The following is a 72,089-nucleotide window of genomic DNA, read 5'->3' on the forward strand; positions in this document are numbered from 1 at the left end:
ATGAATAAGATGAAGTATAAAGAAAGGAGAAGGGGAGATGACCAAAGTGATGTCATCACATTATGTGCACAATGCGCAAATGATGTGAGGATAGCACTTGATGATGTCTTAATAGGGATTATGAAGTGTTAGATTTACTTACAACATACTAAAATAGTAGGGAAATGAAACTTTACTGACTAATGATGCAGCAAATGAAATATCTGCAAGATATCCTTAACTTTTGACAAACAAGAGTGATAATCCTTATAATTTATAGTTAATTTTTATTTAATTTCTAAAAAGTTTGTAAATAACTAATTATTTATATCCAATTACAAAGTTCATGTTAGCATATAAGAATCAAATAATTTGGTAATGTAACTAATATACTTTGGACGATTTTCGACATCCTCGACTTTGTTTCTCAATAAGAAAATACATTTTTATCGAGCTCATTTAAGAAGAGTATATCCTCAAACAATAAGTAAATAGATACTAAGAAAAATATAGCCTCAAACATTAAGTAAATTGATAGACATTCATCTCTAACCATAAGGATGACGTTGACTTGATGTTATCCTTCGTATGGTTTTAGAAAATAAAAAGTTCAAGTTTTTTTTATCAATAATTATAATTTTTTGTTATAAATTATGTCGGTTCTTAGAAGGAAAGACTTCACTTAAACTGATGTTATCCTTCATATCATTTTAGAATAATTATGTATGATTATATTTTCATATAGGAAAAATTATATATATATATATATATATATATATATATATATATATATATATATATATATATACACACACACACACACCTTTAACAAGTTTCCAAAATAATTACAAGGAGAGGCTTCACTTAACCTGATGTTATCTATCGTAGACGTTGTCGTTGTCATATGGCAGATGAAATCGCTACTACACGTCGTTCTCTCCTACATCGGTGCCTCGCGGCATTTGTGTTTTCGATTCATATTTCAAAATTCAGATATCATGTATTCCAATAAGATACAAGACGAGTATTATGGGCATTCCATTTTTTATAATTATAATGATTCTAAATTACAATAAATGATTATAAAAATGTTTAAAACATTTAACAAAATAGGATATTTTGAAATATTATTTAACATATATTATCAATCTTTGTACAAATCTTTGAGTGTTACTTAAAATGACACTACCTTATATGGTTATCAACTTGGAAAAAGGTTGGAAAGTTAATCAACTTTCCTTTTCAAATGATTCACTAGAAATTCAAATTTTCGTATTTCTATAATGATTTAGGGTCATCTTGTCTTTTCACATTAAATGTATAATGATTTAGGGTCATCTTGTCTTTTCACATTAAATACATACAGACAAATTAAATTGTTTTTTATCTTTTATACCTACAAATATTTCTACCAATTAAAATTATAACATGTATCATCATTCCATATTTTATTAAATATCTCATTAAGAGTATATTGGGAATATATCAAATAAAATTAAATTCAATGATGAAATGATAACACGTGTCATAGTGTTAGTATGTAGAAATATTTGTAGGCATAAAATGTAAGAGACAATTTAATTTCTCTTAAATACATGTCAGTTTCATTTTCGAGGATAATGAAACCACAGTCACCTGATTTAGTGGAATCTAGTTAATATTAATATTACTAAAGATGATCAAGATCCATCTAAGATATTTGAAGCACGAAGGAGGTTACCCCATCAAATATACTTTTGGTCACAACTTACACCTACAAAAATCACAACAAGTTATTATTATTATTATTATTATTATTATTATTATTAACTTAGTCCCTTTACATCTATATAATGTGTAACATCCAAAAATCACAATAAATTTTAATTTTTCAAAAAATCCATTTCTTCCATAAAGTGTTTATAAAACCAAAGTTTCAAAAGTATTATTCAAAATCAGAGTATCCCAAGATCCGATGTCATAAATACAGGAAAATGTGTACGATCATGCCTTCACTTCCCACGATCCTCTGGAGTATCTGAAACAATAAACTAAAACCGTAAGCAGGAAGCCTACTGAGTTTCCCCCAAAGTACCACCACACAATGCACACTATCATATACAAACAAGCATGTTGGGTCCATTGAGTCATTGGATTGGAATACCCACGGGTCCACAATCATCAGAGTGGATTACCCCCGACCCACTTAATCATCGGACTGGAATACCAATATACCATGGGTCCACTCAATCATCAGATAAGAATACCCACAGGCCTACAACCATCGAGCTGGATTACCCTGGCCCAATCAGTCATCAGACCGGAATACCAATATACTACAGGTCCACTTAGTCATCAGACTAGAATACCCACGGGTCCACAACCATTAGGCAGGAATACCTCCGGTCTGTTGACCCACACACGTAGCGGTAGAGTCTCAACCCAAAACCATAACATGTCGACATATGCATAGCAAAAGAACACATAACCAATCAATGGACAAACATATATGTAACATCCCCTCTAGCACATATCACAATATTGTCCACTTTGGGCTCCCGACACGAAAACTTCCCAGGGGGTCACCCATCCTTGGATTGCTCTCGCTCGGGCATGCTTATATGGGATATGCTGCCCTCACGACTTTAAAACGCATTGTGACAAAGAAGGTATCCACACCTCTTTTAAGGAATGATTAGTTCTCCTTCCCAGCCAATATGGGATCAGGTGCAACCCACCTTCACCCCCATTATAGGGTTTGATGTCCCCATCGAACATATCGACCCGTGCCCCAAATCTGATACCATTGGTAATGCCCCCCCCCCTCTGACACGTATCACAATATTGTCCACTTTGGGTTCCTGACACAAAATCTTCCCAAGGGGTCACCATCCCTGGATTGCTCTCGCCTAGGCACGCTTAACTGCAGAGTTTTTATGAGATCAGCTGCCCTCACGGCTTTAAAATGCATTGTGACAAGGAAGGTATCCACATCCCTTATAAAAAAATGTTTCGTTCTCCTTCCTAACTGATGTTGGATCAGGTGCAACCCACCTTCACCCCTATTATAGGGTTCGACGTCCCTGTCGAACACATCGACCCGTGCCCTGGCTCTAATACCATTTGTAACACCCCCCTCTGGCACGTATCACAATATTGTCCGTTTTGGGCTCCCAACACGAAAACTTTCCAAGAGGTCACCCATCCCTGGATTGCTCTCACTCGAGCACGCTTACCTGCAGAGATCTTATGGGACCTGCTGCCCCACGGCTTTAAAATGTGTTGTAACAGAGAAGATATCCACACCCCTTTTAAGGAATACTTATTTCTCATTCCCAACCAACGTGGGATCAGGTATAACCCATTCGAGATGCTGTATGGAAGGAGATGTATGACTCCGGTTTGTTGGGGGGAGGTTGGCTATTGAGTCATGAGAAGCACCGAGGTGGTGCTTAAGACCATTGAGTTGATTCAGCAGGTGCGCGATAGGCTGCAGGTCGCACAGAGTCGTTAGAAGAGTTATGCTGACCGACGTCGTTCGGATCTCAAGTTTCAAGTTGGGGATTTTGTTTTGCTGAAGGTGTCACCCTGGAAAGGTGTCATCTGATTTTGGAAGAAGGGCAAGCTGGGACCCCGATTCATTGGTCCATATCGGAAGTGTGTATATCAGGTGGATTTCCCTGATGAGCTCAATCTGATCCATAACATTTTCCATGTATCTCAGTTACGGAAGTGTATATCTGATGAGGTTGCAGTTATCTTGTTGGATGATATTCAGGTGGACGATAGGTTGAACTATGTTTAGAAGCCCATTGTAGTTTTGGACAGGAAAACTAAATATCTTCGTAACAAAGTGGTAAAGCTAGAGAAGGTGCAATGGCAGAACCCGAGGGGCTCCGAGTGGACCTAGGAGACAGAGGAAGAAATGAGGGAGCATTATCCAGGATTGTTTGAGAGCAGCAGACTTCGAGGACGAAGTCTAATTCAAGTAAGGGAGATTTGTAACATTCAGAATGCAGGTATTGACCCCTTTAACCCTTTGAATGATTTATTTTTTGCAAAGGATCTCCCTACATATGTTGGGCGTACATATGCATGCGATTAGCGTACTAAGGTGGCATGGACGAGGACTTACACCACGTACGCGGGGCGTACGTGGCTTAAGTCAAAACCCTAATTTTTGGACAATGAACCCTATTTAAGCACCCTTATGTCATTTTGGACGAAACCCTAAACAACCTTCATTGCCTCTTTTCGTCCCTAAACCCTTGTTTTCAAGAGAGTGTGATTCTTGAGCTTAAAAGTGCTTTTGGTGGTCATTTTAGTGGGTTTTCGAGAAGAAGAAGGTGGTGATCAAGTCGTGGATGTTATTTATCTTCTAGATATTGCATCTAGTTCATCATGGGGAACCTTTGGAGGTAAAAAGTCTAGAACTTTCTATTTCTTTTGCTAGTTTGAGTTAGGGTTTGGTATTGAGTCCATTTTTGGTCCATGGACTCTCTCTTGTGAGTTTGAGCAACTCCAAAGGTTAGAAATGTTAGATCTAAGCTCCCTGAGCATGTTAGAAGCATAAAAATGCTAACTTGATGGTTATTATGGGACCATGCATGAGTTTAAGGTCTTAAAAGGGGTCTTAATGGGAAAAATGAGGTGTTGGATTCTCAAGTGGCATGCAAGGGCATAAAGTTGCCAACTTTATGCCCTAGGACCTCTTATTCGACTCAGATATGGAATTGGATGTTAAGACTTCACGTATTAAGCACTTAATGGTTTTTTGTGCAAACGATATTTGTACGTTGGACGTACTATCATGTACGTTGTGCGTACCACCCAAGGATCTATTATGTTAAGCGTACTGAAGAGGTAAGATGGGCGTGCACTTCTAGTGGACTTTGGGCTTCCAATGGACTTTTGTGCCATTTAGGCCCTATTTATCCTTGGGCCTGGATTTAGTAGAGTAGTGAGCCTTTGATTTGGTCATTGGACTTCAGGTGGTATGGTTTGGGCCTTTTGGGACTTATGACCCATTACTACTTTGGACCTTGGATGTTAGGCCCATTATTGAAGGAAAGGCTTTTGGGCCTTATTGGAGGAGTTTTGACTTAGGAGTTGGGGCCTATGTCTTAGGTTCGTGATTTAATTCTAATTAGGATAACTCGTGTTTATTCAGTGTGAGATTTCCAGACTAGTAGCCAAACATTATTTTATCAGCAGTATGAGGTGAATCTTCTCACTATGTCAATGGGTTGAAGGCACCAATGTCGTCCCATTATTTGATATGTAGAATGTTATGTGTTATGCATTGACTGTATGAAGACCCCGGGGGTAGCCCGTGACACTTATGTGAAGACCATGGGGGTAGCCCATGGCATTTTAGGTAAAGAGCATGTGGGTAGCCCATGACACTTGGATATCAGACCATCGGGGTAGCCCATGGCATTCCGGGTAAAGATCATGGAGATAGCCCATGGTAGCTTTATGTATGTTTCATGGTAATTTGTGGTTGTATGTTATGTGATATTTTGGGAACTCACTAAGCTCTTTCTTACTGTTTATTTGGGTGTTTTCAGGTACTTTCGGTACTAAGGGGAAGGGCCCAGCTTGATGGCGCAACATTCACTCTCCAGCACTTTCCGCATTTATCTATTTTGTTACGCTGATATTTGATACAATATGATGTAATGGATTTTTGGGAACAAATTATGATTGTATTTCTATTTTCAAAAATGAAAAATTTTATCTGGTGTTTGGGCTGTTACAAATGGTATCAGAGCCAGGGCACGAGTCGATGTGTTCGATAGGGACGTCGGACCCTATAATAGGGGTGAAGGTGGGTTGCACCTGATCCCACATCGGCTTGGAAGGAGAACAAAACATTTCCTTATAACAGATATGGATACCTTCCTTTTCACAATGCATTTTAAATCCGTGAGGGCAGAAGATCCCATAAGAACTCTGCAGTTAAGCGTGCCGAAACAAGAGCAATCCACGGATGGTGACCCCAGGGAAGTTTTCGTGCTGGGAGCCTAAAGCGGATAATATTGTGATACGTGCCAGATGGGGATGTTACAAGACAGATCTACAAATCACTACTACATAACAACATCCTATATACCAGGAGACAAACCTAACAGATCACCACAACATAGCAACATCTTATATACCAGGATACAGATCACTACATCATAACAACATACGGTAAACCAAGATATTAATCCAATGGGTTAGCCTTGGTGCCTTCGACCCGTAAGTACAGTAAGGAAAACTCACCTCTTAGCCTGAAAATAACCTGAATGAATCTCTGCCTCGACAATCGGCTCTACAGGTCACCTATTCAACAGATAGAGACCAAGGCTTAAATATAGATTGAAATACCCAAAATACCCTTAGGTCAAACTTGGTCAACCATGGTTAAAGTCAAAGTCAATGATCAAGGTCCCAAAAGTCAATATCCCTTTTTCAGCGGAGTACGCCCTGCGCACCAAGAAAGTATGCCTAGCGTACTCTGATGTTGACCAAAAAAAGCGGGGCGCTGACCGCGCACGCGCAATGTATCTCTAGGTACACCCAACGTACGTTGCGTAGTCCCACAACTTCATTAAGAGCTTATTCCATTAATCCCTTCCACCCAAAACTTAGATCCAAGTCCTAAATGATGTCCTAAGTCATAAGGTTTCCAACTTTATGACTTTGCATATCTATTAAGTTCTTAATGTCCAAAACCTTATGTTCTTAACCCAGTAAGACCATCTAACACATGCATAGGTTCATACAACACTCAAGATCATATTTTTATGGTTCATGATAACTCCATAATGGATAAAGTTTAAAACTTTATTCAATAGAATGGTCCTAACAAATAAGATCTAGTCTTTAAGTCTCAAAGGGACCCAACAGTGCATCTTTTCAACTTAATCGATTAAGTTTAAGTCTCTAACCTTCAGATCTGAATCAAAATGATGTTTAGATGGATAAAGTTTCCAACTTTATCCATAACAAGGTCACAAACTTTCAAGATCAAAACTTTATGCACTTAAAGTGACCAAAAACTCGTAACACCCAAAACTAGCTAGATCTAAGAATTTCATCAAGATTCAAACTTTATACCTCTAGAAAAAAGATCAAGGTGAAAAAAGTTTGGATATACAAGCTCCAATGCAACCAACACTTCTTCAACGAGTTCCTTCTTCTCCAAGGTGCACCAAGAAAACTCCAAAGCACTTAAAAAAACCTTTTTTTTGCTCACAAGGCTCAATCTAGGGTTAGGGTTTCAAGAGAGGGTGTTGGAGAGGTGGAGGTTGAGAATGGAATGTGTTTGGGGGAGTTACGGAGCATAAATAGGACTCAAACCACGAAAATAGGGTTTTGGCAACTGATCACGTATTCCCAACATACTCAATTTATGCCCAGCGTACTAGGGATGCCCTAGTATGCCCAACATACATGTTGAGTACGCCCAACGTACGCGAGTCAACCCAAAACCACCCTAACTTCAAACGGTCATAACTTCTTCATTCCAGCTCCGTTTTCGATGTCCTTTATATCCATAGAAAGGTGTTGAAGAGCTCCACAATATTATCTAGATATCTTGGACTAAAAACCTCCTGAACAAAAATCCATATTTCATGCAAGGACCCGACCTATGACTTTTCCCTTTCTACCCTTCAGCCTCGAATACAATTCAAGAGTAAAATATCTTAACTATCATTACCTCCTTCCACAAGGATTAAAATTTGCCTCCTTAAGGCCCACAACCTTACCCAACCGACTTCCGGTCCATGACTCAGAAATGGAAGGAAACATGATGTTACATAATGCCTACTTAATTTACTTGCCAACCTAAAGAAAATGACTTTAATTAAATAATTATTCATTATTATTTACTAACCCCATTTTGAAATCATTAAACGCAAACACGACGTTACATCGGACGTCTCTTGCTATGGAGAGTGGTTGATTTAGTTCTCTGATTTAAGGTTATAGGGAGGTATAAAGAGTTATTTAGAAATGATTTTTTATTCATTGCGGTGGCATATTTGGGCTTTTAGGAATGCTCGGTTGTTTGCGTCTACAAAACCAATGATGACAGTTCTTTTTGATAAAATAGTTACACAAGTTTATTTGTATTTGTGGCGGTGTAATGTTAGAAGTAGAAAATACATAACTAAATTGGGTTGGATGACCTCATAATCCTTATCTTTTTATTTCTTGATTGTTGTGTTGGTTGTCTAGCTGATTGCTATACTTTTTAATAAAAATCTATTGTTCCAAAAAAAAAGGAACACAATGATTTTGATCTTAGTTAATGAAAAACCATATTAACTGCATCCATGTTCATAAATTATAATACTTCAGTTATTTATAATTCATTGTTAAAAAATATAACATATTGTATTCTTGGTGTTTGATTAATCTAGAACACTCCTTCAACTTGTTAGTCTCTCCATTGAAGCTTCCATGATTATTTATATAGTGTTTGATTAATATAGTTTTTTTTTTCATTTTGATATGACATATAAATAATTTGTGAAAACATTATTACTATAAATATTTTGAGGATTTAAATATTTGGAGGTTTTTGTTTTGTGGACCTTTGCACATGTTACATATATATTTTGGAGATAGGTGGAGATTTGCACATGTGAGAATTAGTTCTGAATAATTAAACCCTCTTTAGCATAATCAAATATAGAGAATATCATTGATTGATTGATTATATGATTGATGCATATCATACAAAAATATATACATAAACTCAAAAGTTAGTCGGTATCTACATTAGAATTATTTGTACATAAACTCAAAATTAGTTGGTATCTACGGGTATCTACATGAGAATCATATGTGACTTGTGTGACTCGCTTTTTCTCGATATATAATCATATCAAGTATCAATTTATGATTTGATGAAGGTTGCGGCACACTTCAGAGGATGAGCATCTTTGTCAGGGTGCATAATGTCTCATATAGGGAGTGAGACGTCCTACTTGGAAAATGAAAGCCTAGTTTTCTCGGGCCTTAGGATTATTTAAAGGCACTAACTCCTAGGGTTTGTTCCATTCTTCATCCTCCATCCTCATAAACGAAATTCTAGCTTCTTGTGCCTCTTTGAGAGACTGTGTGAGTGTTTGAGAGATCATTGGTGTTCTTCGTTGCAATTTGAAGAAGAAGGTGGTGTTTTTGGTTCAAGGATTTCAAGGATGAAATCCAGAAAAGTAGGGGAAAGTTTTAATGCTTGTTTTCCATACATGCTTAGTTAGGAATCCAAGGAATATAAGCATGAAGGTTATTGGGAAAAACCCTTAAGTGTGACAACACGAAGTGCCTAATGGATGTGTGTGGCGTGCCGCCACTAAACTCAAAACCCTAGGTATCGGGCTTTGGACCCTATTTATGTAACACCCGTGTTTCTGGGCCAGACATTAATGATGATGTAATAGTCTACTTTAACCTTTGTAACCCATTTTGAAATAATAAGAATGTATTATTTGAGTATTATGTGTTTTATGCTTAATTGCTTAATTGCTTAATTGTGTGGCTTAAATGAATTAAGAATAAAAATAAGCATGAAAATGAAATATTAGATAAACCCAATATTGATACATGAAGACGTAGCAGTCGTGACGAGGTTTCCGAATATATAAAGAATGCCGAAATCCGAGTTATAACGAAGAAGTTATGACCTGTCGAAGTTTCGCGACAGAACCGACACGACGCTGAATGAGGTAAAATATGAATTTAAGATAGAGCGATATTTAGCCTTAGTGATCTAAACGAAAGTCGTAGAATACGTTAAACCGAGAGTGTGCATAAAAAGAACGTCTAAATCTAACTTCGTATGAGGAAGTTATGATTTTTCTAAGTTTCGACTTAGCGGTATGCAGCCCGAAGTTCGGATTTGAGATCAAGGGATTTCTAGCCGAAAAAATCTAAACGGGAATTGAAGATCTCGTCGATAGTAGTCCGACGGTGAAAAGACAGACGAAAACGGACGTCGGATGAAGAAGTTATGATTTTCTAACAGAGTTTTCTTGTCCCGGCCTACTAAAAATAATATAATAATAATAAAAGTCAAAATTAGCCAACGGAGTCCAAACGAGAGTTGTAGAGCATAATCTCACCTACGCGTGGACATAAAGAACATCGAAAACGGAGATCGTATCCGAAAGTTATAGATTTCTGAAGTTCGAGGCACGCGTCCTAAAGTGGGAACGCCCTGCGATCCTTTGGGGAACGCATCGCGTTAAGTGCTTGGCTCCAGATTGGCCACGTCGATGCTGACTCAATGGATAAGATATAGGATCAGAACCCCTCTCCTACACATCGCGTTCGAAGGGAACGCCCTACGTTCGTTTGGGGAACACACTGCGTTCGCGGCTGACTCCAACCCTATAAATAGAACACAAAGGGTAGCCGTTTGTGGTTACCAAATGTATTCTCTCTCTCCCTTATTTCATCGATCTACATGCAAATTATACCCCGGAAGCCCCGGTATCATCCCGAGACCCGAAGCGAGTCCCGAAGCCCCGAAGATCCCGAGAAGTAAAGTTTACGAGCCAAAACTCTGCCCGCGTAAAGCCCAGTTTTTGTGAAGATCTCTCGGTTTCACCGAAGAAATACTACTCTTAGAGTCGTAGTGTTGCCCGATCATCTTCTGATCATGTGAGTGTATATTCCTTTACTTCTAACACATAGATATAAAGTATCTATGAGTGAATACGTGCTATGTGTATATAGATATATATTATCTGTTACATGGAATGAATCTGTATATTTGGAACGAGTATTAAATGAATATCTTATCAGTTTCTAAGTTGCATATGTATGCATATGTATATTGTTATCTACAAAATGTTGGGTAGAACTTTGGTAGATAGTTTTCGTGTGATAAACTGATGATAGGCCTCGATGTTGTTGTTGATCTAGTTATCTAGCGGAGTATAGATGACGACCACAGACTCATTCTAGACAGTCCAGTGGAACGCTGGCAGGTTCATAACCTGTAGGTGTTGTGAACGATGTGTTCACCGGTGTACTCTATCCCCCTCATGGTTGCCTTTAGGACATCTATTGTTGAGGAAGCCCCTTGCAGTAATGTTCGTCCCGATGAAAAATCCCAGATTAGGTCCCTTGAGATAGATGTTGTTTTAGGGACGTAAAGTGAGGATAACGGGAATGGGTAATTGGGTTATTGTTGATTGTTGAATTAAATATAATTATTTATTGTGGGTTGAAAACCCTATATGCTCACTAGGCTCCCAAGCCTGACCCACTCAGTTTTATTTGTATTAAAGGAAGTGGCGCGAGGGCATAAGATGGATGAATCATCAAGTTATTTTGTTTATAAGCCTGTAGTTGTATATAACTGTTGTATGGCTTGTAATTTGTCGTTTATGCTTTTTGGTCTGTATCGGAACATGACATCCTGAGTTTTGATTATATAATGAAAATGCATTTCTTTATGAAATGCTTTGGCAAATATTATTTTATCATATTTTGTTTTTGGGAACAAATTCTGCAACTCTTTTAAATCAATGGATTTACTCTAAAATTATTTTAAAAGCATAAATTAAAACGGTCTTTTCTGGCCGTGATTTTTGGGATGTCACAATTTAAGGAGTCTAACTTTTAGGGTTATGTTATTTCAGCAGTCGCCACCTCCAGAACCCTGATATTTGAAACCCTATGTCATTTATTCCATTTTGGTGTTCTTGATGCTTTTGGAGCGTTCATTGGTGAGAAAGAAAGTGGTTTTGTGCATTAGAAGTAGGATCCAACCTTCTTTTCATTATTTGGACCATCCTAAGTGTTAAATTTCCAAGCTTGATGTGTTTCTTTCTTGGATCTTGTGATTAGATGAAGTTATGGTCATTTTGGTCTTTTTTTCACATTTCTATGGAGTTAGAAACTTCAGGTCCCTAAAGGTTATTTAGGGTAGTGTTCCAAACCCTTTGTGGTGTCAATAAGTGAGTTATGGTATTCCCTTTTGGTCATACATATATTGGTTAGTGTTTTGGACTCCCTTAGAGAGTTAGGGTTTGGGATTGTAGATGTTTGATCCTTGGATCTGGACAAAGTTGGAAACTTTATCCATTAATATCCTTAAAAGATTCAAATCTAAAAGTTATAGTCCTTGGCTTAATGGATTAAGGACTTAAGGAAGGAATCTGCTAAGCCAGAAAGTGTGACACACTTCTTACAGGGTCATGACGCACCTACGGGTGCCCTTCATGACTATTTTATCTTTTTTGTTAGTGTGTCATGTCACGTGAAGGTTTCGACGCACATGGTAGTTGACCTGACCGTTGCCTTTGATTTTGACTGTTGATTTTTTGACAAGTTTGAATTTTGGTCAAACTTTGATGGATTGGAGTCTTTATCTAAGGTTGTCTTTCTGACTTCTGTATGAAATATTATAGTTGGACTATAAAAGTTATACCAGAGACTATAATTAAATCATAACAATTACATGAAAGACTATAGTTGGACTAGAGTACGAAACTTTGTAGTTGGACTACAATAGTAAAGACTGTAGTTGGACTATAACAGGAAAGTCTATACTTGGACTACAATAGGAAATATTATAGTTGGACTACAGGAAAGATTACGGTAGGACTAGAACATTTACTTGAGTATATGGTATCTTGGGGAGCTCACTAAGCTTTGTGCTTACGTTGTAACACCCCAAAAATTTCAACAAATTTAAACTTTTCAAAACAACATTTTTACTAATAAAAGTGTTTACAAAATCATTGTATCCAAAACATTATTAAAATCAGAGTCTCCCAAGATCCAATCATTGGTAAAACCAAGGATGTGTACGTTCACGCCTTCGCCTCGCCACAATCATCTGAGGCACCTGAAACAATAAACTGAAACTATAAGCACAAAGCAAAGTGAGCTCCCCTAAAATACCAACAAACAAAAAATAACACATATACAATGACAATAGCATGCATATAGAGCCTTCAGCATGACTAAACCGCGTCGCAGGCCTTCGGTCTATCTGGATCGCTCACAGGACCTTCAACATAACTGGAGCGCCGCACATGGCCTTCAGCCTATCTGGACCGTCCCTCAAGCCTTCAACCTAACTGGACCACCTCGCATGGCCTACATGATGGGTTTTACACAAATAAACATCCTATGTGCTCATGCAAACCCTAATGCTTGGATCTAGGCTTCTCTATTGTACATGCAATGAATCGAAGACTTGCAAACCCTAGATCTAATAGCATGGATTCGAAATATAAAATAACCAATCAGATCTAGATGATTACCTTTGTTGGTTGCTTGATTCCTTCTTAATTCTTCTTGTCTTGGAGCTTAGAGTCACAAGTGTAACTCCTCTAATGGCTTACAAACACCAACTAGCAAGAAGACAATTCTGAGAGAGATGAGGGAATGCTAAAATTGGCTCTAGGGTTTCTCTTGATATCAAGTGTAGCCGGTTTTCATATGCCAAGGGTCCTATTTATACTGTAGGCTGCTAGGGTTTCTGCCAAAACCCTAATGGACAACTTAATCACCAAGCAGCCCATGGAACCTTATGGAATAGGGCCTTGGACGAAAATATGATGATCCTTCATCATAATTTCGTTCCCCCTTAGTCTATTAGGTTTCCCAGCCCAAAACTCAACTATCACACATTTGACAGTTTATGCCCCTTTATTTAATTAATCTATTTTAGTCACCAAATTAATTCCTAATTAATTTATGACAAATATTAATCAAATAATATGATTTCTCTTTTAATACATTATTCTTATAATATTTTAATAAATCATAATTTCTTCTCTTTCTCTCTCTCTCTCTCTCCATAAAATTACCCTGTCAAGTTGCTAAGGTGAAGGCAACCCAAAAGGACCATGCACAACCGGGTCAAATACTTACCAAATATAGTTACGGGCTTAGACACTAATCCAACAGTCTCCCACTTGGATAATTCTAGTGACTATAATGTAAGCATATACCGATTAGCAATTGTAGCTCTCAAAGACGCTGTCAAACTCTGATCTTATCAGCAATCTGTCGTTTAGATAAGGGATCGTATAGTCCTCTGTTCTAGATATCGTGCGGACAATCACATGGAACATAGTCATACTTATTGTCCAACAATATGTTTCTCGATCTCAGATTCATTTGACATAGAGCTTAATTGAACACATCAATTCAGTCCTGACTGGGCCCGTCACATAAGTCAAATCAAATCATCGAGGGGCCCTAATATCGCTTTTACCCTCTTAGGATAAAAGGAACAGATCAACTTCGACTTATATGCATTTATTATTCACTAATCAAATCATACACAACAATGCAATTTATGACATCAAGTTACTGATGCATTTGCGCAATATCAATGTACAACCAACCAACAAACAATAAACCATATATCTAGGTTTTAAGACCATATGATATTATCGTCTTGCGATCACTCGTGATAAATTTCATGAAGTGATTCCAGCAAGCGTGGGGTTATTCCAATGCTCAAAACTTGTTCATAAGCACTCATGAACGTTGTAGCAAACCTTTGTTATGTCTAATACCTTTTAGACAATCTACACACCTATTCATGACAGTCTTCATTCATATCTACTTCCAACATATGAACGACTGTGGACCAATAAACACAAATTCAGCATTACGCTGAACGTACACTTCCGTACGCCCAATGTGACAACTAGGAAATTTTGGGTCAGACCAAGCCTAAGGGGTCTTGTGTATAAATGTATCCACAATATATATCTATGTAACTTGACGCAATAATGTAATTTGAAAGACACGGGGTAACCATTTGTATGATTAAAGATAATATGCAATTGGAAATTTATGTTGAAATAAACCTTGAAAGACCAATGCAAATCAATCAAGAATCAAATAGTTTTAACATAACAACATGTACTTATGCAAGGACCTTGAGTTCTCAAGTTGTAAGGCCATCATCCTTATGATCTATATTACCCAAAACCGAAATCACAATGTCTAGGAAACATTAAAACCAAAAACACACCTTAAGGACCCACTAAGGCTTAAAACACACCCTAAGGATCCACTGAGGCCGAAATCACCATGGAAAAAGGCCTAGGACCGAAATCTAAAAGTAAAGTTAACCCTAGGACCGAAAATCACATGTGATTTCGGTCATACTAGGGTGAATTAAAGTGGTTTTTGGTCTAGGATGAGGATAAGACAAGAAAAGTTGACTTTAGGATTTGATTTCTCACTGATTTCCAATAAAAATCATAGTAACCCACGTATTACCCACCAAATATCCATACTTTAACCTCCAGATAATCAAGTAAATATCCTATTAATCTTCTTCCTTTTATTAAGAACGAAATCAACCCCTCACATACCACAAATCCATTTCCACTTACTGTAAAACTCCATTTGCTCTCAAGAGGTCAAGTTCCAAGTGTTAAAGAGGCTTATTTCTTCAAGCATTTTTCTTAAGTTTGGTAAGTAAATTCGAGACTTTGTAGCATCCTCTGCATTCCTATGTTTAGTTCATTCCATTTACACACTCTAAATGTGTTAAAACACTTAGGATAAAGCCATCTCCAAGGAAGTTCATCCATTCCAATCCAGAGTTTAGGCTTGGAATCTTCTCAACACCTCTTCAAATCCACCCTCCAAAACCACTCAAGGTGAGTTCATACCCCACCTTTTTCGAGATTCTTCATGCTTTTGGGGGCAATACAAGCAAAACTTTTTTATAACAAAATGTTGTTAAATGTGTTCATCTATATGTTGTGTATAAGATTTTATGTGCATGCTATGTGATTTTACTAGTTATTTCAAGTTTTCATGCACAATATGGTGAAAGTTATAGTATGATACTATATAAAGACAAGTTGTAAATTTACTACATGAACAAAGGGAAGAATTATGACTTTTATGATAAAAGGAAATTTTCTATCAAGAATAAGTTTTCATAATTATTTTAAGACAATAATCTCTTGGGTTTAACCAAGTTATCAACTTTCTAAACCTATTATTTTGTATAATAAAATGTATAAATGGGTTTACTTTTCTTTGACTCTACAACTTTTTCAACTAAACTATAATGGGTATAATTTGTGTTTAATTTAAACTAGTTATCCGTTTTCGGGCTTATTGCAGATAATTATTTAGAACTATAATTATGTCACTCTATAAACTAAATGCTTATTGTGACACCCCGAGTTCAGAAGAGCAAAGTTTAGGGTGCTTAGTGTAGATATGGAAGACCGACTCGGCAAGTCAATGGGTAGACTCGGCGAGTCGGGTCGCGAATCTGGTCATGTGTCAAGTGACCAACTCGGCAAGTCGGCGGCTGGCTCGGCGAGTTGGTGCTGAAGAGAGAAAAACCCTAATCTTCGGGGTTGCACCCTATTTAAAGGACTTAATGCCTTGCCCTCAGTCTCCTTAGCCTCTTTTGAAGTCCAGAAACCCTAAATCCATTTGTGAGTGCATTGGAGAGCATTTGGAACCTTGATAAGTGCTTGGTGAAGAGATATTTGAAGATTAAGAGGCTTAGAGCAAGGGGCTTTACAAGGTTTTGGCTTATTCTTCTGTTGGAGTCTTCTCTTGAGGTAATGATTCATTGCTTGAGCTGTTATCCATCTAGATCTATCATTTGTGGGATTTTCGGGAATATATCTAGTTCTATCTTGAGTTTGGAGGTTGGATATGAGGTTGCTACCTCAGATATAGAGTAGTGATGATCCAAAAGATCATAAAGTTCCTGTCTTTGAATTGTTGGTGAAGCCTTCTTGTCCCAAGTCCTAGGTCAAGAGTGTTTTATGCTTAGATCTCTTTGGCTTCACGTAAAGTTTGCAACTTTATGTGAGGAATAGCTTGTAGAAGAGTAGATCTATGGACTGGAGCCCCTACATGGCTTGGAAAGCCACTGTATGGATTAAGAACTAGTTGTACTCGGCGAGTCGCATGGGTGTACTCGACGAGTTGGATGAAGATAGGCAGGAACTCGACGAGTTGGAAGAACAACTCGGTGAGTCTATTGAAGATTGCCTTGGACTTGACGAGTCTGTTCTTGGACTCGTCGAGTCTAGTCGCGAAGTCCTAACCGTTTTGGTTAAGCTGTGAATCGGTGAGTCGAGGGACGACTTGGTGAGTTAAGCAGGAGGTGACTCAGAGTTCGTGGAACTCGGCGAGTCTTGGGGAGACTCGGCGAGTTGGGTCGCGATATAGGAGTTTTCAGAGCATAGGGACTCGAAGAGTCAGCGGGTTGACTCGGCGAGTAGAGAAAGAAGTTTGACTTTGACTGAGGACTTTGACTTTGACCAAGAGTTGACCAGTTGACTTCCAGGGGTAATTTGGTAATTATTGGTATTTATTGAGTTCAGTCTTTTGGTATTATCAGTAGCGGAGTTCATGTCGGAGGTTGGAGCAGCATGATCTTATCTCTTCAGTCACCAATTGTGAGGTGAGTTATCCTAGTAGTTAGGATGGTATATGCTAGTGACCGGTTAGGTCAGTATCCTGGTTAGGATGATGTTATGCTATGTGATCTGCTAGATCGGTTGGTTGGTGATTAATTGTTATATGATTATATGTTTATGTGCACATGGTTGGTTGACTGGGGATGGGTTGAGGCGGGTCCTGCTTTGTGCTGTAGGCCAACATACCCAGGGCGGACCGAATATTCCGAAGGCCCAACAGGCGGTCCGGATAGGCTGTAGGCCCCACGAGGGCGGACCAGACGTGCCAAGGCTCGGAGGGTGGACCAGATCGACTGAAGGCCCGGTGCGGGCGGACCAGTCATACTGTAGACTCAGAGAGTGGACCAGGTGGGTCTAAAGCCTGGTGCGGGCGGACCAACCACACTGCAGACTCGATTGATATGGCTAGAGTCGGAGGGTGGACCAGGTGGACTGAAGGCCCGGTACGGCGGACCAGTCACACAGTAGACCCGAAGTGCATGAATGTTCTGTGTTCTGTTGTGATATGTTATGTGTATGGTATATGTGGTTGGTATTTTGGGGGTATCTCACTAAGCTTTCGGGCTTACAGTTGTGGTTTAAATGTTTCAGGTACTTCAGGAGACCGTGGCAAGGAAAAGGCGTGATCATACCGCTCCTCACGTTTATGTTTTATGATATGGTTCTGGGAAGACTCTGATAATATTTGTATTGAAAACCTTTTTGTAATAACTTAACGAAATTGGGTTGTTTTTGAAAAGTTTAAATTGGCTTGAATTTTTAGATCGTTACACTTCTACATACAAAAAGGATTTCACTACATTAACCGTTGGTATAGTTTGTGAGACACAATCTCTTAACATACTTTACCTAAAGTACACCTTAAGTCCTACATTATAACCAGAGTCTCGTAGAGGGAGAGTGAGACCATTGTATATAGATCTATACGGGATTGACAACCACACATCTAAGTTGTTCGCTACAGTTAGACCGGAAGTCTAAGGTGACAAATGTCTACCAGCTCTGACACCTGAAGAACGTCGTACATGTCACTAGTCATATTAAGTATGGTTATAATAAATCACATAGGGTATTAACAATCATTTGGTTCACGGGGCTAATGCATCTTCATTCGGTTTTATAAAATAAATAAACCTATATGGTACTACTTTACAATCCATCACTACTGACATTTTTGGTCTTAGGATTTTAAGACTACATCTTACATTTAAGAAAATATTGGATTTTCTGGAAAACTTTACGCTATCATTTACAAGGACATTACAAATTTTATTCATACAAAAACGCTTATGAGCTCACCAACTGAAACGTTGACGCTTTTCAAAACTGCTTGTATTCTTAGGAAACCAGTGAACATGTATTATGAAAACATTTGAGGACAAGCGTCACTACATCATGACTTCTACTTTTAAATTATTTGTACTTAACTTTTGAGCAAACGAAGTCTGTAAAAAATGGAAAATTGTATTCTCAAAGTATGAATGTATGTGATGCTATGATTCATTTGTATTCAATTGTTTTGATACTATACATGAAGTCACTCCATCTGCCCCCTGATGTTTCCACCGTTCTGGTTTGGGGGTGTGAGAAATTGGTATCAGAGCATTGTTTATAGTGAACTATTATATCAAACCATACAAGATATACAACTATAAATATAATGGGGCTAAAACACTCTGACTAAAAGTATACTTTAAAAATAAAAGTATTTCATAAAAGTGTACATACATACATGCATATTCAAAATGGTGTTATAATAAGAAATATTTAGAAGAGTTGAACATCGCGATTAAACTTAGACAGTTATGTAATCATATCTAGGGTAAATATAGCACGATCAACTATATTTATTCGAGATATGACCAACATGTGTTTAGGAGTGGTCGTGGTGGACAACAAAACTAAAACTGACCTACCTTATACCAAAAAGCTCTAAGAACTAAACCTAAAGAATTAAAATACTACAGGAGTATTTTAACACATTGTAAACATTTAAGGTATTTCTCATACTTATATTCTCGTACAGACATGATGAAAGGTTTCCATAACGTTAGAGATCCATACTTCCCCGGCCAGGGGAATGGAGGGTGGATTGAGGAGGATCCCCGAGGAGATCATGGAAGAATAGCCAGAGGAAGAGTTTGAAGAAGAGATGGAGGAAGAAGAAGAGGAAGAGGAGGAGTCAGATACGGAGTTTGAAGTTATAAATCCTCCTTACATCGCATGAGTCCCTGCACATCGTTTAGGCTACAACAAATTCTAGAGTTGGGAGCCGCTACGGAGGTCACAGACGCGCGGATGCGAGATTTGGAGAGAGACTACTATCCCATGGATAGGCTCATTGAGGACCCTACCACTGCTCGAACGGAGGTAAGGGAATATTAGGAGAGGCATGTGGCTCTAGAGGAGAGAGTGATCGTAGCCGAGGATCGATTGGTTGAGCTATAAGGCGCCTCTACTTCATCCCAGGGACCGTAGAGGACTACCCGCCGTGAGTAGGTTCCATCCTACTCACAATTTGATACAGATTAGGTTTACACGTTGGTGCTACCCTTTTTCTTTTTGTTGTATGTAGGACCGACCCTACGTCTAAGTGATTACACTATTCAGAGGGTCGTTATGCTGCCAAATTTTTATCTTTTGATGTACTGTAGACCCCCCCTAGGGGTCAATTTTTCAAAAAATTATGTACTAGTACCTTATCTTCAATGAAACGAATATGTATTTCATTTTATTGGATGTTGTTATCTGCTATGTATTTTCTTTTCATTTTTATTTGGTACAAGCGACTCTCAATAACAACTAGATTCAATACAAACAAGGTGTTCCATTACAATAATGTACGAACCATAGCGTATATCAAAAACTTATCATCATTCTACCTTGTGGCAGAAAATGTCGCCCCAAAGATACAATAAGTGCAAGAGCAATACCACGGCGCCACCACTACCGCCACCTCCTCCACAAATGGACACCGTAGTGTTCCAAGTTGTAGTGACCATTACTATAGCCGCTGTCGTGGCCTAAATAAGCAATAGCAACATCGAAGGCGGAAATGGAACAAACAACTCCAATCAAAGTGAAAACCAAGGGCACCCAAGGGAATTCACTTATAAAGACTTTGCAAATTGCAAGACCAAGCCCTTCAATGGAAGCGGCGGCGTCATTGCTCTGACGCAATGGTTCGAAAAGATAAAATTAGTATTTGAAATCTGTGCCTTGCCCGAGGAGAGCAAAGTCAAGTTTGTAGCCTGCACTTTTTCTGACAGGGCCCTTTCATGGTGGAATGGCCACATAAATGCCCTAACACTCCCGGTAGCAAACTCGATGGGCTGGGAGGATCTCAAAATCATGAGGCTCGAAGAGTACTGCCCATGGGGTGAGGTACATAAGGTAGAACAGGAGCTATGGAATCCCACTATGAACGACTCTGATATCGAAGCCTACACCACCAGATTTAGTGACCTGACAATCCTATGCCCTGGAATGATCACTTCGGAGAACAAGAAAGTTGAACACTTCATTTGGGGACTATCTCCCCAAATTCAAGGGAATGTAATTGCTGCAAACCCAACAAATTTCGACAGCGCCAAGCGCCTTGATCAAAATCTCATTGATCATGGAGTTCGAAAAGGCGTAATGACTCCCATACTCGAACAGACGAATGCGAGTGGAAATAATAGGAAGTTTGGGAACAAGAAGAAAGGCCAACCAACTCAGGAACCCTCCAAGAAGAAACAGATTGTGGCGGTTCATGCCGCTATCGCCCCCGCCGCACCAGCAACTACCAAGCAATATGCTGGAAATCTTCCAAAGTGCGACAAGTGCCCCTTTTACCACCACGGAGACTGCCGAGAGATACACTGGACAACCTGCAACAAGAAGGGGCACACTTCCTGATACTGCAAGGCATCGGCACAACATGCCATCCAACCCACCAATACTGGGGTGAGCCAAGTGTGCTATGGTTGTGGGGAAACAGGTCGCTACAAGAGGAACTGCCCAAAGGCTAACTACGGAAATACTGGGGGAACGGGAAAAGTGCTATCAGTGGCACACGAGGAGGCGATGAAAGATCCTATAGTGGTCACCGATACGTTCCTCTTCAATAACATTTATGCATGCATATTATTTGATAGCGGTGCGAAGAGAAGCTTTGTGAGTCATAAGTTTAAGCATCTACTCAAACAAAACCCACAAAAACTAAACGAAACATTCACCGAGGAAATGGCCAACGGAAAAATCGAAACAACAAAAATGACGTATTCATAGGATGCACGCTAACTTTGAATAACCACTCCTTCAAAATCGAGTTAATGCTGGTTACCATAAGGAGTTTTGATGTTATCATCGGCATGGACTGGATAAGTTCTCACCGTGCCGACATTATGTGTTACGAGATGGCCGTTTGTCTTCACCTACCAAACAATGAAACCTTAGTCATATACGGTGACAAACCCAGTTCGAACCACCAATTCATCTCGTGTATCAAGTCCCAGAAGTGCTTACACAAGAAGAAACATGCCTTCTTAGCTCATGTTGTCAATAAAAAGAAGGAAGAAAAGAACATCAACGACATCCCGAAAGTCTGCAATTTCCCCGACATATTTCCTGAAGAGCTTCTGGGAGTGCCACCCGAAAGACAAGTCAAATTCAGGATCGACTTGGTACCCAGAGCCACGCCAATAGCCAAGTTGTCGTATCGATTAGCTCCTGCGGAGATGCAAGAACTTTACAGTCCACTGAACGAACAAAGAAGAAGGATGGATCGTTCCGTATGTGCATCGATTACCGAGATCTAAACAAACTCACCGTCAAAAACCAATACCTCCTTCCCCGGATCGACGACCTATTTGACCAGCTGCAAGGGTCGAGTTATTTTTCCAAGATAGATCTAATATCCGGGTACCACCAACTACATGTTCGGGTAGAAGATATCCCCAACACTACATTCCGAACTCGCTACAGTCACTATGAATTTCTAGTAATACCTTTTGGTCTGAAAAATTCATTGATGACATACTAATCTACTCACAAAGTGAAGAAGAACACAGCCAACACCTGCGGTAAGTCTTGGAAATATTAAGGGTGAAGAAGCTGTATTTGAAGTTCTCCAAATGTGAATTCTGGAGCCGCGGAGTGGATTTCTTAGGGCACGTGGTCAGCGAAGAAGGGATGCATGTGGACCCTGCCAAAATAAAGGCAATCGAAGGTTGGGAAACACCAAGAAACCCAATGAAGATCAGGCAATTCTTAGGCCTCGCTGGTTACTATAGGAGGTTCGTACAAAATTTCTCGAAAATCGCTAAACCGCTCACCGCCTTAACTCAGAAGGGTGTAACCTTCAGCTAGGATAGGAAACAAGAGGCTGCTTTCCAAACCTTGAAACAAGCTCTATGCATCGCCCCGATCTTGTCCCTCCCAGAAGGGACGAAAGATTTTGTGGTCTTTTGCGACACATCCAATCAAGGACTAGGTTGCGTACTCATGCAGCGAGGAAAGGTCATAGCCTATGCATCATGACAACTAAAGAACCACGAGGTGAACTACACCACGCATCTCCTTGAGCTGGGTGCAGTAGTGTTCACTTTAAAGATCTGGAGGCACTAACTTTATGGTACAAAGTGCACCATTTTCACAGATCACAAGAGCCTCCAACACATCCTAAACCAGAAGGAGCTCAACATGAGGCAGCGACAATGGGTAGAACTACTGAACGACTATGAGTGTGAAATCCGATATCATCCGGGAAAGGCCAATGTAGTTGCATATGCCTTGATCCGAAAGGAATACTCGATTCGCTGGGTAAAGACACTAACCCTGACTATCCATTCCCTCCTGTATTTTCAGATCAAATGGGCTCAACTGGAAGCCTTGAAACCCGAAAACGTCATAAACGAAGCCTTGTGAGGGATGGATAAGAACCTTATAGTCAAAGACGACGGAGCCTACTACCTCATGGATCGAATCTGGACACCAAAGTTTGGTGGTTACAGAGACGTTGTCATGAATTAAGCCCATAAGACAAGGTACTCCGTCCATCCAGGTTCGGACAAGATGTACCTGGATCTAAAGAAACTTTATTGGTGGCCGAACATGAAGGCCGAAATCGCTACCTACGTGGGCATGTGCCTGACTTGTGCCATAGTTAAGGTAGAGTATCAGAAGCCCTCGGGTCTACTACAACAACCAGACATACCTGAGTGGAAGTGGGAACGGATAACCATGGATTTCATAACCAAGTTACCCAAGACAATGGGTGGACTTGACACCATTTAGGCGATCGTTGACAGGTTAACCAAATCTGCCCACTTCCTACCATTAAAGGAGACCTACAAAATGGAAAAGCTGGCAAGGACGTATATCAAGGAAATAGTGCGACTGCATGGTGTGCCACTATCTATTATTTCCGATAAAGATAGTAGATTCACCTCACGATTCTGGAAGTCCCTACAAAATTCCTTGGGCACCCAACTTGATATGAGTACCACCTATCATCCTCAAACCGACGGGCAGAGCGAGAGGACCATACAGACACTGGAAGATACGCCAAGGGCATGTGTGATAGACTTTGGTAAAGACTGGGATACCCACTTGCCACTTGTTGAATTCTCCTACAATAACAACTATCACACCAGCATTAAGGTCGCTCCGTTCAAAGCCCTTTATGGACGCAAGTGCAGATCTCCCTTATGTTGGGCCGAGGTCGGGGACACACAACTTGCCAGGGGACAAGTACCTGATAGCATGCTCACCGACCCCGAAATCATCAGAGAGACCACCGAGAAGATCATCCAAATTCAGGAGCGACTGAAGGCATCTAGGTACCGACAAAAGTGCTACACGGATAAACGACAGAAACCCTTGGAATTCCAAGTCGGAGACGGCATGATATTGAAGGTATCGCCCTGGAAAGGGATGATATGCTTTGGGAAGCATAGAAAATTGAATCTGAGGTACATTGAACAATTCGAGATCCTCGCCAAGATCGGTGCAGTGACCTATAGATTTCTGTTACCACAAGAACTCAACAACATACATCCTACTTTCCACGTGTCTAATTTGAAGAAATTCATGTCTGAGGAAAGTCTCGCCATCCCACTGAATGAGATAGAAGTAAACAACAATCTTCATTTCATCAAAGAACCCGTGGAGATAATGGACATAGAGGTGAAACGGATGAAACAAAGCCGCATTCCCATTGTGAAGGTCCGATGGAACGCCAAACAAGGGCTTGAGTTCACTTGGGAACATGAATATCAAATGAAACAAAAGTACCTACATCTCTTCCAAAGTTCATGAGTGCCTACTCTAAACTAATTTCGGGAGGAAATTCCCTCTAACGGGGGGATAATGTGACAACTAGGAAATTTTGGTTCAGACCAAGCCTAAGGGGTCTTATGTATAAAAGTATCCACAATATATATTGTCACACCCCAAAACCTAGAACGGCGGAAGCGTTCTGGGGCGGAGGACGTCATGTAATGTATCACAAAAATGCAAAGTAGTAAACAAGCAACAACATCATCCATTGCATAAATAGTATAATTTTAATTACATTTGAGTTCTTTCATCGTATAACAAAATGAATAATCAAAATAAAAGACGAGTCTTGACCGCTCCATCTTCACAGAGCCTGGTAATCGTACCAGTCTATCTGTGTCCTGGGAATACAAGTTATTTTGAAAGAGAGTATCAACAATAATGCTGGTGAATTCATAAGTATTTATGTGACTTTGATTTGTAAAACTGTAAAGAAAGACCTGCAATGTTTGAAGGAAAGTTTGTACCCATGAACATGTTTGTAAGTAGTTGTAAACGTTTGAAAACTCTAGAAAATCCCATATTTTCTACTAGTATAAAAAGTAGCCTTCTACCAAGACCCGACCGTTTTGAATGTTTGATTTTAGAAATCCAATATTTACCCATAAGTGAGTGGTAGTTTAAAAGTCCCAAAAATGAACTACAATGGTGTTTTCGTGCCTAAAATAGTAGGTTTGTGTACATATAAAATCACTAACGTATTTGATAAACCCGTAAATCAACGTGTTGTTAATACTCCATGTGAGTTTTATAACCATGCTAATGACCCAGACTGCCTGTAACAACGTTCTTCAAGCATTGGAATGTTATGACGTTTGTCACCCCAGACCTGCCGGTCTAACTGTAGCTAACAGTTTAGGTGCGAGATTGTCAATCCCATATAGATCTATACACAAGTATCACGCTCCTCCTACAAGGGATTATGGTATATAATACAGGACTTAATAATGCTTACTCGAAAGTACGTGAAATGTCTCACAAAACCTAGTATAAAACATATTTACGTATGGAAATGTCCATTTGTTCTTGTATATGAAAATATCTCTTTGATATGGTACTTGTATTATGTAAAATTTCATGAATATCTAGTACACTATCTTATGTGATCGTATCTCTTGAAATTGTACGTCTTGAAATTGTATGCTTCGTAATTGTATGTCTTGAAATTGTATTCTTTGTAATTGTATGTCTTGAAATTGTATGCTTTGTAATTGTATGTCTTGAATTTGTATACCTTGTAATTGTATGTAATCATATCTCTTCATATAGTATGTAATGTATTTGTATAGACTCATGAATAAACTGACTCTTGTGTGATTCCTTGTACTTAGAATGGTAAGTAGTATCTCCAAACTATACCTATTATAGTTTCTAGTATTGTACGTGTATAACCGAAATATGCCTTTGCTACTCAAAGGTACTGAACCAACTGACGGAAACTTTTATGTCTATATATGTACATATGATATATATAATTAATATTTAGACGACATTCGGACGAATAACCGATACCCTAAGGCCACATCCCAACGAGGAAAAAGAAATAAAGCGGGCGAGCTGTCCTAAGTCCTTTAAACATTACTTATATAACTATGTGTGTATATATATATACATATATATATATATATATATATATATATATATATATATATAGGCATGCATTTGACAATATAAAAATATAAAAGAAGTTTTGTAAAACCTTTGAAAAGTTTAATAAATAAGAAATGATGACTTGATGTCAGTTTATAAAATGATTTGAAAGCAATTTGTTTGATAAGAATAGTTTTAAATATAGGAAGACCTTTGTTAGAAACATGATTCTAACAGCGTTTGAAAGGAAACATAAAGTATGTAAGACAGTTTGATAAAGAGCTTTTAACATGTAAAAATGTTTGTCATAAACTATTATAGTTTTTCCAAAAGTTTGTTTCGTTTGTATAGTAAACCCTAGTGAAATGCTCACTCATTATGTAAAGTGTAACTTTTGTAGTGACAAATGAACACATATACTCAAAGTATAGATAACGTGTTTGATTCGTGTATGTATAACAACATATTTAATTTTAAAAAGACAAGATGTTATCGTGATATATTTTGCGTACGAAAGTTTCCATGTAGTAGTTACGAATCTCATATGGTTTACTTGAATAAAAAGAGTATATAATGAAACTTTAGGTTACACACGATAATAACCGTGTGTTTACTTGTATTCCCCCCTTAAAATGTATAAAAAACATTGATAACACATTTAAAAATGTAGTTTATAGGGGTATGAACTCACCGAAAGAAAGTGCAAGATTTGAAGAAAACGGGATTTTCCCGGGCGGCACCTTGACCGGAAAGTGACGAGATTCTCGGGAATCTCGGGGCTTCGGACCTTCGTCGGGGCTTAGATATGAAACCGGGAAGTAGGGATATTGTCGGCACGAAAAACGAGGTGAAAAATGTGAGAGAAATGAAGAAAATGAGCAAGGATGGCCTGCACCCTCGCATTCTATTTATAGGGTGCTGAAAGAGGGATTACTCTGGGCGTAAATTCGGAGTACGCTGGGCGTAATTTCGGAGTACGCTGGGTGTACGCGACGTCAACGCTTACCGCATCCTCGGGCGGAGCATCGAAGCGACGTGGACAATCCGGAGCCTAGCATCCGAGTACGCTGGGCGTACGAGGGTACGCTGGGCGTAAATCGTCTTGGTGTGTGTGCCACGAACTTGTAAAATCCGTAACTTTCGCATACGGGCTCCGTTTTTGACGTTCTTTATATCCACGTGAAGGTGAGAAAATACTCTACAACTTTTATTTAGACTCCGTCGGCTAATTTTGAATTTATTTTGAATTATATTTTAATTAATAGGCCGGGACACGATAACTTCGTTAAAAATCCATAACTTCTTTATCCGACATCCGTTTTCGTTTGTCTTTTTACCATCAAACTAGTATTGTCGAGACCTTCAACTCTCGTTTAAGTTGTGTCGGCTAAAAATCGCTCGATCTTTATTTCGAGTTTTTAGCTGTCTACCGCTGTTACGAAACTTAGAAAATTTGTAACTTCTTCATACGAAGTCCGTTTTGGGCGTTCTTTTTATGCATGATCACGGTTTAACGAAATCTACGACTTTCGTTTAGATACCTAAGGCTAAAAATTATTGTATTGAAACTTTGCGTTTTTCGCTTAATAGGTGTTGCCTGGTTTTACCGAGAATCTTCGGTTGGTCATAACTTCTCCATTATAACTCGGATTTTAGGGTTCTTTATATGTACGAAAACCTTGATATGATTCCTACTACTTTATTTAACCCAAATAAGATTTTAGGAAAGTTAAATTTTGACCTAAATTTGACTGGTGTTACATTTTATTTTCTCGAAATATGGAGTTGTCACATATATCTATATAACTTGATGCAATAATGTTATTTGAAAGCCACTAGGGCCCTATTTGTATGATTAAAGATAATATGCACATGGAAATTTATGTTGAAATAAACCTTGAAAGTTCAATGCAAATCAATCAAGAATCAAATAGTTTTAACATAACAACATGTATTTATGCAAGTACCTTGAGCCCTCAAGCTTTAAGACCATCATCCTTGTGATCTATATTACTCAAAACCAAAATCACAATGTCTAGGAAACATTAAAACCAAAAACACACCTTAAGGACCTACTAAGGCCGAAAACACACCCTAAGGATCCACTGAGGCCGAAATCACCATGGAAAAAAGCCTAGGACCGAAATCTAAAAGTAAAGTTAAACCTAGGACCGAAATCACATGTGATTTCGGTCATACTAGGGTGAATTAAAGAGGTTTTCCATCTAGGATGATGAGGATAAGACAAGAAAATTTGACTTTAGGATTTGATTTCTCACCCGTTTCCAATAAAAATCACAGTAACCCACGTATCACCCACCAAATATCCATACTTTAACCTCCAGATAACCAAGTAAATATCCTATCAATCTTCTTCCTTTTATTAAGAACAAAATCAACCCCTCACATACCAAAAATCCATTTCCACTTACTGTGAAACTCCATTTGCTCTCAAGAGGTCAAGTTCCAAGTGTTAAAGAGGCTTATTTCTTCAAGCATTTTTCTTAAGTTTGGTAAGTAAATTCGAGACTTTGTAGCATCCTCTGCATTCCTATGTTTAGTTCATTCCATTTACACACTCTAAATGTGTTAAAACACTTAGGATAAAGCCATCTCCAAGGAAGTTCATCCATTCCAATCAAGAGTTTAGGCTTGGAATCTTCTCAACACCTCTTCAAATCCACCCACCAAAACCACTCAAGGTGAGTTCATACCCCACCTTTTTCAAGATTTTTCATGCTTTTTTTTTGGGGGGGGGGCGGTGGGGGGAATACAAGCAAAGCTATATTATAACAAAATGTTGTTAAATGTGTTCATCTATATGTTGTGTATAAGGTTTTATGTGCATGTTATGTGATTTTACTAGTTATTTCAAGTTTTCATGCACAATATGGTGAAAGTTATAGTATGATACTATATAAAAACAAGTTGTAAATTTACTGCATGAACAAAGGGAAGAATTATGACTTTTATGATAAAAGGAAATTTTCTATCAAGAATAAGTTTTCATAATTATTTTAATACAATATTCTCTTGGGTTTAACCAAGTTGTGAACTTTCTAAACCTATTATTTTGTATAATAAAATGTATAAATGGGTTTACTTTTCTTTGACTCTACAACTTTTTCAGCTAAACTATAATGGGTATAATTTGTGTTTAATTTAAACTAGTTATACGTTTTCGGGCTTATTGCAGATAATTATTTAGAACTATAATTATGTCACTCTATAAACTAAATGCTTCTACATAAAAAAAGGATTTCACTACATTACACGTAAACCGTTGCTACAGTTTGTGAGACACAATCTCTTCACATACTTTACCTAAAGTACACCTTAAGTCCTACATTATAACCAAAGTCTCCTAGAGGGAGAGTGAGACCATTGTGTATAGATCTATACGGGATTGACAACCACACACCTAAGCTGTTCGCTACAGTTAGACCGGAAGTCTAAGGTGACAAATGTCTACCAGCTCTGACGCCTGAAGAACGTCGTACATGCCACTAGTCATATTAAGTATGGTTATAATAAATCACATAGGGTATTGAAAAGTCATTTGGTTCATGGGGCTAATGCATCTTCATTCAGTTTTATAAAATAAATAAACCTATATGGCACTACTTTACAATCCATCACTACTGACATTTTTGGTCTTAGGATTTTAAGACTACATCTTACATTTAAGAAAATATTGGATTTTATGGAAAACTTTACGCTATCATTTACAAGGAACCATTACAAATTTTATTCATACAAAAACGCTTATAAACTCACCAACTGAAACGTTGACGCTTTTCAAAACTGCTTGTATTCTCAGGAAACCAGTGAACAGGTATTACGAAAACAATTTGAGGACAAGCGTCACTACATCATGACTTCTACTTTTAAATTATTTGTACTTAACTTTTGAGCAAACGAAGTCTGTAAAAAATGGAAACTTTTATTCTCAAAGTATGAATGTATGTGATGCTATGATTCATTTGTATTCAATTGTTTTGATACTATACATGAAGTCACTCCATCCGTCCCCTGACGTTTCCACCGTTCTGGTTTGGGGGTGTGAGAGATTGGTATCAAAGCATTGTTTATAGTGAACTATTATATCAAACCATACAAGATATACAACTATAAATATAATGGGGCTAAAACACTCTAACTAAAAGTATACTTTAAAAATAAAAGTATTTCATAAAAGTGTACATACATACATGCATATTCAAAATGGTGTTATAATAAGAAATATTTAGAAGAGTTGCACATCGCGATTAAACTTAGACAGTTATGTAATCATATCTAGGGTAAATATAGCATGATCAACTATATTTATTCGAGATATGACCAACATGTGTTTAGGAGTGGTCGTAGTGGACAACCTAAAACTTACCTACCTTATACCAAAAAGCTCTAAGAACTAAACCTAAAGAATTAAAATACTACAGAAGTATTTGAACACATTGTAAACATTTCAGGTATTTCTCATACTTATATTCTCGTACAAACATGATGAAAGGTTTCCATAACCTAGGAGATCCATACTTCCCCGCCCAGGGGAATGGAGGGTGGATTGAGGAGGATCCCGAGGAGATCATGGAAGAATAGCCAGGGGAAGAGTTTGAAGAAGAGCTGGAGGAAGAAGAAGAGGAAGAGGAGGAGTCAGAGGAGTCAGATGCAGAGTTTGAAGTTATAAATCCTCCTTACGTTGCATGAGTCCCTGCACATCGTTTAGGCTACAATAGATTCTAGAGTTGGGAGCCGCTACAGAGGTCACAGACGCGCGGACGCGAGATTTGGAGAGAGACTACTATCCCATGGATAGGATCATTGAGGACCTTACCACTGCTCGAGCGGAGGTAAGGGAATATTAGGAGAGGCATGTGGCTCTAGAGGAGAGAGTGATCGTAGCCGAGGATCGATTGGTTGAGCTACATGGCACCTCTACTTCATCCCAGAGACCGTAGAGGACTACCCGCCGTGAGTAGGTTCCATCCTACTCACAATTTGTTACAGATTAGGTTTACACGTTAGTGCTACCCTTTTTCTTTTTGTTGTATGTAGGACCGACCCTACGTCTAAGTGATTACACTATTCGGAGGGTCGTTATGCTGCCAAATTTTTATCTTTTGATGTACTGTAGACCCCCCCCTAGGGGTCAATTTTTCAAAAATTTATGTACTAGTACCTTATTTTCAATGAAACAAATATGTATTTCATTTTATTGGATGTTGTTATCTGCTATGTCTTTTCTTTTCATTTTTATTTGGTACAAGCGACTCTCAATAACAACTAGATTCAATACAAACAAGGTGTTCTATTACAATAATGTACAAACCATAGCGTATATCAAAAACTTATCATCATTCTACCTTGTGGCAGAAAATGTCGCCCCAAAGATACAATAGGTGCAAGAGCAATACCACAGCGCCACCACTACCGCCACCTCCTCCATAAATGGACACCGTAGTGTTCCAAGTTGTAGTGACCATTGTTATAGCCGCTGTCGTGGCCCAAATAAGCAATAGCAACATCGAAGGCAGAAATGAAACAAACAACTCCAATCAAAGTGAAAACCAAGGGCACCCAAGGGAATTCACTTATAAAGACTTTGCAAATTGCAAGCCCAAGCCCTTCAATGGAAGCGGCAGCGTCATTGCTCTGACACAGTGGTTCGAAAAGATAAAATTAGTATTTGAAATCTGTGCCTTGCCCGAGGAGAGCAAAGTCAAGTTTGTAGCCTGCACTTTTTCTGACAGGGCCCTTTCATGGTGGAATGGCCACATCAATGCCCTAACACTCCCGGTAGCAAACTCGATGGGCTGGGAGGATCTCAAAATCATGAGGCTCGAAGAGTACTGCCCATGGGGTGAGGTACAGAAGCTAGAACAGGAGCTTTGGAATCCCACTATGAACGACCCTGATATCGAAGCCTACACCACCAGATTTAGTGACCTGACAATCCTATGCCCTGGAATGATCACTTCGGAGAACAAGAAAGTTGAACGCTTCATTTAGGGACTATCTCCCCAAATTCAAGGGAATGTAATTGCTGCAAACCTAACAAATTTCGACAGCGCCAAGCGCCTTGATCAAAATCTCATTGATCATGGAGTTCGAAAAGGCGTAATGACTCCCATACCCGAACAGAAGAATGCGAGTGGAAATAATAGGAAGTTTGGGAACAAGAAGAAAGGCCAACCAACTCAGGAACCCTCCAAGAAGAAACAGATTGTGGCAGTTCATGCCGCTATCGTCCCCTCCACACCAACAACTACGAAGCAATATGCTGGAAATCTTCCAAAGCGCGACAAGTGCCCCTTTTACCACCACGGAGACTGCCGAGAGATACACTGCACAACCTGCAACACGAAGGGGCACACTTCCTGATACTGCAAGGCATCGGCACAACATGCCACCCAACCCACCAATACTGGGGTGAGCCAAGTGTGCTATGGTTGTGGGGAAACAGGTCACTACAAAAGGAACTACCCAAAAGCCAACAACGGAAATACTGGGGGGACGGGAAAAGTGCTATCAGTGGGACAGGAGGAGGTGATGAAAGATCCTATAGTGGTCACCGATACGTTCCTCCTCAATAACATTTATGCATGCATATTATTTGATAGCGGTGCGGAGAGAAGCTTTGTGAGTCATAAGTTTAATCATCTACTCAAACAAAACCCACAAAAACTAAACAAAACATTCACCGAGGAAATGGCCAACGGAAAAATCGAAACAACAAAAACGACGCATTCATAGGATGCACGCTAACTTTGAATAACCACTCCTTCCAAATTGAGTTAATGCCGGTTACCATAAGGAGTTTTGATTTTATCATCGGCATGGACTGGATAAGTCCTCACCGTGCCGACATTATGTGTTACGAGAAGGCCGTTTGTCTTCACCTACCAAACAATGAAACCTTAGTCATATACGGTGACAAACCCAGTTCGAACCACCAATTCATCTCGTGTATCATGTCCCAGAAGTGCTTACACAAGAAGAAACATGCCTTCTTAGCTCAGGTTGTCAATAAAAAGAAGGAAGAAAAGAACATCAACGACATCCCGAAAGTCTGCAATTTCCCCGACATATTTCCTGAAGAGCTTATGGGAGTGCCGCCCGAAAGGCAAGTAAAATTCAGAATCGACTTGGTACCCGGAGCCACGCCAATAGCCAAGTTGTCGTATCGATTAGCTCCTGCGGAGATGCAAGAACTTTCCAGTCCACTGAGCGAACAAAGAAGAAGGATAGATTGTTCCGCGTGTGCATCGATTACCGAGATCTAAACAAACTCACCGTCAAAAACCAATACCCCCTTCCCCGGATCGACGACCTATTTAACCAGCTGCAAGGGTCGAGTTATTTTTCCAAGATAGATCTAATATCTGGGTACCACCAACTACAGGTCCGGGAAGAAGATTACCCCAACACCAGATTCCGAACTCGCTACAGTCACTATGAATTCGTAGTAATGCCTTTTGGTCTGACAAATGCGCCTGCAACATTTATTTGTATTTAACTTTTAATTAAACAAAGTCTGTAAACAATGTAAACTTGTATTTTCAATGTATGAATGTCTGTGATGATATGATTCATTTGTATTAAATTGTTATGATACTATACATGAAGGCACTCCATCCGCCCCCAGATGTTTCTGCCGATCTGGTTTGGAGGTGTGACACCCAACGTACTCATCAGACCCCTTTTTCACTCCAACAAGTCCTTAGTTGGTTAAGACAAAGTGCCAAACTCTCAGATCTGATTCTATAAGACTACTAATCACATAAAGTTTGCAACTTTACGTGCTTGCATGGCAAAAAGGGACTCAAAAGCTCAATAAGGACTTAACAAAGTTCTTAATGCTTGCATAGACCAAAATACACTATAAAGCTTAAACTTTTATGAACTTAGGGACTGAATGGAATTAGATCTAGCACCTATTGCTTCTGGAGTAGATCAAAAACCCATCTTTAACACAAGGACTCCAAAATGCACAAAATACTCCATGAACTAGATCTAACATATAAAATCACCATGGTAGAAACTTTATACCTTCAAGATGTAGATCAAGATACAACAAGCCTAGATCCAAAAGCCTCAAGCAATCTTACACTTCTCCAAGAACCTCCTTCATCTTCTATGAACACCAAAAGCATGAAATAACACCCAAAAACTCAAAAACCACTCAAATGGGGGCTAGGGTTTCATTTCTAGGGTTTAGAGGGACGAAGGCTGAAGATATTAGGGTTAGATGATAAGATAAGGAGATTAAATACGGTCCAAGACCCTTAAATAGGGTTTGGGACTAACTGGAGTACACCCAACGTACTTCCTGTATGCCATGCACACTCCAAAGGATGATCGTGACCAATTGGCTTAGTACGCCCAACGTACTCAAGATGTACACCCCCGCGTACTAGCCCTCCTTCGAGTATGCCATGCGTGCACTCGTGTACGCCCCGCGTACCTGGTGAAACCCTAATTTCACCAATCTTCCTAAGGCCATAACTTCTTTGTTACAAATCCGTGTCCGACGATCCTTATATCCATGAAAAGGTAACAAGAAGATCTACACTTCTATCAAATCATACCAGCCTTACGACCTTCTAAACAAAAATCCAATTTCCATAAAAGCCCAAACTGACACTTTACTGAAATACCCCTAGGCTCCAAAACACGAACTGAACACCCGAATCACCTCAATTACATTACTTGCACCCAAATATGTATATATTTGACCTTTCCAAATTCCTTAAGCCTTATGATGACCAATCTTCGAGCCACAACCTCGAATTAGGAATCGATTCGAAATATGATATTACATACATGTTGAATTTAAATGTTTTCCAGGTTGTTTCAGTGGTAAGGGGAAGAGTGCAGTCTGACTGTATCACATCCATGGATTTGTTTTTAGAGACTTCCTAGGAATGTCAAAAAGTACCATGGGACACCGATCCCATATGGGGGTTATTTGTTAAAAAAAATCGAGGGCAGGGACAAGGTTAACCCCCGTTTTAATTTCAGGGGCTAAGGCGGGGGTAGGAGTCCCGTCCCGACCCCCCTCCCCAATGAGGGCCTAGTTAATATATTATATATACTGATATATATTATTTATATAAATATAATAAATAATAACAATGATTTTGAGATTCCAAAACTCAATAAAAAATCATGTTTTTAAGTTGTTATTATAACATTTTTGAGATGTGATAACATTTTTGTTTTTTGACATGTAAAATTATGCTATAATTTTTAACCCAAAAAATAGCTTCTTTAAGCCCAAAGAATCAATCGGGGGGGGGGGGGGGGGGGGGGGGTGGAGGGAGGGAGGGAATGGGGAAATTCCGGGGGTGGGGCGGGGGATGCAACCTCTGTCCCGTTTGCCCCCGTTGACATCCCTAAGACTTCCACTTATATGATTTTTTTTTCTATTATTAGTTATTTCTATGATTTTGGTACATGATATGATATGGTGTGAACAAATGGATGTTTTTATTATACTTTTGGAATATGGATTTGAATGATTGCTCTTATTTAAAATGTAAAAATTGGTTTGAAATTTGGGACATTTAACCTTAAAAATGATGACAATATCCCTAACTCTCACTAGACGACATACACTAAACGAGCGATATACTCTCTTTACCCAAATTGTCCGATTGTACAATATGTTCTAGGTAAAAGACCGAATCTCAATGTATTAATGAGACACACTCCATCATCCCGGACCCCGTATGGTAATCTCTAATCCTAAAGAAAAACTATTGGTCTCGCGATGGTGGATTCGGTCAGACCTCATTATTTATGATAGTATGAACAAGCGGTGAGACCACATGTCTATCGCCAACTGCCAAAACATATGCTCATAAAAGGAGCCAAACGAGCCAATATCAACCTAATTTTTTTTCGATATATCATTTTCCAAGTTTATGTTTGCATTTTACATTCTAAGTTTTTCCTTATGGGTAGAGTTGTAACAATGAACCGAACGAACATGAACGAAGGTTGTTTATGTTCTTTGTTTAAGTTAGTCGAAAAAATGAATGAACACGAATGGATAAATGAATGAAATTTATTGTCTATGTTCGTTCGTTTAACAAATTATATTGTTCATGTTCGTTCATTTATGTTCATGAACATGCTAAACAAACATAAACAAATGGAGATAAACAAATATAAACAAACATATAATATTATAATGTAAACGAAATTGAAAAGATATGAACATAAAATGAACTTAAATGAACGAACATAAACGAACAAACGTCCACAAACATAATTGAACAAACAATATCATTGTTCATGTTCGTTCATTTAACGAAATGAACGAGAATTTGTTTTCATTTTCGTTCATTTATTAAATAAACGAACATAAATAATCTTGCTGCTGAACGGTTCGTATAAACCCATACTTAAGGATGAGAGGTTGATGTAATAAGAAAATTATAAAAAATAAGCTGCGAATTGTTCTTGATACCGAATGGATTGCAACATAAAATATAGTGAATAACCAAGTGTGCAACATAATATTAAGCTTGTAACATAAAATATAGGGAATAACCAAGTGTGCAACTCAATATTAAGCTTGTAATATGGTTTCTGTTCGGTGTAAACAACTTTCCAAATCTAAGAAAGAAAATAGGCATGAGAAAGTGAGTTGAGAACTTGTTAATCAAGCTGTGCAGTCATTCATGAAATTTTAAACTTAGCTCTTAACCTAAATAAATTGCTCTAGCCCACTTTATATCTAACTTAGTATGTTCTTTAGTATTACACAACTTTTATATATAAACTTCATAAATATAAATTCTGGAAAAAAAAAAGATAAGTTTCAAGATCGTTTTTCAAGTTCTAATATAGAGTTGAGTCGAGAAAATCTTAGATTCATGAATATAGCGCGGTTAAAGGGTGCTTGGGATTGAGTTTAAAATGTGCTTATTGATTTATTTATTTAAAAAAAAACAATAAGTTTAAAAAACTGTTTGGCAAATTACTAAACATTTTTCAAAAGTGTTTTGTTTTACTTTTTAAAAAGTTATTTTAAATAAGTTAGAAATTATGTTCAAAAGTGTTTATAACTTATTCACTTAAAATCTAATCCAAACATTAAAAAAGTTTAGCAATTTATAACTTCTTGACAACCACATATGATAATCCAAACACTTTTTATATACATTTTTTTTGTAACAATATAAGCTAATAAACATATTTATCAAAAAGTTATGAGTAGTAAAATTCAAAATTAAGTTGCGAAAAACTTTTAAAAGGTTTTGAATAAGGATTTAAATATTGGGGACCACATTCTTTGTTATTTCCAAACTCACAACTAACCAATTGAGAGGTTAAATTGCTTTATATAATCATTTTAGCGATTTGCCCAAATATAATTAATCTCTTAAATTGTAAGTTATTTTTTATCATCCATCTATCAAATTGCTTTATTCAATAATCCATATTATTGATGTAATTTTTTAATAGTACTTTACTCAATCCAATCCATTTTATCGCATATGAAATTATAAATTTTGACACGTTACATTATCCACTCATTTTGTTAAACAAATACCACGTTATATATATAATCCAAAAGCGTAAATAGTTGCATACTTGTAATTTGTAAAAAATCTACAAAACCCAAACTGCTCCCATTCGTCACCTACACTTCACCCATTTTATCCCCAATAATTACTTAAATGCCACTCAAATAAAAAAAAACCGCTTCCCTGTAATGGCAAGTCTCGTAATTATAAACAATCCCAAGGGCACTTATTTAATTCATAAACATATATAAAGACACGCCAAACGAGTGCTTCTCTCTCATCTCTCTATATAAAAACCCCCCAATCTCACACCAGTTTTCCCCAACCGATCTCCGCCCTTCCACCGCCTCTCGTCTCCCTTCTTCCAATTCATCTCTCCGCCGTCGTCCGGTGTCCCCATCGACCGCCGCTGCCCTTGAAACCACCGTCTATGTACCGGATCTATCAGTTTCTGCTGAAACCCTAAAAATTCAATTTGATTTTGATTCACATAACCCTTTTCTCCCCCTTCTCTCTCTATTTACAATTTTAGCCCTCACCCTAAGCGTAATTACCGTTTTAGCCCTTCCCTGTTTCTCTATGTTGTTTCGTGTAGTCGATTTCTCCGACGACGAATTCACCAGTCCACCGGAAAACACTTTCTGCATTTCGGAGAGGAAGTAGCACACATCGGAGTTGACGTTGTGTGACGATGAATGACCAACGGCGATACGGAATGTTGATGCCTGGAGCATCGCGATTCAAGCGCAAGGAGAGGGAATCAGTTTATCCAGCGAAACGATCACCACTAGCACCACCACCACCACCACCACAGAAGCTGACACAGGCGACAGTTGCCTCATCTACGGCTTCTAAAGGAAGTAAAGGAATGGAAGCGATGTCATCGAACAAACTCTTAGCTGGTTACATGGCTCACGAGTTTCTAACGAAAGGAACTCTATTAGGACAGAAGTTCGACGGAGGAGCTGCGGCGAGAGGGAAAACAGAGGCGAACGGAAATGAAACTTACAAAGAGATCACGAGTTTGCTGATGATGAAAACCGATGGAGGAGGAGGTGGAGGAGCTCGTATACCTGGAATCGTGAATCCTACACAGCTTGCTCGTTGGATTCAGATGTAATTGGGGAAGAAGAGTACATGTACGTAATGTACAAATCACATCGGAATCAATACTTTCTTCCATTTTCGGTTTGGTTATATATAGTCTCTATGTTGTTCTTGTTTTCGTTAATGAATGTCTTAATGATTTGATCGTATCATCTATAATACGATATCGATATGATCTGTTTAAACTAAAATTTTGGATGGAAATTAAACGTTTACTAGTGCTCTTATTTTTATTTTTATTTTTTTTATTTTTCAAATAACGCGTATTTTTTTAAATATATAAACGACAAAGAACGTCACGATTGATAAATTCATAAATTTGAACACATTTATATTATTGTTGAAACTTTTTTTTGATCGAAAATAAATTATTAATATATTGAGTCTCTCTGAATCTTTTCAAGTCAATTTTATTCTCATTATATATTTCAAGCGTAAAGTTGATAAGTGGTCGATATTCATTTCACGTCCTTGGCAAACTTATATCTGGTTTGAAAGTTGTATCTTTTATTTGTAATATAAATGTTTTTTTATTTGTTTAAATCGATTTTTTTTTGTTAAAAGCTAGAAGGTAATTGTTAAACACACCAAACTCATTCAAAAACCCATGCATTTATTATTTGTACTTTTTATCATAAAATAGCTACAAGAATTGACCAAAAATGGTTTATTTAATCTTATTTTATTTTCATATATATAATTATTAATTTACTACAAACTCCTATTTTCGCTAAAATAATACTATTGGTCCTCATGTCGGCGAGTCCAGGGTCCAGCGTTACAGAAGTGAACATATGGAATCAAACGTTAAAATCTAGAATATGTATATAATAAATATATAATAATATAATATGACTTGTAAGAAAAATGTCAAACTAAAAAAAAAAACCGAAAGTTGACCGGGTTCTTTGTTATTTAAAAAGGTACAATAAGTGACTTAAGCGAAGTGTATTATTATTCACATAAACACAGATTTAACCAAAAAGGACAAGAGCAATTACGATTTAAGAAGGCTTTTTATTATTCTTTTTTTGAGCAGGCGGCTTGGCGGCTTGTGCATCAATACTCTCTCTTTTCCTTTTGTTTTGATTAACGTTGTTGTTCATAGTACTATTTCCACCATTGCTTGTTGGACTCTTTCCTTGCCCTTGAAGTAACTCTTTCACAAAAAACTTCAACTTCCACAACGTAGACTCACTCTGCATGCCACAACATAAATCATCAGTCTCACAACACAGTACAGAACAAAACAGTACAGAACAGGTTGTAATGTATTTGGTAATACAGAACAGGTTGTAATGTATTTGGTAATTTGACCGAGACTGATCACTGATGTCAGTAGGACAAAAGTTGTAACTTTTTGTTCCATGTCGACGCGCTATTGAATTCTTGTATGTGAAAAGACGAAAATACCCTTCTCATTGAAAATACCTGTGCGTCGATGTCGAGGTCAACTTCTTGACCGGTTGCTTGGAAATTTGGGTTATTTTGGGCGACAATTAGCAGTGCCTTGTTTAGGTCTTCGGGGGATAATTGGGTCAAAACCGTCATTAGCGCTTTCTTTTCTTCTGTAGACATTTTCCTAAAATGACATTCTACTTTTAGGATCTAAAGCTATATTAAATATATTATAATAAAACACAATATAAACATTAATTAAGCTGTTGAAAAATGAATTTTATGAAAAAAAAACCTGCAATTTCTGAGGACAACATCTCTAAGTTCTTTGAGATTCTTGTCAACCTTTTCAAGCTGAAAAGGAAAAAAAAATTATATTATTATACTAAATTCTTTATTTATATAAAATTTAATAAAATGGCTCCAAAATTTTAACATACTTCAGCACTTAAGTCTCTAGCCATTTTGGCATGAGAAACCTCTTGAGCAAGTTGGATATCTAACTGTGCTTCTGCTTCTTCCTTTTTTCGTCTTTCATCCTACAAGTGAATTTACCAAAATACCCTCGACCAATTAAAACACAAACAAAAAGAAATTTATAACCTTTGGGATCAATTTTTTTTTTTTTTACCTCTTCGTCAACTTTTGGCAAAAGTTGGAGCCATTTTTCCTCAAATTTTGCGAGTAAAGTTTTGGCCATGACATGAACATCGTTTCTTTCATCATTATATTTCATAGCATTTTTAAAAATTAATCTCACATCTGCACATATTTCTCTCACATTATTATACCCTGTCCCATCTTTCGCCTCCATTTTGGCCTTAATTGTACTGAAGTCCATTGGCTTTTCAATAACCTAAATTTTTATAAACTTAGTCAACAAAAAACTTGTATAAATTATAAAATAGCATTTAGAAACTACATAGCTATTTCATGATAAAAATTTACCTCATAGTAATCATGTAAACCAAGCCCTACTACATCCACAGGTTGCATAAATGGTCCAGACCACTTGTGGCCAGTATAGATGAAGATGGTTAAGGAAGGGTAAATATGGAAATACATAAAATTATTAAAAATGAGACCATTACCAACCAATAACCATTATAAAGATTTCATGTAATGTTGCAAAAGGCTAATTTTTTTTAGGGGGGAAATTAGTAAATTACTATGTGGCAAATTTTGTTGACATGGTGCTGATGTGGCGTTCACAGAAAGGATATATGATGTGCTGGCGTAATAATACAGAAAACTGTCGCATAAGATCTTGCATTCTTTTTGTAGCAGCTGCTTCTCTGCGTGATGCGTCCAGCTGGCGTCTTTTAAAGCTGGTTATTTGTTTATCTTTATCTTTTTCTTTCATCACTGAACTAGCTTTAGAAGTGTTTGACTGTTTTTTTCCTGGCTTTGAATAGAATTGCTCAACTTCGTTTAATCTTTGCTCAAGCTGTGTATATTAGTTGTTTCATGTCAAACTAAAATGAAGCAAAAAGAATGAAACAATTCATTTATGCTTCATTGATGTGAAAATTATGTCATTATGTGGTAATTACACAACGTCTGCCATATAATTTCAGAGTAGCAATAAAATAAGAAATGGATGTGGAAAAAGTCAATGGTTTTATGTTTGAATCACATAAAAAAAGTGGGGACTATCAAATGTCATCTGCCATTAATGTTTCCTGATGAAGAAAGATACCAAGTTGTCTGTTATTTAGCTCAACTGTCTGGCATAGGAGCCATTAAAGCTTTAAAAGCTTCCATCAAGGATGAAATAAACTACTCTCTTTGGTTGACGATACTCACAATAGCTAGGATTCAAGAACAGGAGCATGAATTGGGGGAAAACATTCAAGACCTAAAATTAGGGTTTCAAAATGTCTTAAATTCCAACATTAGTTCAGCATTTTTTGGGCAAATTGCACTATGCATGTTTCACAGTAGCGTAAGAACTCATGGAGAGGCAGATGACGTTTGATAATCCGTCAATATCGCATCAATGCTATAAATTGGTTTGTCTTTTCATAAAAGAACACGTACTAAGGAGCAAAAGACAAAGCCGTTTCTAATTTATAATTGTTTTAAAACAAGGTCTCCAAAACAATCGGAAGAGGAACTGATGGTCATCAATTACCAACCATACGTCATTCTTATGTAACCTAAGAAGATGGAGTGTATATAAACTGGGAAAATTATACAATCGGAAGATTCAGCAACAAAAAGCGTACCTCATCAACCTTCACGATTATCTGATCAACATTTTGCCCTAATTCCTCCGCAACAGCGGGTTCGCCTTCGGTTCGAACTTCCGGAACGGGTCCATCCATTGTTTCCATCTATTCTTGAGACTTCGATCCACGATTGAATGACTTTTGGAATAGTAGATATATTTTCCGACGCAAACAAAGCTCCGGTGACTTGCCGTAGGGTGTCGCCGGTGATGTCCGTCGTTGGAGAGAGACGAAGGGTTTGGAACCAGGTGGGGGGTTTTGTCATGTGAGATAATTACAGAAAAAGTAAAAGAAAACGGTAAAGGAAAATGTAAGTTACAAAATTTGCCCCTACACTAATGCGTAGTCACAGATTTTACCCACAATTTCTTGTTTTAGGTAATTAGAGCTCAGAATAGTTAATTTATAACTATTTCACCCTTACATCGATGAAGAGCAATTTCATCCATCTATCATTACTTTCATCTTGAACTCTTTCTTGAATTATTATTATATTTAAAATAAACTAAGAAATACAAAATCCCAAATAAAAGAATTTAATAAACTTGGTCATTTTATCAAATATAAACAATAATATAGGATTGTTAAGAGACGAAATAGAACAATTATCATTATGTTTCTACCTCTTTCACGTAGAGTGATACTGACTAGCCTTTTAATGATATTTTCAACTTCTTCCTATTCAAAGTTGCTTCTAGTTTTCTCCTCTATCTCCAATTTATTTTTTTACCACATGAATGTAGTTTCAAACATATTTACTAAAAGTATTTAGATAAGTAACAAAAAGTTGTTCTTACTCAAAAATACATATATTGTCCATGAAGATCATCAAATGAGTTTTTCCTTGTACTTGGTTGAAGTAAAATAAATAAAGCTCGTAATAGACAAATCATTATCAAACGGCTTTAAATATGTCTGCATCTTTTTTGCACAAATTGCAAAGAATAACAACTTAATTTACCCAATATTCTAATATAGGAGATGAATTTCTTTATTATCAGCATGAAAATCGTAAGTAGATTGTCATTATAGTTAAATAAATGATATTATTTTTCTAGTATAAGTAAAAGAATAGCAATAAATATAACTTTAACAAGTGGGAGAGATTTGCAAAACTCTACAACAATAAATAAAACACAAGAAATCCTACAAATACATCTTTAAACCGCATTAAACCTTCTTAGTTATTAACATCTTATATACTTCTTCGATACAAATACCTTTCAACATTATGAATGTAAAACAAGAAGTACTCTTGATCAATTTCTATGTAATATATAAAAAGAATAAACAAAACAAGTAAATCAACATTATATATAAGATAATTAGGTTATAACATTGATTGTGAAATAGAAACAACTAAATTTAAATGTAATATAGATGCAAAGTTCATTGTTATTACTTAAAAAAATTCAACATTTACTAAATTACAAGACGTACAAATATAATCACTAATTAGATATAATTTTTTACTAAATAATTAAAATCCAAAAACATTTTTAATATATACAATATTTATAAAATTTAGGGAATAAAATTTAGGGTCAAATATTTTCCAAATGTCACTTTAGGGACATCAAAATATATTATTTGTGGCAATTATTATTTGTTTTATATATTCCTCTACGATAATTATACTATGTGTGAGACCGGTGTATTACACGGGTTTAATAAAAAGAATATCAAAGTGTAAATATTAAGAATTTTTTTAAAGTAAAATTTTGAAATAAAAATACATATTCAACTAATGAACAAATAGAATCAAAAGAATCACTATTGAAAATATCATCTAGAATATCAATAATGTAAAGCATGTAAATTTGGGTTAGTCAATTTAAGGACAGTGAGCGTCAAAAACGATTTTTTTGGGAAAGATTATTTAGAAGGATTAATCTTAACTAAGATATATTTTATGTTACGAGGTTTCCGAATATATAAAGAACGTCGAAATCCAAGTTATAACGAAGAAGTTATGACCTGTCGAAGTTTCGCGACAGAACCGACACGACACAGCGCGACGTAAATAGTGAATTTACGTTAGAGCGATATTTATCCAAAATAATCTAAATGATAATTGAAGATCTCATCGATAGTAGTGCAACGACGGAAAGACGGACGTTAAACGAAGGAGTTATGAGTTTATAACGGAGTTTTCCTGTCCCGGCCTACTAAAAATAATATATAAATAATATAATTATAATATATTAAAAGTAAAGTCAAAATTAGCCAATGGAGTCTAAACGAGAGTTGTAGAGCATAATCTCACCTTCGCGTCGATATAAAAAACGTCGAAAACGAAGTTCGTATGCGAAAGTTATGAATTTCTGAAGTTCGGGGCGCGAACCCCAATGCTGTGTCAGAGACCACGACATAACAGCAGTGGTCACGACGTGGCAAGACTTCTGACGCATTCTGGAGCCTGACAGAGCAAGTGGACGATAACTCATGCAGTGACGACCATCCCCATGACGTGGAAAAAGGTGTCACGACGTGGTAAGGGCAGATTTTGCGCTATAAATAGATTTGAAGGGCCAGCCGTTTAGGGTTGCTATTTTCTCTTCTCTCTCTCCCGTTTTACCTCGATTTACGTGCAAGAAATATCCCGAAGCCCCGGTATCAACCCCGAGACCCGAAGCGAGGCCCAAATCCCCGAAGACCCCGAGAAGAAAAGAGTTTCCGAGCCGAAGCTCTGCCCACGAAAAACCCGGTGTGTGAAGATATCCCGGTTTCACCAAAGAATACTACTCTTAGAGCTGTAGTGTTGTCCGATCATCTTCTGATCAAGTGAGTGTATAGTCCCTTTCATAAACACGATTTTAATACAAGTATTGTTTGAATGTATTAAGTATATGTTTTGTGTGAGTGTGTAGTTACTTTCTTCTAACACATATATATGAAGTGTTTGCCATGAAATACGTGCTATGTGTTATATATTGTTTGTCTATTTGAGATGGGCGTGGAATTGATGTTTTATACATGTGTTAAATGATTTAAACTGTGTAAGTATTTATATCTATGAAAATGTTGGGTAGAACATGGGTAGATAGGATAGTTAGTGACTATGGAGTTAACGCCTATTGTATAAACCTTGGTGACTATGGAGTTAGCGCCTATTGTATAAACCTTGGTGACTATGGAGTTAGCGCCTATCGTATGAATCTTGGTGACTATGGAGTTAGCGCCTATCGTATGAATCTGGTGACTATGGAGTTAGCGCCTATTGTATAAATCTTGGTGACTATGGAGTTAGCGCCTATTGTATGAATCTTGGTGACTATGGAGTTAGCACCTATCGTATAAATCTTGGTGACTATGGAGTTAGCGCTTATCGTATTAATCTTGGTGACTATGGAGTTAGCGTCTATCGTATAAATCTTGGTGACTATGGAGTTAGCGCTTATCGTATGAATCTTGGTGACTATGGAGTTAGCGCCTATCGTATAAATCTTGGTGACTATGGGGTTAGCACCTATCGTATAAATCTTGGTGACTATGGAGTTAGCGCCTATCGTATAAATCTTGGTGACTATGGAGTTAGCGTTTATCGTATAAATCTTGGTGACTATGGAGTTAGCGCCTATCGTATAAATCTTGGTGACTATGGAGTTAGCGCCTATCGTATGAATCTTGGTGACTATGGAGTTAGCGTCTATTGTATAAATCTTGGTGACTATAGAGTTAGCGCCTATTGAGTAAACCCTGACAACGATGTGACTTCGTGCCTATACCTTAGGTCAATCCTTAGGAATAAAGGATAGATGATTCTTAGGGTAGATCCTTAAGATAAATGGAGGTAATGGGGATGGGTAATTGGGTTGATTGTTTGATGATTGAATATATATATATAGATGATATAATATTGTGGGTTGAAAACCCTATATGCTCACCAGGTTCCCAAGCCTGACCCACTCAGTTTAATTGTATCACATGTATCGATACGAAGCTGCTTTGCACTGAGAGATTAAAGGAGATGTAAATCACTAGAGTAAATGAATGTATGTTCTGTTTATGCTTATGTGTCTGTATCGGAACATGACATCCCGATGTTTTATTATTTAATGAAAATACATTCTCTTTGAGAAATGTTTTGATAAGTTTTTATCATATCTTTTTTTGGAAACAAATTCCGCAACCGTTTTCTTTAAACGATTACTTTGATTTTAAAATAAAGCATAAACAAACCATTCTTTTCTAGCCGTGAAATTTGGGGATGTCACAGTTGGTATCAGAGCATTAGTTTAAGTGAACTAGGAATTTATAGGAAATTTCTAGACTTAAGCTTAGAATGCTAAGTAATGATCGTGAGGAGTGTGTCTAAAATATGTAGGTAGTACACCTAAATTGACACAAGCACTAGTTTATATTAGGAATGATCCCTAATATGCTTTTATGTGCTAAATGTTATATGTTGCCATATATGATATTATTTGTTCGGATCTATGGTCTGTTGCCGATCGGATTTGGAAACCTTATGTGTGTAGGATTCTAAGCGTTTGGCTACGATATTAGAACTAGCATGTAAACGTTTCGGAGCGATTAGGAGAGTCATACGTTTATCGTAAATAAAGCTTTCTTATCTTAAATTCTCGCTCAGTACATTGAACGTCTGCTTGGGTATACAAGAGGTCATGGTGAAGACTCGTAGAGAATTGAGTAAATGGAGGAAATGAAAAGGCTTATGATAGTGAATGGCACCTATCGGAAGATATCGTAAGAGTGGTGTCTTGCCTTTAGTATATGTCTGGTAAAATAACAGAACGTTTAGAGGGGTACGATACGTTTGAAGTACACCTTCGATTGGCAGGATGATGGAACGATTGGCGAAATTCTTGAAGTTGTCTCGTCGTCTGGTATTTCCATCACCAATCGAGTTGAAGTAGAGTTGATGATTGAAGATATGCATGGAAGAAGTCCTAGTAGAGTCTAGGAGAATTTTTATGATTAATTGGACACATTAGTATGTGTTAAATTGTTTTGTGATTTTAGGACTTGGGGACTACGAGACAATACTTGGGAAGAGTATGAGTAGGTGTGAATAGTAGTAGAGATCTATACTACTGGAAGCACAGGACTCACACTTGGATCATGGGAAGTCGCAAGGTTACCAAGAAGCTAGTAATTGATTCCGTTTTATTCAAGTATGTCATTACCATTGTTTCGGTAATGACTAGTAAGATGGTTGTTATTCCGACCCTAGTGGTCATATCAAATTGAGTCCGACTATGATGAGAGGTCGTTACAACACGACCCATCGGTCTGTTACAATAGATAAATGAAAGAATTTATCCTAAGAAGAAGAAGGAGTCCTTAATAAGGATTAATTTTGTAACATCCTGAATTTCAGAAGTACGATTTAAGAGTTTAAAGTGTAATTTCGAAGAAGGGACTCGACGAGTAGGTACGCTTACTCGCCGAGTCAGAGCGGGTTTGGGTCGCGAATTAAGTGACCAACTCGCCGAGTCGGAAGCTGGACTCGACGAGTTGGTGATGGGATGAGAAAAACCCTAATCTTAGGGTTTGCACCCTATTTAAAGGACTTAATGTCCTCCCCTCATCTCCCTTAGCCCCCTTTGAGATCCAGTAAACCCTAGCTCGTGTGTATAAGTCCATTGGAGGGAGATTGAAGCTTTGAGAGTTGTTCTAGTGGAAGAAACTTGAAGATCAAAAGGGTTTGCATCAAGAAAGTAGTGTAGATCCAGAGTCTACTACAATTTTGGGCACATGTTGGAGGTAATGAGCTGTTACCTTTCCTTTGTTGCTTCTAGATTTATTCTTGAATGAGATTTGGGGCCATTTTGGTATGATTGAGATCCACTTCGGGTTTGGAGTCCAGATCTGAGGTTGCTACTTCAGATCTAGACTTGTATTGGTCCAGAAAGTCATAAAGCATCAGTTATTGAATTGTTGGTGAAGCCCTTTTGTCTAAAACCCAATCCCTAGTGTGTTTTGGGCCCATATCTCTTTGGTTTCACGTAAAGTTTGCAACTTTATGTGAGGGATAAATTGTAGAAGGGTGGATCTATGGATTGGAGCCTCAGCATGGCTCGAAAAGCCTTTGAATGGATTGAGAACCGGAGAGACTCGGCGAGTCACATGGGTGTGCTCGACGAGTTGTATGAACACGTGCATGGACTCGACGAGTTGGAAGAAAAACTCGACGAGTTGGAAGAAAAACTCGACGAGTCTGTTGAAGATTGCCTTGGACTCGGCGAGTCTGTTCTTGGACTTGGCAAGTCAGGTCGCAGAACCCCAACCTCTTTTGGTTAAAGCCTTGGATTAGTGAGTCGGTTAGCGACTCAGTGAGTTGGACAGGATGGGACTCAGAGATCGTTGGACTCGGCGAGTCTTGGGGCAACTCGGCGAGTTAAGTTGTGTCATGAGAGTTTTCTGGGTAAGGGAACTCGGCGACTCGACAGGGTGACTCGGCGAGTAGAGTCAACCAGGAAGGTTGACTTTGATTGAGGACTTTGACCTTGATCAAGAGTTGACTAGTTTGACTTCCAAGGGTACTTTGGTAATATTGGTATTTATGGAATTGGTTCTTTGGTAGTGTTCAGTCGCGGCGATCGTGTCGGAGGTCGGAGCAACTTGGTCTTATCTTTTCAGTCAGCAATTTCAGGTGAGTTATCCTCACTATATCAATAGGGTCTAAGGCACCAAGGCCGGCCCTTTTAGCTATTATCTTGGTTACAACATGCTACATGTGGTTATGATCTGTTAGAATGGTATCAGAATAGACAGTATGTTGTTATGCTCATGTGATCCGTTAGGAGTGGTATGTTAGTGACCTGGTTAAGTCGATGCCTTGGTCATGAGAGATTGCTATGATCGATGATTTGTGAGATAGTTATATATCTGATATTTGTACTTGTACTGTTGATGTGCTTATTGATCTGTTAGATCGGCGTCCTGGTAATTGGGACAGTATTATGTCAGTGACCTGGTTTAGGCCGGTATCCTGGTATATAGGATGATGCAATGTTAGTGACCTGGTTTAGGTCGGTATCCTCTATGTTAGTGACCGGTTAGGTCGATATCCTGGTAAGGATGATGCTATGCTTTATGATGTGCTAGATCGATTTGTTTGCCTATGGACTGTTATGTGATTTCTTGTTATATGTACACATGGTTATTTGCTTGATGTTTGGGTTGAGGCGGTCCTGTTTTGTGCTGAAGGCCAACATACCCTATGAGCGGTCCGGATAGATTGTAGGCCAGTATGGCGGTCCAGTCATACCAAAGGCTCGGATAGATCCAGATAGACTGAAGGCCCGGTGCAGGCGGTCCAGTCATACTGTAGACTCAGAGAGTGGACCAGGTGAACTGAAGGCTTGTTGAGGGCGAACCAGTCACGCTGCAGACTTGAGAGGCATGGTTGTTCTGTATTGTGATACAATATGTTATGATTATGGTTGTATGTAGGGGTGTTCAAAACCGGATATTCGAAAATTCGGATATCCGAAAATCTGGATAGTTGATTTTTGATATCCGAATCCGTATCCGAAATTTCGGATATCCAAAATTTCGGATACGGATTCGGATATTAAATCGGATATCCGAATTTCATTAATTTTAAATAAATATCCACATCTGAACATCGGATCTGTAAAATTACCGCAACTCTTAAAATTAATAATAGCAACTATGTTAAATCTTGCGACATAGATGGACATCGATAGCAACAAATAAATATATGTAGCATTTACTTAATAGTTTTTTATTATAAGCCAACGAACCAGGATTATAACAAACAAATATATAACGATTGTAAATGGAAAGGTTTGCAATAAAAGTTTGGAAAGAATGGTCACGAAAAAATTGAAAATGGTGGGGAACATTAGTCCATTAAGCATGTCAATGTTTCTAATTTCTCATTTTAAAATATTAAAAAATAAAGAAAAATTATTTTTTTCGGATATCGGATATCCGAAATATCCGAAACTTTATAAATTCACTATCCGTATCCGAATCCGAAAAATCGGATATCCGAAAATCCGGGTATCCAAAATTTCGGATCGGATTTTCGGATTTTCGGATCGGATATTTCGGATGCGGATATTTTTGAACACCCCTAGTTGTATGTGGTTGGTATTTTGGGGTTAACTCACTAAGCTTTCGGGCTTACAGTTCAGTGTATTGTTTCAGGTACTTCAGGAGATTGTGGCAAGGCGAAGGCGTGATCGTACCGCTCCTCATATTTTATGATTCATGTGATATGGTTCTGGGGGATACTATGATGTTTAAACTATTTTGAAAATAAGATGTATGAACTTAATGGTTTTAGAATGAAATAAAATGTTTAAAATTGGCTCAAATTTTTGGTCGTTACAAATTTTGTAACTCGAAGGTCATGAGTAGAAGTCCAACATAGTACGAAGAACCGATGCAAGATTGGGCATCACGGTTGTTACTTAGGATGGAAAGATAACATATGGAATCATTATACAAGTCTTATTTCTTTGATGATTCCGGGACGTAATCATCCTAAGGGGGAGATAATTGTAACGCCCGTAGATTTGGGCTAGTCAATTAAAGGACAGTGAGCGTCAAAAATGACTTTTTTTGGGAAAGATTATTTAGAAGGAGTAATATTAACTAAGATGTAGTTTATGTTACGAGGTTTTCGAATATATAAAGAACGTCGAAATCCGAGTTATAACGAAGAAGTTATGACATGTCGAAGTTTCGCGACAGAACCGACACGACACAGCGCGACATAAATAGTGAATTTATGTTAGAGCAATATATATAATTAATACAATTATAATATATTAAAAATAAATTCAGAATTATCCAATGGAGTCTAAACGAGAGTTGTAGAGCATAATCTCACCTTCGCGTCGATATAAAAAACGTCGAAAACGGAGTTCGTATGCGAAAGTTATGAATTTCTGAAGTTCGGGGCGCGAACCCCAAAGCTGTGTCAGAGACCACGACGTGGCAGCAGTGGACACGACGTGGCAGGAATTATGACGCATTCTGGAGCCTAATAGAGCAAGTGGACGATGACGCATGTAGTGACGACCATCCCCACGACGTGGAAAAAGGTGCCACGACGTGGCAAGGGCAGATTTTGCCCTATAAATAGATTTGAAGGGCCAACCGTTTAGGGTTGCTATTTTTTCTTCTCTCTCTCTCTCTCCCGTTTTACCTCGATTTACGTGCAATAAATTGTTGGATTAGTGTCTAAGTCCATAACTATTTTGGTATGTGCTTGACCCGATTATGAGCATGGTCCTTTTGGGTTGCCTTCACCATAACAATATGAAGGATGAATTAAGGAGAGAAATCATATTGTTTAATTAATATTAGTCAAGAATTAATTTAGTGGCTAAAAGAGATTAATTAAACTTAGGGGACTGAAGTTGTAATTATAAGATAATTATAATTGGGCTATGGATCACCTAATAATATATAGGTTGGACGAATTCTATGGGAAGCCCATTAGAAATCGTCCAAGGGATATGTTAAAGGAGTCCATGGGCTGCTTAGGGCTTAAGCAGTCAGATTAGGGTTTCCTAGTTGAAAACCCTAATAGCATACATGTATATAAAGGGCCCCTATGCCCCAAAAACGTGGACAACTGATTCTCTAGGGTTTCTAGTCGTTTTGGGCAGCCTCCTTTTTTCTCCTCTAAATCCAAGTTGCTTAATGGTGTTTGTGACTCCATTAGAGGTGCAACACTTGAGGTACTAAGCTTTTGAAGCCAATCCAAGCAAGGAATTGATTGTTATTGCAATATAACAATCAAAGGTAATTCTCCAAACCCTAATTCAGTTTATTATATGTTAGATCTAGGGTTTATAGCTTTGGATATTCAATTGCATGTTCATTAGACAAACTAGATCCAAAAGCTATTAGGGTTTGCATGCGCACCATAGGATTGATGTTCTGCTCAAAACCCATTAGTGGTATTAGAGCCTAGGGCTGTTTGTTAGTGAATTTGATGCTTGTTTGATCTGAAAATCGAATTTTTGGCTGACTGTTTGATGAACTCACCGATTTTTCTCTAAGAACTCGACGAGTAGCATGAACTCGACGAGTTCCAAAGAGGACTCGACGAGTTTCCTGTTCTGTTGCCGGGATTTTCGATTTTCTGGCCAGATTTTGATGGGGATAATTACCATAACTCGTTTTTATTGCCTAAAATCGATTTTTTATGTTTGGATTGATTATCCTTATCAAAATTAATGGATTTTGTTAAATATGGATAATATATGATTATTATTAGATAAATATTTGACCTAGTTAGTTTGAAAAGGTTTCAAAAAGCACCTTTTAGGTTTTATAGTTTAAATTTGAACTTAAAAGTTTTGTTTATGAAATTTAAATAAGTTAAACCCTAATGTTTTGAAAAGTTTCAAAACTTGCCCTCAAGTTTTGGAATTTAAATTTTTGATTAAAAGTTTAATTTTGAAATATTTAAATTCTAAACCCTAATGTTTTGAAATGTTTCAAAACTTGCCCTCAAGTTTTGGAATTTAAAAGTTGATTAAAAGTTTAGTTTTGAAATGTTAAATTCTAAAACCCTAATAATTTGAAAAGTTCAAATCACACCCTTATGGTTTTATTAATTAATTAAAGTGTATAATTAAAAGTGATTTAATAAATCCATAAAGTCTTGGCTTACATTTAATTAAATTAAAAATATAATTTACTAAGTTAAACCACCTAGTATTTTAAAAGTGTAAAATACACCCTATACTATATATAACATTAAAAGTCTAATATTATATATATATATATATATATATATATATATATATATATATATATATATATATATATATATATATGTATGAGTAAACAGTCAGTCTTACCGTTAGTAGGCCTCATTCACAAAGCTGGTCTATAAGGGGTGTTTAAGGAAATTGCCTATAAAATGGTGATTGAATGGGTATCCACTCTTACCCACCGCACTCTTGACTAGTGGAGGGTCGTTAGCCGAACAGGTAGGATAGGACAGAAACCTTCCATTATAAGTTTAATGAAGTACAAAGTAACTAAATGCTTTTTCAAATTCCCAAATCATAGTTACTTTAGGAAAAATGTGAAATTGTATGCTAATCCATAGAATTACACTTCGTACCCTTGTTAAACGTTAGTAGAGCGTGTGTGGTTAACCGGCACACTAATTTGGGGATGGCATTGGTAGCGAAGGGTGACTCGATGTATGTCATAGATCAATGGAGTGTGTGTGGCTAACCGGCACATTGATTAGGTGATAGTAGCATTGAGTGCATCACGTGATTCGTATGGTTATTCACAACTTGTTTGTGATCCTCGGCATCCCAGTCACAAATAGTAGGGCATAATCGAGATTAAACATGCCATTGAAAAGTTCAATGAATCTCAAAAGATCTAGGAGTTTCAATTCATTTAAAACTTAAACTTCTTTTTCGTTTTTCATGGTGGAAATTGGTAAATCGTCATTTACCTACCTTCAAATATTCTGCAACTAGATTACGGCATCCCTCTTCTAGGTTGTAGAGTATTGTGTTGGATCCTAGCTTGATGTTTCATTTGGGTGTTACATCAAGAATCCTAATCAACTTAACTTGAACTTTCTCCGGGTTTGTAGATGTCTAGTTCTGACAATCATGGTCTTCCCAAATCCCATGGAACAAGTTTTCCAAATGAAGATGACGTTCCGAGATACGATCAGGGAAATGAGAGTCATGTTTCACTTCCTCCACCTCCTCTAATTGTTCTCCATAACCCACAAGTTCAAAGGCTTGAAATGTTCAAGCTCACTCAAGCCCTTTTAGCAAGAAAACACGAAGATGGGAAACCTGTGTGTGCACACGTCTTAGAGATGAAGTCACACATTGATAGGTTAAATATGTTGGGTGTCGAGATTTCAAGTGAGTTGGCTGTTGACTGGGTTCTTCAGTTACTTCCTGAATCATATAGTGAGTTCGTTAGAGAGTACTATATGATGGACCACGACGTGACCCTTATTGATCTCACCTATTTGCTTATAGCTGCTGAATCAACAATGATTTGGCATGATGGTCAAGCAAATTTGTCTGGTGAATCAAACTCCCAAACTTCAATGGACACTGGCAACATTGGAAGTCCAGAAAGAACTAAGTCTGTGATTGTCCGATGTGCTGTGACAAAGGAGTCCGTTTGCTTTTATTGCCAAGAGAAGGGGAATTGGAGACGAAGCTGCCTTATTTACCTAAGAGATCTAAGAGATGGGAGAGTCAAGACGTATGGCTCTACTTCAGGTAAAATCCATTATCTAACTCTTTTAAATTCCTATTCTAGATTCTTAATACATGATGTGATAAGATTACATTTTGATGTTTTGTAGGATTGGAGAAAAGAGAGGAAGCTAAAAGGAAGAAGTGAGCTGAATCTAATCATGAAGAAATGGATTTCGATCGCATTACTTGAAGATTGGATTCTTGAGCTACTACTTGGAGTTAGAATATATTGTTAAGAAATATGTAATAACATAGTTTTTCAATTGAATTGCATTGTAAGGACAATTTTTTTTTTCCGCAATAAAATGAATTTTGATTTTATCTTATTTATTTATCCTTGCAATGGCATATTGATGTTTAAATGTTTCTATTATTAGCAATAATGGATTTGATTCTTAATTATGTTATTTGTGGAAATGTCAAAAGTTTACCAAATAGGGAGAGTTTCTCATCACCCAAGTTTCAATTGGACATAAACTTGGAATCATGCAATGTGTATTGTATGATGAATGAAAAAACTTTCACATTTGGGAAACTTAGACTAATTCTTTGACAAAGTGTCAATTGAAGGACTAGGAGATCGAGTACACTAGGTCGTACGTTGATCAAGTCTACCACAAGAGTGACAAAGATATTCGTCATGATTTACTAAAGTTTAGTAAATATTGTTATACTTATAAGATTGAGTATAATTCCGAGTTAACTGAAAGAGTTTCAATTAATAGCAGAACGAATAAGAAGAATCAAGAAGGCAGAAAGATAAAAGTTTCTCCATTCTAAGAAGAAGGGAGAGTACCTTTTATTGTGTTTTATGATGAAGTCTTAATGATTAAGAACCATATCTCAATTGATCCTCTAAGTGAGTCATAGTGCATTTGCATGTCTAAGAAGAGGAATCGAGAATTGTAGAAATGGTTAAATCAAAGAGTCAATCATACTTCGTTCCAATATCAAGTCTTAGAGTCATACTCCAAGATTGTGACATTGAGTGAAAAGTCTCAAGTAGGTTTATAACACTCATCAAATGTTGAATTTGGAAAAGTTTTCTTATTCTTGCACATTTGAAATTGGTAAGTTGTGCTGTCTTGGATAAGACAAAGACCAACTAGGACCAATTATGTGAAGTGTTTTGTCTTGATAAGAACTACACTAACTCTTGAATATTTGCTTTGTCAAGAAATGTTTCTTGACAAGAGAATCTTATATGTCAAGGAGTCAGTGGGAGTCTTAATGATCTTGAAAGGTTTCAAGAACAAATCAAGAATAAACCTTATCGATCATCACTAGCACACGACTTGAGATTTACAACCTATCATGTTGACATTATTTTGTTTATGTGCCATTCCAATTGAGTTAATTGTGTATGTGAGTTCTATGAGTTCTCATTTGAATGCATATTAGCGCCTTAGTCGATGGAAAGTAAATTGATATGTAAGGACAAGTTACTAAACTACTTGGAAGACATGGTGGGCACTCGTGTTACCATAAGGCAAGAAATCAAGATTAACAAAGTTCAGTCCATATGAGTTTGGATTTGTCGCGAACCTTGTTTTTGGCAAATTCACATGGATAGGAATTGATACACCATAAAATCTAAGTGTCATAAGATTCCCTCCTTCATGAAAATGACTGTGAGGAAATGCTATCACTAAGAGAGATTTAAGAAGATAGCAATTGTGAAAAAAATGTATTCTCAAATTCGATTATGGTTACGACATCCATTTCCATAGTTCGAATTGTGAGATTTAGCAATTAGGTTGAACATTTGGAACTTAGTAACATAAGTTCTAAATTGTTTAAACACACATATGAGCTATCTAAGGAAAAGGTGTATAAGTTTAAGAAGCTTAGATAAAGGCTTATCGAAGCATCTGGTATTAGAAATATGAATTTCAGAAATTCGATAGGCATTGTTTTCTGGAAGTTCATTTGTTTTCTGAATACATGTCAAAGCGAGTGGGAGCATAAGTGTTATGCTTATATGACAATAATCATCATAATAGTGGGAGCATAAGTGTTATGCTTGTATGATTATTATGGCAAGTATTGCAAGTTAGCAATATTAATTATAGAAAAACAAAGATTCAATTTGCAAAGTTGCATGGTTTGAAAAGTTGTTTTGCTATAATTAAGGGAGATAATATTATACTTCGTTTCAAAATATAAAGCTTAGATTGAGAAATTTTAATATTTTTTAGTCAAAGGATACATAGTGAGTTCTTAAATTTCGATTATGATTACGTGGTGGTTGTCGAGGCCAACAAAATAAATACCCTAAATATTACACGCTAAAATAGTGTATAGTGGTAAAGGGATCGTATCCACGGAGATTGGTTCAATTTAAATCTCAATGTAAATCACTTGTTCAAGTACTCGTAAAACAAAAGTAAAAGTAAAATGGGGGATTTTAATCTTTTGAGATGTTTAAAAGAAAACTAGAATTGCACTAAGATTTAAAAACACAAATCAACAAAAGAAAAGTTTGATGTAAAATCAATAAAAGAAAGATGGTTGACTTTGGACTTTCATCACTTGAACATTTAGTTAAATAATCATGAGAATACCAAGGTGCAATAAGTTTCTTTAAATTCTAACTTGGCTATAGCAATTTATAAGCATAACTTGCCTCAACTATTCTTTTGTATTAAAATGACTAGAGAAGCTCATAGCACATTTCCTAAATCAAAGTCACAAAACTAATGAAGCATGTAATTTTGTGAAAATCAATTAGCATTAGGTTTTAAGAGTCACCAAATCCAAAGAGTAATTTATTGATTTCATTACCACTATGGAGAAAATATTTTCTTAGTCTAAATGAAATGAAAACAAACATTTAAACTAATTGTTGCTTGTTAAATTGAAGACCCAATACTTAGCCAAGAATTTAACCAACAAAAATAACATTCACATATCAATATTCATGACTAGAGATATATAAACATAAAGGAAGTTTTCATAAAAAATATAATCATAGATATTCACACAAGTTCATGGAATTCTTCAAAATAACAAAAACATTCAAGCAATTATATCCAAGTCAACCAAATGAAAATCTAGCCAAGCATGGCCAAAATTAAACAAAAACAAGAGAGATTAGAGATACCAAACATTGTTCAAGATGAAAGATGAAAGAACTCCACAAATCTTCTAATCTTCTAGAGAGAAAAAGTGTTTGTTTCTTCAAGTCTTCATAATGAAAAATCCTCTCAAAACTTCAGTAAAAGTGATCAAAAATCGGATCCAAAAGTTGCCAAAAAGTATTCCACCCACTTTCCCCATATAGAGGCAAAAGGCTAAAATTCGGGTTCTTCACAGTGCGATCCACGCGGACCATTTGTAAATCCACGCGGACCGCGTGGATTCTGCTGAATGGGCTTTTTGGCCCATTTAATTGGCACTTCTAGATTACTCTTCTCATCTATGGTCCAGCCCGTTTGTGCAAGTTCTTGATAGCCCAATTATGTCTTCCAAACCCTTCCAAGGTGCTCCAATGCTCCTTTAATCTTCTATAGCTCGAATTCTCGTCGTCCCGCCCGAAATTTAAGTATGACGCGCTTCTTACTTATATTGACACCAAGCCCAATTGCACCACTTCAAGTCCATGAACAAATTGCAAGCCTCCAATAGTCCCACACTCCTTCCAAACCTCCAATAACAAATAGTCTTCGGTAAATCCTGCAAATAAGCTCAAAAGACTAGAAAGCACCCGGTAAAGGATAAAAATAACAAAAAGAGAAAATATGCGTGAAGATTAACTAAAATGAGGTAGTTTTAACTAAAAATAAACTATGAAAAGAAGTAATAAAAACAAAACTATCAAATCACCCCAAGCTTAAACCTTACTTGTCCTCAAGTAAGACAAGACTAAAATGAACTTGGGAAGAACTACCCTAAAAATAAAAAGAATGGACAGAACCATGGAACCTGTTCAACGTTAGTCAACATGGTCAGAATTGATCTCGCTGCTATCTCACAACTTTTTCATTCGATGAAAATGGGACAATAAACCACAGCCAGGACAACTCCTCTAGGTGAGTAAGGAGGGATGGTCAGTCGCAACCTCAATCGAACATGCATACAACGAAGAACATCTGTAGTAGGGAGAAAGCAGCTGGATGGGCTCGGGTGGAGCTCTTCTTTAAGTGTACACTCTGATCTCACGTCTTCCGGTTTCTCTCATGTGTAACTAGGTTTAATCGCTCGGGCACCGTTGTAGGAATCGACCCACTTGGTGTTGGCCGAAACCTCCCGTAATATCCGACTCGGCAGTCTCCCTAACATCACCAATTTGCGAAAAACTAATCGATCTAAATACAATAAATCAAACATATACAAACGAATATCAAATGTCGAGCGACCAAAATGTTGGAAAATTTTGTTCAATAATTGAACCAGTCACCCTTCTCGGATTTCTACAACTGGGAATTTGCCTGCCCTTTTTTTATTTATTTTTCTCTTTTTTTTATGTAACTAGAAAACCTCTTTGACTCAAAATTTGGTTCCCAAAAGTGTGTAAGTGGAACCGAAAGGGTAGTAATATAATTCGAATGGTCTAAGTGTGAAAATGACCATGTGTGGAGCGTAAATATGCAAGCTCCTTTTCAACTTTTGATTTTCCATAAATAAAGAAAATGCCCTAATGTGGGCTAAAAGACTCTCTAAAAACCTAAAAAAAATCGCGAAAAAGATATGGTGATGTAAAGAGACTGGATATGGATTCTACTTGGGGACAAGCACCAGTGCTTCATCTTAATGGTTCAAACATGATCAAGTGTTATCCTCTCAGCGGTAGTGACCGCAAGGCTAAGAACATCCATTGCTATAGTATATCCTACAGTTGTTAGTATTGCATGCATAATTCTTCATGGAAATTACCTGGCCATGATCACTTACCCCTTTAAGCTACCAACATCTGATCCCAAGTATGAAATCCCAAACTGCAGCTAATGGTCCCGGTTCGATGGGTGAGATAGCAACAAGATCCTGTACCAATAATGATACAATAACTGCAAACCTGTTCCATGGCATCTAAGAGAGGTGAGAATAAATAGAAAACAAAAATGCATGAATGCTAATGCCCTAAGCTAAATGCTATGCAAAAATAAAAGATGAAAAAGAAGAAAATAAAATCTTTTTGGGGTTTTATATAAAAAAAAAATGAATGCAATTTATACTAAAATGCTATGCAACCTAATTAAAATGCATGATAAATTAAAAAGAAAAAGGAATACCCCACCCCAAGCTTAGAAATAAGCATTGTCCTCAATGCTCGGAGCGAGGCGAAAGTACCTAAACCGGGGGATCGGGAGGAGGATATGGGTATGTATTAATGGTATCTTGAGGGAGAAAGAATGCATAGAAAGAGGGAAACAACCAGCATGCTAATGAAGGAGAAGGGTTGCATGTCACTTAGTTTATTTGGTCAAAAGTTAATGGAAGTCAAAGATGGTCAATATCCACACGGACAGTTTCTGGAGTACACACGGACCATTTGTAGTACACGCGGACAAGGCATCGGGTGCACACGGTCCGTTTGTATAAACACGCGGACGACCCCTCGAGTACACTCGGACCGTGTAAAATGTTCTATAAACCCCGAAATTTGAAGTTGGATGCAGACATTTTTGGGGACCACACACGGACCATTTGTTTAGTAACGCGGACTCATCCCCGAGTACACGCGAACCGCGTGTGTCCTGCTGCAACTTCTTAATTTCACCCTTTGACCAAAACGAATACTGGGGCTTAAAATCCAACACTCTTTTACTACAAGAAGGAAGAAGAAGAAATGTGAAATACAAAAAGGATTTATCTAAGACATTTATTCGGAATTAGAAAAGATGAAAACACAATGTTTTCCAAAAATGCCCTTCTTTAACGTCTTTGGTGAGACGTACTTCCCTCTTAATTTCAGTATGCTGGGGCATCCAAATGGATGACATCTAGGACATTTGCATTAAAACCTTCATAGAAAGGTTTCAAACGATGCCCATTGACTTTGAAGATTTTCCTCGTGTCGACATTTTTGAATTCCCACACCTCCATTATGACTCTTTTCTTGTATTTGACTTTCTTTTTACGGGAGAACCATATCGGACTTAAACCTTTAATAATAGAAATCATCCAACCGTATTCTTTCTTGTACTTGTTTAGTAAGGTGACCAACTCTTCCCCCTTTGACATGGTGGTTGAGTAGATGACCGGTTGGGCGTTTTCTTTCTTGGGATACGTATCCTTAGAAAAGTCTGACAAATTTAGCGTTTTTGGCTCTTGTGGTTGGTCTATCACTGGAGTTAGTTTCTTAATGATAGTGGGTGGTTCAAACTTTCTTTTGTTAATCCCCAACACGTCCTCTATAGTTGCATTGACATGTTTCTCAATTTCCTCTTCCTCCTTGATAACCTCTTCCACTTTTACTTCTTCCTCTTCTTTATATGAAACTCTTGGGCTATCAAAACATTTCTCATCTTTCAAAGGAATGGTACATGTGCTATGCCATTAGATCTCTTCAGATGGTAGTTTGTCTTGAGCTTCCATCATACTTATTGTTTGAGCGAGTTGTGTTATTTGTTGCTCCAAACTTTTTAGGCTAGCTTGCGTTGTTTCCTGGAATTTTTGGGTAGAAGTGGCAATGCTCTTCACAATCTCCTCTAAGGACATGCTTGGCGGTTCAGGTTGTTGAGGAGGCGGAGGACATGGATGTTGGAATTGTGGAGTTGGTTGGTATTGGTCATTTCTCCAAGCTTCGTATGGGATTTGGTATTGGTTGTATTCCCAAGCTTGGTTATAGTACCACCATTGATCATGTTGAGGTTGATCATAACTCCATTGGTTTGACTAGTAGTAGCTTCCCTTTTCTTGTACTTCTTCCCATTCTCCTTGTAAATATGGAAACATATCAGAATGATGTCCATTTTGGGCACAATTATCGCGAGGAAGAGTTGTGGGTTGCACACTTTGGTCACTTCCAATCATCATAACTAACTGAGCTAGCTCAGAAAGTTGGTCTTTAATGCAAGGATTGTTCAACTCCAAACCATACTTTTTTTTTCAATTTTTGAGTTTAAACTAGAGTACTTGCACAATGAGATCTAGGCATAGAGAAACAAACTGATTAAATATAAACCAATCCCTGACAACGGCGCCAAAAATTTGGTGGTTGTCGAGGCCAACAAAATAAATACCCTAAATATTACACACTAAAATAGTGTATAGTGGTAAAGGGATCGTATCCACGGAGATTGGTTCAATTTAAATCTCAATGTAAATCACTTGTTCAAGTACTCGTAAAACAAAAGTAAAAGTAAAATGGGGGATTTTGATCTTTTGAGATGTTTAAAAGAAAACTAGAATTGCACTAAGATTTAAAAACACAAATCAACAAAAGAAAAGTTTGATGTAAAATCAATAAAAGAAAGATGGTTGACTTTAGACTTTCATCACTTGAACATTTGGTTAAATAATCATGAGAATACCAAGGTGCAATAAGTGTGTTTAAAATCTAACTTGGCTATAGCAATTTATAAGCATAACTTGCCTCAACTCTTCTTTTGTATTAAAATGACTAGAGAAGCTCATAGCACATTTCCTAAATCAAAGTCACAAAACTAATGAAGCATGTAATTTTGTGAAAATCAATTAGCATTAGGTTTTAAGAGTCACCAAATCCAAAGAGTAATTTATTGATTTCATTACCACTATGGAGAAAATATTTTCTTAGTCTAAATGAAATGAAAACAAACATTTAAACTAATTGTTGCTTGTTAAATTGAAGACCCAATACTTAGCCAAGAATTTAACCAACAAAAATAACATTCACATATCAATATTCATGACTAGAGATATATAAACATGAAGGAAGTTTTCATAAAAAATATAATCATAGATATTCACACAAGTACATGGAATTCTTCAAAATAACAAAAAACATTCAAGCAATTATATCCAAGTCAACCAAATGAAAATCTAGCCAAGCATGGCCAAAATTAAACAAAAACAAGAGAGATTAGAGATACCAAACATTGTTCAAGATGAAAGATGAAAGAACTCCACAAATCTTCTAATCTTCTAGAGAGAAAAAGTGTTTGTTTCTTCAAGTATTCATAATGAAAAATCCTCTCAAAACTTCAGTAAAAGTGGTTAAATCGGATCCAAAAGTTGCCCAAAAGTATTCCACCCACTTTCCCCATATAGAGGCAAAAGGCTAAAATTTGGGTTCTTCACAGTGCGATCCACGCGGACCATTTGTAAATCCACGCGGACCGCGTGGATTCTGCTGAATGGGCTTTTTGGCCCATTTAATTGGCATTTTTAGATTACTCTTCTCATCTATGGTCCAGCCCGTTTGTTCAAGTTCTTGATAGCCCAATTATGTCTTCCAAACCCTTCCAAGATGCTCCAATGCTCCTTTAATCTTCTATAGCTCGAATTCTCGTCGTCCCGCCCGAAATTTAAGTATGACGCGCTTCTTACTTATATTGACACCAAGCCCAATTGCACCACTTCAAGTCCATGAACAAATTGCAAGCCTCCAATAGTCCCACACGCCTTCCAAACCTCCAATAACAAATAGTCTTCAGTAAATCTTGCAAATAAGTTCAAAAGACTAGAAAGCACCCGGTAAAGGAGAAAAATAACAAAAAGAGAAAATATGCGTGAAGATTAACTAAAATGAGGTGGTTTTAACTAAAATTAAACTTTGGAAAGAAGTAATAAAAACGAAACTATCATTACGGAATCCCTCTTCATAGATCGAATTGCAAGAACGTGACACATAAAATATTATGGCAAAAGATTGATAAAGTATCATATCTTTATGTAAGACATTATGCATCGTGTCCCATACGCTTCGGGTTTAGGATCAATTGCAAATGCTATAATATTTGACCATTCTAAAATTTTCCAAATGTCTAGCACATTAAGAGGGAAAAAGGACTAGAATCAGTTTTGACTAATTAAACAAATATCAAAGGACGATCCAAAGTTCGCTGAGGATTGGTTGCTTTTGAGTAGTTGGAAGTGTGGTATTGGATGGACCATATTGACATTATTATGAATAGATAAGATTCTATTAAGAATGATTTGTCATATGGAAAATGTGGAAATGTTTCCATATTGGGAGTTGGATATTGAGGGTCTATGTATAGATTAGAAAATTTTATGTAAAAGGATGTTCAAAAGAATGTACTTTGAGTGAAAGACATCACGTCTATAGAATTGTCTTGTAACAATTTCCGATAGAGTACTTTGTAGTTTCATTGGCCAAGTATTGGTGACTTTTGTGCTATGATTTTGCAAAAGGATCGTTGCAAAAAATGTTAGAATCTAGCATATTCTAGTAGTGGAAAGAACCTTGTGTTCTTACACTAACAGTGAGGATTAAGGAATTGTGAAATGAGCATCATTGGAAAAGTTTTCAATTGATCTATTTCACAAAGCATGGACCATAGGAAACAAAGTGTGCATGCTTAGAGCATGGTACAATTGTTGTTCTAATTCAAGTAATGAGTTGATTATCCGAAACATTAAATGATAAATAATGAGTAATCAATATGGTGGATAAATAGAAGTGTTTTATTTACTATCAGAAGTCACAAGTTTGGGGCCATATAGGATTAAGTATTATTGTTATGTTTCAGTTTGCATGTTTTGACTTCCAGAATAACTAGGTTATTCAAACATACACATTCGGTCATATGTTGGAAGTAAGTATGAAGGAAGACTGTCATGAAGGGTCTGTAGATTGTCTGAAAGGTTTAGACATAGCACAAGTTTGCTGTAGAGTTCATGAGTGCTTTGATAAGATTAGAGTATTGGATTAAACCCACGCTCACTTGGATCACTTCATGGTTTTGTCACGAGTGATTAGTGAGACAATAATATTGTATATTCTTGAAACTGAGACGTGTGAGTTGTTATTTGTTGGTCGGTTGCACATTAATGATAAGTAAACGCACCAGTAACTTGGTGTTATAAAACTTATTGTTGTGTGTGATTCGATCAGTGAATGCAAGCAAGCATATGAGTCGAAGTTTATCCATTCCTTTTACCCAAAGTGGGATAAAAGTGATATTTGTGGGCATCTCGATGATTTAGTGATGACACCTAAGTGCTTGGCCAAGCCGGGACTAAGTTGATGCGTTCAATTGTAGTCTGTTGTCAGTCGTTGTAAATCAGAAGTCGGGAAACAGTATAGAGAGAATGATTAAAATTCATGTCTTATGTCTATACGATATCTTGAGAATGGAGGAATATATGATCCCTTATCTAAAGGACACGCTATCTGATAAGATCAGAGTTGACAGCGGCTTTTGAAATCTACGATTGCTGATCACGTTCTGAAGTCAAACGGAAATTAGTTATTAGACTTATCCAAGCGGGAGACTGTTGGATTAGTGTCTAAGTCCATAACTATTTTGGTATGTGCTTGACCCGATTATGAGCATGGTCCTTTTGGGTTGCCTTCACCATAACAATATGAAGGATGAATTAAGGAGAGAAATCATATTGTTTAATTAATATTAGTCAAGAATTAATTTAGAATTAATTTAGTGGCTAAAAGAGATTAATTAAACTTAGGGGACTGAAGTTGTAATTATAAGATAATTATAATTGGGCTATGGATCACCTAATAATATATAGGTTGGACGAATTCTATGGGAAGCCCATTAGAAATCGTCCAAGGGATATGTTAAAGGAGTCCATGGGCTGCTTAGGGCTTAAGCAGTCAGATTAGGGTTTCCTAGTTGAAAACCCTAATAGCATACATGTATATAAAGGCCCCCTATGCCCCAAAAACGTGGACAGCTGATTCTCTAGGGTTTCTAGTCATTTTAAGCAGCCTCATTTCTTCTCCTCTTCATCCAAGTTGCTTAATGGTGTTTGTGACTCCATTTGAGGTGCAACACTTGAGGCACTAAGCTTTTGAAGCCAATCCAAGCAAGGAATTGATCGTTATTGTAATATAACAATCAAAGGTAATTCTCCAAACCCTAATTCAGTTTATTATATGTTAGATCTAGGGTTTATAGCTTTGGATATTCAATTGCATGTTCATTAGACAAACTAGATCCAAAAGCTATTAGGGTTTGCATGCACACCATAGGATTGATGTTTTGCTCAAAACCCATCAGAAATATCCCAAAGCCCCGGTATCAACCCCGAGACCCGAAGAGAGTCTCAAATCCCCGAAGATCCCAAGAAGAAATGAGTTTCCGAGCCGAAGCTCTGCCCGCGAAAAACCCGGTGTGTGAAGATATCCCGGTTTCACCAAAGAATACTACTCTTAGAGCTGTAGTGTTGTCCGATCATCTTCTGATCAAGTGAGTGTATAGTCCCTTTCATAAACACGATTTTAATACAAGTATTGTTTGAATGTATTAAGTATATGTTTTGTGTGAGTGTGTAGTTACTTTCTTCTAACACATATACATGAAGTGTTTGCCATGAAATACGTGCTATGTGTTATATATTGTTTGTCTATTTGAGATGGGCATGGAATTGATGTTTTATACATGTGTTAAATGATTTAAACTGTGTAAGTATTTATATTTATGAAAATGTTGGGTAGAACATGGATAGATAGGATAGTTGGTGACTATGGAGTTAGCGCCTATTGTATAAACCTTGGTGACTATGGAGTTAGCGCCTATCGTATGAATCTTGGTGACTATGGAGTTAGCGCTTATTGTATGAATCTTGGTGACTATGGAGTTAGCGTCTATTGTATAAATCTTGGTGACTATGGAGTTAGCGCCTATCGTATGAATCTTGGTGACTATGAAGTTAGCACCTATCGTATAAATCTTGGTGACTATTGAGTTAGCGCCTATCATATGAATCTTGGTGACTATGGAGTTAGCGCCTATCGTATAAATCTTGGTGACTATGGAGTTAGCGTCTATCGTATAAATCTTGGTGACTATGGAGTTAGCACCTATCATATAAATCTTGGTGACTATGGAGTTAGCACCTATCGTATAAATCTTGGTGACTATGGAATTAGTGTTTATCGTATGAATCTTGGTGACTATGGAGTTAGCGCTTATGGTATAAATCTTGGTGACTATGGAGTTAGCGCCTATTGTATAAACCTTGGTGACTATGGAGTTAGCGCCTATTGAGTAAACCCTGGCAACGATGTGACTTCGTGCCTATACCTTAGGTCAATCCTTAGGAATAAAGGATAAATGATTCTTAGGGTAGATCCTTAAGATAAATGGAGGTAATGGGTATGGGTAATTGGGTTGAATGTTTGATGATTGAATATATATATATATATATATATATATATATATATATATATATATATATATATATATAATATTGTGGGTTGAAAACCCTATATGCTCACCAGGCTCCCAAGCCTGACACACTCAGTTTAATTGTATCACAGGTATCGATACGAAGCTGCTTTGCCCTGAGAGATTAAAGGAGATGTAAATCACTAGAGTAAATGAATGTATGTTCTGTTTATGCTTATGTGTCAGTATCGGAACATGACATCCCGAAGTTTTATTAGTTAATGAAAATACATTCTCTTTGAGAAATATTTTGATAAGTTTTTATCATATCTTGTTTTGGGAACAAATTCCGCAACCGTTTTCTTTAAACGATTACTCTGATTTTAAAATAAAGCATAAACTAACCGGTCTTTTCTGGTCGTGAAATTTGGGGATGTCACAAATAATTGTTTTGTTATCATTTAAACCACCAACCTTTCATTCTCGTATATCTAAAAGCTAGTTTGCAAATGTTGTTGTTTCTTCAATATTAGATGTTTGAACACTTAACCTTATGTTTTTTTTGTTAATCTTAGGACGTTGCATTTTGACCAGATGTAGGAAGAACTTACTGAAGCATTTTTGTTAAAAACTCGTGTATAATGCGGGTTGATTTAAAAAATATATTAAAAACTAAGGATTAAATATTCACGAATTTTAAAATGATATATTTCAATAGGATTTAACTGAAATAATGATTTATTAGGTATTTTTAAAATAAATTCTTGATGTGTTAACCATAGTTTGCAATAACTTCAACCGAATTACTATAGTTTTTTAAAGAGTGGTTAGTGGTTAGAAGTTAGTATTATCAAGTTAGTAGAGTTCGCCAACATCCAGATTAATACTCACGACCTCCAATCTAAGATGCAAAGCCTCTATTAATCAGGATAGTCCCACATTGACAACCAAATCACTTTTGTAATCATGGAATGAGGAATTAGTTAGTATTTTTAATAAAAACATATCCTTAAAGGGTTAACCATACTTTTCCATAACTTAAACTAAATCACTCTGTTAATCAAAAAATCACAAGTGGTCATTTCACTTCTCATATTATCTTCATATGGTGGAAATTATGCTTACATATTTGCATCAACTATGAAATAATATATTTGCATTATCAAAATTCATATAAATATTCACAGTTTTTACCTTATAAATGAAATTGACACTGATCGTAAATGTAAAAATTAAATGATCCACAAACTTATTGATAAGATCCTTGTCATTTGAATAAACGGTCACACGGCCAAAAATTCATTTTTTTGGCTAAAAGTTAATATAAATGATGCACCCAACATTAATTATGACTTATGTGGTAAAAGATCTACAAATATAAAAGTACATATGTGATTCATACAATAAGTTAATCCAAAATTTTGGGTTTATGATTTGTTGAATGAAATTACATGCAATTAGTAAATATGGTAACTCTAAAGAATCGACCGATAAATGTTAAATAATAAGATACTTTAACTTATAAATGTGCCAAAAAAATTATGAACCTTAAAATAGTGATCTTGCAAATATGAATTATAAACCGAAATATACATCAAAATATGTGTTTTCTATATTTGTCTAATAATTAGTCTTACAATATGTAACATTAGAAAGCAGAAATTTACATAGAAATGAATTTACATATACAATCGAGAATACAACAATAATTATTTTGCGAACTTTTTTAATTTTTTTAAGATTCGTTGAATTTATTATTACATTCAATGTATTATTTTAATACATCTTATATATTTTTAAAAGATTCTTTGCATTTACTATCACATTAAATGTATTTAATACTTTACATATATAAATTTAGTATTATGTGGAATATTAATTGAATTTAATTCAAAGAAACCACAAAATAACATGTGGATTTAAATTTATTTAAAAAAAGTCACAAAATTACATGTGACAAATTTAATGAGAATATGAAATTTGGTAAAAATGATCTTCATTTATTATGATAAACTAGTTTATAACCAGTGGAAACCACGGTTACAAAATTTATCAAACTTTTATAGTAAAAACTTAAAATTATTAATCAATTATTTTAAATATTTTATTATATAAGAGATTTTTCTAGTTATATAAAATTATAACCATTGATTTAAATAAATATGTGAAATATATCAATTTATAATTTGTATTAATTTTTATTCTATTGTTATTAATTTAATTTAATTAGGGTGAAAATTTTAAATTTTGAAATTTGAAATAGAGAATCAATATGTTGACAAGTGACATGGATTAATTAGGAGGAATAGTATGACACATGGCAAAGGGGGAATAAAATATGCATTAATTAGGAAGCTTAATAAGGTGACACATGTCAAAAGGAGAATAAAACTATTCTTTTATTAAAATAGAGATTATGATAAACTAGCTGTGAAACCCGTGTATTACACGGGTTTATTAAAAAAAGTTTTGGTAACCACAAAGATCATGTTCATAAAAAAAATTAGTAACGATTGAGTTTGTGACATTTTGGTAAACCGCATAGACTATTAATGTAATTTGGTCCTAATTAATCTATACTAATAAAATTAAGAAAAAACATCATAAATGGTCCATGTAGTTAACCAAAATCTGAAGTTTAGTCCCCGTGGTTTAAAAACCTCACAAATGGTCCCTGTGCTTTCAAAACTTTTGACGATTGGTCCTTATTGCTAACTCCGTTAAATTTTGTTCGTTAACTGAAGGGCATTTTCGTCATTTCACTACCACAGGGACCATTTATGATGTTTTCACTTGTTTTTTTAAAAAAAAGAGAATAATATGCAGATGGTCCTCTCTCTCTCTCTCCAGCAAACCAACCCACCCACCTTTGTCTTTCTCCCTCGTCTCCAAGAAATGACGAAGATGATGAAGAAGGTGGGTCAGGCGATGTGGAGGAAGAAAGGAGATTAGACCATGATTTAAGCTGATTTGAGATGATTGGAGCAGATTTGGAGAGTTGAGTCGATGATCAGGAGACACATATACGCAAGTTTGTATTTATATGTCTTTTCTATATTATTATCACCGTCTTCATCTATTTCTGGTTTGAAAATGAGACATAGATCTCCCCTGCTAACTAATTGGTCTTGATGTACTCGATTTCTTAATATTCTGGGTATTGCGATGATTGAATTCAAGTCCAAGTTATGATCAGATATCACATGATCTTTTGTACATTAAGTGATGTTTGAGGGTATGATTTGGATGAGATTTTTCTTTCAGGCATTTCATCGGACATATGATGTGCAAGACTCGTTTCCCTTCTTTTATCTTATGTTGTGCAAGACTCGTTTCCCTTCTTTTATTTGTTTTATGCACATGTGTTAGATCCATCCTTGTCTTCAAATATTCAATTTAGTAAACAAAAGAAACAAGTATATAGGAGGCCATATGAGTGATGATGACGATGAGCTCAACTTTTGATTAGAACCCAAAACAGAAGAATGAGAGGTTAAGCTCTTTTTTGTGGTTGTGGTGCAATCAAAGACTCAAATGATCGACTGCATATTTCCTTCAAAGTATAGAATGAACAGGTAGAGCTATAGTTCGTTAACAATCCTAACGATCATCTTCCAAATTTCTTGCTAAGTCTGATTCAGTTTGTATCCAATTGGTATGCTTCTCCATTTCATTGAAAACTTTGAGACTGATTCATGGAAACCAACAACTTTAATGGCAACAATAATACAGATTTATCTTGCCAATAGTTTGTATAATTCAACTTCCAACTAAACATTTATTGGCCAACAAACAAATTCGCTGAAAAAGCCGAGTCAAAGATTTGGGTTTACTTTGTGTTAGACAGCAAAAGAAACGTAAATTTCGTTATATTACATTACATTGGTTATATATATATATATATATATATATATATATATATATATATATATATATATATATATATATATATATATATAGAGAGAGAGAGAGAGAGAGAGAGAGAGGACCATCTGTATATTATTCCATTTTTTTCTTTTAAAAAAATAATTGAAAACATCATAAATGGTCCCTGTGGTAGTGAAATGATGTAAATGCCCTTCAGTTAACGGACAAAATTTAACGGATTTAGCAATAAGGACCAATCGTCAAAAGTTTTGAAAGCACATGGACCATTTATGAGGTTTTTAAACCACGGGGACTAAACTTCAGATTTTGGGTAACCACATGGACCATTTATGATGTTTTTTTCTAAAATTAATTAGTATGAATTCACAAATAAAATGTACTATCTACATTAATATATATATATATATATATATATATATATATATATATATATATATATATATATATATATATACACACACACACAGACACGTTAATTAATATATTAATAGAAAAAGGAATTCAAAAATAGAAAGTTATTATGTATATTAATTAATATATTTATAAAATTAATTAATATGAGGTGGCATTTAATAGGTGATATATAAATAAAAAAATAAAAAAAACTATAAAAATGAAAAGTGGATATTAAATAATTCAAAAAAATATAGAAAATGACAAGTTTCAAAATGAAGGAGAAGATGACATGTAGCAGAATCATTCTTATTTATTAGGGTGGATTTGAACAAAATTAACATTTTTTCCATGAGCATAAAAAAGAAGTGAACTTGTGATTCATAAATCTCATAAAAAAACTTTTTAGCCATTTAATTCATTATCTCCTTAGAATAATTACCATTAAATATATATTTTATCACTAATTATATTAAGCTCAAACATATACAAACATAAACCACAATCTCAATATTATGGGAAAAAACTCCCCAAAGAATGTCAGTGTTTGACTTTCAAAAGTCAAAACGATGTTATTTTTAACTTAAATCATATGTAATTATGTATTTAGTTTTCTTTCAAATGTTATAAAGTTTATGGTAAATATAAAATATATAAAAGTAGACACTACAATATGATACATTACTTGTTTTATATTAGATTTAACCATGCGAAAGAAAATGAAAACTTCTTCAAGTAATCAATATTGACTTTTATAAGTCAA

At 36.6% G+C, this 72,089-nt stretch overlaps 3 protein-coding genes across 3 annotated transcripts; 2 read left to right on the forward strand and 1 right to left on the reverse strand.

Annotated features, from left to right (window-relative positions):
* Nucleotides 1-24,149: 24,149 nt before the first annotated feature.
* LOC111885951 (uncharacterized) lies at nucleotides 24,150-24,704 on the forward strand. Its single transcript, XM_023882193.1, has one exon. It carries the CDS (start codon nucleotides 24,150-24,152, stop codon nucleotides 24,702-24,704), a length of 555 nt encoding a protein of 184 aa, XP_023737961.1.
* Nucleotides 24,705-38,125: 13,421 nt separating this feature from the next.
* Nucleotides 38,126-39,189, forward strand: LOC111885939 (uncharacterized). The gene has a single exon (XM_023882180.3). It carries the CDS (start codon nucleotides 38,547-38,549, stop codon nucleotides 38,973-38,975), a length of 429 nt encoding a protein of 142 aa, XP_023737948.1. The 5' UTR covers nucleotides 38,126-38,546; the 3' UTR covers nucleotides 38,976-39,189.
* A 657-nt stretch (nucleotides 39,190-39,846) lies between these two features.
* LOC111885934 (transcription factor GTE1) lies at nucleotides 39,847-42,863 on the reverse strand. Its single transcript, XM_023882173.3, has 8 exons — nucleotides 42,589-42,863; nucleotides 41,584-41,807; nucleotides 41,309-41,381; nucleotides 40,992-41,216; nucleotides 40,801-40,899; nucleotides 40,656-40,714; nucleotides 40,394-40,544; nucleotides 39,847-40,161 (listed from the first exon to the last, which is right to left on the reverse strand). The coding sequence occupies exons 1-8, from the start codon at nucleotides 42,694-42,696 to the stop codon at nucleotides 39,967-39,969; spliced, it is 1,134 nt and encodes a 377-aa protein (XP_023737941.1). The 5' UTR covers nucleotides 42,697-42,863; the 3' UTR covers nucleotides 39,847-39,966.
* Nucleotides 42,864-72,089: the final 29,226 nt, after the last annotated feature.

This window comes from Lactuca sativa, chromosome 1 (assembly GCF_002870075.4).
Source record: "Lactuca sativa cultivar Salinas chromosome 1, Lsat_Salinas_v11, whole genome shotgun sequence".
In the NCBI taxonomy this organism is placed as follows: domain Eukaryota; kingdom Viridiplantae; phylum Streptophyta; class Magnoliopsida; order Asterales; family Asteraceae; genus Lactuca; species Lactuca sativa.

Coding starts and splice junctions, on each gene's coding strand:
- LOC111885951 (XM_023882193.1), top strand. CDS start 24,150: ATGCTCACCGACCCCGAAATCATCAGAGAGACCACCGAGAAGATCATC.
- LOC111885939 (XM_023882180.3), top strand. CDS start 38,547: ATGAATGACCAACGGCGATACGGAATGTTGATGCCTGGAGCATCGCGA.
- LOC111885934 (XM_023882173.3), bottom strand. CDS start 42,696: ATGGAAACAATGGATGGACCCGTTCCGGAAGTTCGAACCGAAGGCGAA. Junction 41,382..41,583: donor TTATTACGCCAGCACATCAT/ATATCCTTTCTG, acceptor CTTCATCTATAC/TGGCCACAAGTGGTCTGGAC. Junction 40,162..40,393: donor ACCTCGACATCGACGCACAG/GTATTTTCAATG, acceptor TGTGGCATGCAG/AGTGAGTCTACGTTGTGGAA.